This window comes from Callospermophilus lateralis, chromosome Y, assembly GCF_048772815.1.
Source record: "Callospermophilus lateralis isolate mCalLat2 chromosome Y, mCalLat2.hap1, whole genome shotgun sequence".
NCBI classification, from domain to species: domain Eukaryota; kingdom Metazoa; phylum Chordata; class Mammalia; order Rodentia; family Sciuridae; genus Callospermophilus; species Callospermophilus lateralis.
This window is the reverse complement of record NC_135326.1, coordinates 5746783-5818871: the sequence shown is the minus strand read 5'-3', so window position 1 is coordinate 5818871 and position 72089 is coordinate 5746783. Positions and strand designations below refer to the sequence as shown.

Below are 72089 nucleotides of genomic sequence, written 5' to 3'. Positions count from 1 at the left end.
CAGGGAATTATTCAGGAAGTCCCACCAAGATCCAATTCTTGACTAACAGTAGGAAGATATCAGAATTTTAAGATCCCACTGCACATGATAAATATCCAAGATAACTGAGAGTCACTTTGACCCATTATGAGCAGTTCTAATTGGAACCTGTTCTTACACATTTGTTAGGAGAACTTATAGGGAATCTGACCAGGGAGATATATATATATATAAAATTTATTTGGTGAGCAAATTCCCAGGGGTTAACTGGCACTCTCTTTCCCATGCTTAGAATGCTTGGTAGTTTCTCCTATAAACTAGTAAAATTACTAAATACACATGCAACATCTAGCTGCTATGGCAATGCCTTGCTTAAGGAGGCTCTGTGCTAGTCTTATCAGCCCCAATCTTCATCAAGCACTTAGCTCCTGGGAATAAAGGAACTTGCTTTCTAGATAACTACAATGTTTCACGGAGCTCCAGTGCTCCTGGATCTTCCCACCTATCAGTAACTTCAGACACTGGACTTTTTGAGATTGCCACAAATCTCCTGACATTACATATTGTAACAGTAGAATGTAACTGCAGAATAATCAACCTTATAACATAATGAATAATAATGTAGTTAAGACAGTTGTGAAATATATAATGTATTGATATAAATAAAGCTTGGCCATCTGGCCTTTCTGCCATTCTGACATTTTTCCTGTTTCTGCATAATGTTTCTGTGCCTTCTTTTATTTTCCTTACAACTGGAACCCAACATGGGGCATGAAAAAGGCTCTCTCCCCTATAGCCTCCAAGCACACAGGGAGTTTGGGACAACAAAATACATCCTAATAGAGACCTTATGAACATTGCTAGTATGGGTAGGGAGTAGCCTACACCCAGAATGGGCTTTTGATGCATGTTTTTAATTGCTGGTCCTGAACCTAAATCAGTAAGCTATGGGTAATTCTCTATCTGATGTTCAAAGATGTCATGAGGCCAAGCTCTCTCTCCCTCCTTCTTAAAAAAGCTGGACATACCAGAAGTAAAGCTGGTCTTGCTGCTGGGCTGACAGAGATAGGCTCTTTATTTCATTTTTACTCAGAAACTGGGTCACTAAATTCAAAGGATTGTGAAAAGAAAGGTAAATGCTTCAAGAATGTAAAATGAGCAGCTACAAACTTATACCTGTGCTAAAAGCTTGATTTTTTTCTTTTTTTTTTTTTGTCATGATGCTGTTGATAAAGCCTCTGTTTCTCAATCTGCATGCTCATCTCCTCCTATGCTTGGGCATGTGGTCCCTTTAAAACATTCACTGCCTCTCTGGCTATAGCAATGCAGTACCAGCAGCAACATGTGTCCCATTGCTGGAATCCCAGAGCCATAACTAGTGCAGTTATGACACTAGTGCTCCTTTAAATAATTCACAGCCATTGCCTGCCTGGCCAGATGAAGCAACAATCCTGTTCCCAGTAAGATGCACATTAATTGAGTGTTTGGAATAAGCTACAGAGAAAGGGGAGTCTCATAATAGCTCTCTGTCCTATTAAATTAAATCTTCTAAGCAACCAAAATATGAACAGTTACATTTTGCTGTATTTAAAAAATTATGACCTACCATCCCTGGACAAAGGGAGGGGGAATCCATTTTTCCAACCTCCCCCACAAAATCCTCTATTGCTCAATTGATTGTAATTGCCTAGGTTTCATCTCAAAATCTTGAAAAAAGAGAGGAAAATAAGTCTTGACCCTACTGTTATTGGAGCATGTTTATCTATTACTAAATGTGGACTTAAATTGACTCTTTGTTTAAATAAGCAATCAATTCCAACACAAATACTAATGTCATGGTAATAAATACTTTTAAGGTATGGCTTTTATGCATGGCCTCAAAAGGTCACCCCAGTCTGAGGCTGAGAAAACAAAAAATAAAAAAGCTACCAAAAGTTCCCCATAGCCATCATGCTCTACTTTTTCCAATCTACACTCAGTCATTACTCATATTCAACCATATGTGGAGATTATTACAAGATTCACAAGATTCAGAACAAAAAGAAAAAAGAAATAAATAAGTCTCCAGAAATAATATATATTGTAACACTGTGCATCAAGAAAATGATCTTATTTAAAAATGGTCACAACAATTCATTTTTATTATTTATTTATTTATTTTTACCTCTTAGCTTTTGCTGGATCTCTAACTCTCCTAGCCTTACATTAAAATGTGAATTACAGGCTTTACATGTTTTACTAGGTTTATTTTTTTTTAAAGCACAGTTTAGACATAAGAAAAAATGTCTCTTTTAAATCCAAGCCACTTGGTGGGCTATCTTTTCTGTTTTCAGCCAGCTTTCTTAACCAGTTTCTCCCTAATTTACAGCACAGAATGAGAAAAATAGAAAGATTTCTATCATACATTTTCTTTTTTAAAAAAGTTTTTTTTTTTTTTAAATTTCATAGGCTCTCAACTGACTCTTATTTGAGCTAAAGATACATTCTGCCCTGGTGAGGAATTTGGTATTTTTGACCATGTAAGTTTTTAAATATTATAGGTAATGTATTTTTCTGATCCCCAATCCTTTTTTACCTAACTATAAAGGTTTTATGTTTTGTCTATTTCTTTCTCCCAAGTTAACTCTCAAATACATTCAAAATTTCTTTTAATAAATTCTTAGAAGAATACAAACATGGTATGTTGGGAACCATAACCATCATTAATCTAATAATTATCAAGGACAAAAAGGCAGCTATTTGAATCCTTTACTTGGATTAATGAATTGTTCATAGGTGGATGTCAAAGGCAGCTATTTGAATCCTTTACTTGGATTAATCAATTGTTCATAGGTGGATGTCAATTGTTCATAGGATGGAATTGTCTTGTTGTACTTGTTGCTGTCAATGGCTATCCTCTTTTTGCCTCTGCCAATATATAAAGAAAAAACAAATGTTACGTATTCAAAATACTATGAAAACAAAGAAGAAAAAAGGAGAGCTGTGGAGATTCTGACTGTGAAAATTTCAGGAAAACATTCTCTGGGAAGCAAACTTTCCAGGTAACTGGTATGCTGTTTCCTATGCTTGAAATGTTTGATAGCTTTGCCTATAAACTAGTAAAATTACTAAATACATGTGCAATGTCTAGCTGCTATGGCAATGATTTGCTTGAGAAGTCTCTGAGCTAAAGTCTTAGCCTCAACCTTGATCTAAGGCACATAACTCCTAGGAATAAAGAACTTTCTTACTAGTTAACTACAATGTTTCACTAAGCTCCAGTGCTCCTGGATCTGCCCACCTAACAGTAACTTCAGATAATGAACTTTCTTGAGAGCAACACAAAACTCCTGACATTACACCTTGTAAATATAAAGGTAACTGCAGAATAAGCAACCTTACTGATACACCAAACAATAATGTGGTTATGGCACTAATACCTAAAATAATTTGATTGATATATAAAACTTGGCAGTCTGGCCTTTCTAACATTCTACCATCTTTCTTGCCTCTGCATCTTGACTATTCATCTTTTTATTTTCTTTACATAAACATTACATAGAACCTGGTCTATGTAAATGTAAAAAAAATAATCCCTGCCAGGATAATTTGTGTTCTTATTGGCTTTTAAATTCTGCATTTATTTTACATAAAAGAGGTTATTTTTAAAGATGAAACTACATTAAGTAGATAACTTCTTTTTTCCTGAAGTAGAATTATATAATAAGAAAAGATGAAATTGGTGGATTTAAAAAATAGCATGCATATATAGTCACATGATAAAAAACCAATTATATAATAAATTATATATATAACCTTCAAGATTGATTTAAATTTGAATGATTATCAAAATTACAATGGGTCATAAATTCCAAAATGAGAGACTTTTTGTTTTGTTTTGCACCATATTACTGAAGTCCTGAAGAGAGATAATACACTGTGTCAGAAACTGGATAACTAATAACTAATCAGAACAAATGAAAGAAAGAAAAAAAAGAGAAAATGGTTGAGTGGATGAAGATAAGGATAGATGGCATAGATGATGTGGTTAAGATGTGTGATTAGGTGAATGAATTGATTTATGGATCAATGGATCAAAAAATGGAAACAAATGGAACGTATAAGTAGAAAGATAAACAAATTTGGGGAATGGGGAACCCAGATGACTGGTTAAAATACTGAACACATAGTAAGACTATTGTAATTTTTTATTCATTTTAGTTTATCTTCTAGGTGAAAACTAATACAATTATTTATATACAGTGAAAAGATTATATACAATTAAAACTAAAGAGCATTCTTTGCTATTCTAGGGCATATAGTTAAAAATAACTATTTTCTACTTTCTATATTAATTTTTTTAATATTTATTTTTTTAGTTTTAGATGGACACAATATCTTCATTTTATTTCTGTGCTGAGAATGGAACTCAGTGCACCATTGCATGCTAGGTGAGCAGTCTACCACTGAGCCACAATCCCAGTTCCCACTATTCTTCTACTTTTATAATTCTCTAATTTTTTCTACCTGTTCATCCATGTTCTAAACTCACTGTCTAGATTATATGTTCAACAAATGGTGTTGAATGATACATGAATTAATAAATATCTCTATAATAAAACAAAACAATGGTGTTGTGACATTTAGCACACTAGAAATTTTTTAAAGTTGTTTTTTTCATTACTTAGGTAAAGTAAAATATACAAGTGTTTTACAAGCTTGACTGGGGAAGGAGAGAAGATAATCAGAAGAGGATGAGCACTTGCTGTGGTGCAGGTTCAAAAAACTTAGCTTTGCCATTCCTGCAGGAACTGGATGACTTTGGGAAAAAAATGTCTCATCCTCTCAGAGTCTTCCATTTCAATTATACTATATGTTTTCAGAAAACAGGTGTTAACTAAATTATATGTAACAAATGACAGAAATCCCACTAAAAAGAAATAAAGAAAAAAAAGCAGCTGTTTTCAATGACAAAACAAATATGTCAACTATTTAGAAAAGAAAATTCAGAATTAACATACAAATTAGAATGATAAGCTATTCTGACTTGTTTGCCTTGAATGCAAATTTTGAAAGTTCAAAATATTTGCAGTAAACCTCCTTGATTTATAATAAAAATACTAGTTTTTAATAACTTGGCATGGAAGAATCGTAGAATTTTCACTGTTTAGTAGATATCTCATGCTATACTCACAACATGCTCAACACTAAATCTTCTTATATACAGGAAATCAGGAGTTCTTTAACAGATGGTCTGAGGACTAATGGTGATCCTGGAGACAATTTGAGAGGTTCAGTAAGATTCCCTTTCTTAACTATCATAAAGCCACAATTTCTTCAGTTAATATGACATTATTATAAACAACTGTTCAATTAGCTATTTCCCAATAAGATAAGCATAAGGCCATTGCTTAGCATCTGAATGACCATCTTAAGTAACAGCCACCATTTTAGGAAAAAGTTTCTGTTTTCCCTTCCAAGAAGACAATTCTCAGAAAGGCTTACCTTCCTCATATCAACCAACCCCTAAACACCTGCATTAGGACACCACCCCCCACCACCCCCCAACCCCCTTGGATTTCTGAACCTGCCCCATAACATCCAGGGAGCCCAAGTCTGTTTTGTCTCTTTTCACTCTATGACCTTTATTTGCCAGCTGTGACAAATAAACTCATATGTATCTCTGCCTCATCTCCATCTTTTATTTCTCACTTAGTGTTCTCTCGTTCCTTGCTTTCCCTTCACCTGTCTCTTGTTCCTCACTTTCCTCTCACTAGATATTGGAACATAAAAAATGTAAAATAATATCACTCTTCTTTATACTTGTTTTTTTCTTGTTATTTTCATGACTAACAACTAAACCCTGATCCTTATACATGCTAGATAAGCACTCTGCCCAACCCTATACTTTAAGAAATCATTTTTCATAAAAGAAGTTGCTTATATTAACATACAGTGATGTTATAAAACAAATAATTTGAAAATAATCTGAGACTCCAAAAACATTTATATTAAGTTTTAAAGAACCATTTATTTTATTGTTTTTAAGTTGCTTTGGAGGTTAGAACAGAAGGATCACCTGTTCAAAGCCAACCTCAGCAATGGCAAGGCCCTGAGCAACTCAGGGAGACCCTTTCTCTAAATGAAATACAAAATAGGGATGGGGATGGGGCTCAGAGGTCCAGTTCTCCTGAGTTCAATCCTTGGTACCCAAAGAAAAAAAGAAGAAAGAAAAAAAGGAAGGAAGGAAGGAAGGAAGGAAGGAAGGAAGGAAGGAAGGAAGGAGAGAGAGAGAAGAAAAAGAAGTAGCAGCAGAAAGGAGAGCTTTCTTTGGTCAATAGGGACAAAATAAGAACCACAAAGGCATACCCATGGAGCCAGCTTCTTCAGCCACACTCTACTTGCCTATTTTCACTACCAATATCAGTGGTTAAATCAATATCAGTCAATATCAGTGGCTAAATCCACAGATTAGGTCAAGGCTGTCATAACCCAATCAGTTCACCTCTTAACCTTCTTGTGTAAACTTTTGATGGATTCCTTACAATCAAATCCTAATAGGACTAAAAGTACAATACCACTGGATACATATAGTTCCAGTCATTTTACATGTTAAATCTCATTTCTTACTCATTATTTAAATAATAAAGATAAAGAAACTGATGCTAAAAGAGCACAAGTACCTTGTGTGGGCTACGCAAGTACAGAGCTTGGTTAATTTACTTTGAACCTTTCTCCTACCATTCAATCCTGCTTTTGATATGATATATACAAAAAATAAAAAGAAATGGCTTCATTTATTCATGACACTACTAAGTTACAGAATATTCTTGAAAAAGAGATAACCCAGAAGAGTACATCTCACAAGAACAATTAGCCTCAAAAAGTAATTTATCATTCATAGTTTACCTAAAAAAAGTACATGTTTGTAATTTTCAACACTTTTATATAAATATGAACCCACTCTAATTACTAGTTCAAGTCCCAAATTTATATAATCAAAATTGAGTTTATCCTGAAGGAGTTTTCTTTCATGATTAATATATCCAGGTTTTCAATTCTTTTATATGTACATGAAAACACATACACACAAACACACAAATGTGTATCTATTTTTGCCTCTTTTGGTAGTTTATTCTAATGGGTGTGATCTGTTAATGCTTCATGATTTTCATTTGTGTATTTCTAAGAATATGTGATATTGAGTTATCTTTATATGCAGTATTTTGCCATTTAAATACCCAGACATTAGAAAAATATCTATTCAAGTCTTTTGCTCAGATTGTTGAAAGATATTCAAGTTTTCTATGAATTGTAAAGTTTAATCCCTTTAACCATATTTAAAATTTTGTTTTCTCCATTCTCAATTATCTTTTTATTCCTTGAAAGTGCTCTTTAATACAAGTTATTAATCTATCTAATGTGCCAATTTTTATGGTTGTCGGTTTCTTCCTTGGTACCATATGCTAGAAATCATATGCAAGAAATCATGCTCAAATCTAAGTTTTGTCCCTGAGAATTTTCTTCTAAGAGTTTTTTAGTTTTATATTTTATATATTTCATATTTTTGTTTTTATATTTTTAATACAAAAATATATTTTGAGTTGATTTTTTTTTTGGTATGGTGTAAAACAAAAGTACAGCTTCGGTCTTTTTCATCTAGATATCTGGTTACCTAACATAATTTGTAATGTAGACTATATTTGTCCTATTAAATGTTCTTGACACCCTTGTCAAAAATAATTTGGTATGACTAAAGTGAATCAATCAATAAAAAATAATTTGGTTTTATATGCAAGAAGTTAATTTTGGTATTTCTAATCTGTTCAACTGACTATATCTACCTTGATATTAAAGTGTACACATTTTTATTACTGTATTATTACACTACACTAATATTTGAAATAAAATAGTATAAGTCTGCCTACTTACTCTTTTTTAAGATTGTTTTAACTGTTCAAGGTCTGTGGAACTTACTGTATACAAACTTTAAAATGGATATTTGTATTTCTGCAAAGAAACTTGCCATTGAGTTTTATATGTACTGAATAGAATTTGTAGCTTAAGTAGTAGTATTCACTGACATCTTAATCATAGTAAGCCTCTCAAGGTAGGGAAATTGGATGTTATTGCATTATTTGTCTTCTTTCTTTTCATTTCTTTTTCTTTAATGCAGTGAGGATTAAATCTAGAGTACTCTCTATTGCTGGACCTATCTCTATCACAAGCCTTTTTTTTTTTTTTTTTTTTTTTTTTGTATTTAGACACAGGGTCTTATGAAATCGCCTTTTCTGGGCTTAAACCCTCAACCTCCTGAGTACTGGTATTATAGGCATCTGTCATCATGTCCATCTCTTAAAATTTCATTCAGCAATACATTTTATAATTTTTACTTTACAAGTCTTTTTCTTGGTTAATTCTCAAGTATTTTATTCTTTTTGTATTCTTGAGATTGGGATTATTAATTTCATTTTCAACTTGTTTACTACTATTTGTATTAAATGTAACTATCTGGACATGTTAGCTTTATATCTTACAACTGAATGGGCACTTGTAAACCTGGATGGGTCTTGATATACATCCACATTATCTACAAACAGAGATAATTTTATTTATTTTCTAATTCTTTAAATAAAACCGTAATATTTCTTTTCTTAGATTTGCAAAGCTTATATTCCTTTTTTTATTGGTTGTCCAAAACATTACAGAGCTCATGATATATCATCTTTCATACATTTGACTCGATTAGGAATTATAGCTTACAAAATGTTACCTGCATCAATCAAGATTTTTTCCCTTTTATTCAGAAAATGTGTTATTTTAAAATTTTTCTGAACCATCTTTGCTTTCCCAGAAACAAATTTTATGTCATGGTATTTAGCCATAGAATTTGGTTTGTTAATATATCTTGTTGTTGCATCAGTGCTGCAGTCTGGCTGGGAACAATTCAGGAGCCACTTGTCAAAAGAAACAAACTTTATTTTTAGAACCACACACTGCAGCACACAGCTCCTCAGGAAAAACCCTCAGAGCCCAGCTGCCACCACCGGCTTCCCATAAGCCTCTCAACCTCCCCCACTCCTCCTGCTCTTGAGGCCGATTTGCTGGTCTTTTTGCTTTAAAAAGTACATTTTAATAGTTTGATGAGCTCTTTCAACTAGCCTTGTCCCTGTGTATTGTATGGGATTCCTCTTATATGAGTAATGCCAAATGATGAGCAAAACTGTTTAAAAGAGGTAGAAGTATAACCAGGGGCATTATCTGTTTTTAACTGTTTTGGAACACCCACAGTGGCAAAATTTTATAAGCAATGAGCTATAATATCTTTAGTTTTTTTTATCCGGCATGAAGGGAGCCCATCAAAAATCCAGAAGAAGTATCAACTGTAACATGCAAATATTTTAATTTTCCAAATTCTGGCAAGTGCATGACGTCCATCTGCCAAATATGGTTAGGTATCAGTCCTCTAGGATTGATTCCAAGATTAACTTGTGGTAAAAAGGTCACACAATTTTGACATTGTTTTATTATTTGTCTAGCTTGTTCCTTAGTTATTTTAAAATGCTTTTGTAAAGTATTAGCATTGACATGGAACCTTTTATGAAAATTTGTAGCTTCTTCTAGTGTAGATAAAATATGTATGTCATGTGTAGTTTTATCTGCTAAATCATTGCCCAAACTAAGGGCTCCAGGCAATCCTATATGTGCCCTGATATGTCCTATAGAGAATGGATCTTTTTTGTCTCAGATTAGACTTTGTATAGTGGAAAGCAAAGAGAAAACAGTAGAGGAAGGGGAAATCCTACCAGCATCTTCAAGGGATACTATAGCACTAACTATATACTATCAGAAAATAAATTAAATACAGAATCTTTAAACATCACAAAAGCTTGTAATACTGCCTTAAGCTCTACCTTTTGAGCTGATTGTTTGGGTACTAAAAATGTAAAAGTTTGATCAGGTGTTACTATTGCTGCTGTACCATTATTTGACCCATCAGTGAATATATTTGGAGCATTCATGATAGGTGTTTTTCTTGTTATTTTTGGAAAAATTACAGGATGCGATGACCAAAAAGGACAATAAAGGATTAGATGGTAAGTGGTTATCAAATGAAACATTAGATTTGCACATGATTATTGCCCAAGTTTTTAACTCATTAGCTAACTCATCAATTTGATCCATAATATATTGAGTAATAATTTTATTGGGAGAAATTCCAAAAACTCCCTTTGCTGCTTTTATTCCTTTGAGTATTAATTGTCCTACAGCCTCAGGATACCTAGTAAGAATAGTGTTAGAAGAATAAGATAAATGTATCCATAATAATGGGCCTTCTTGCCAAAATACTCCTGTAGGAATATTTTTTGTTGGTTGTACAATAAATAATAAAGACAAACTTATATCAATTCTATCCAAATGCATATTTTCTATATATGTTTCAATGATTTTTAATGCCTTTCTTGCTTCAGGCGTTAACATTCGGGGTGAATTTGGATCTTATGGACCATTTAGGATATCAAATAAAGGTCCCAACTCTCCTGTTGGTATACCTAGATAAGGCCTTATCCAATTTATGTCTCCTAATAAATTTTGAAAGTCCTTAAGTGATTTGAGTTGATCTATTCGTATTTGAATTTTTGGTGGACGGACCATGGTTGAGGATAATAGAACTCCTAAATAATTAATTGGAAAATTTAATTGTACTTTATCTATTGCTATCTCTAGATTATATTTTTTTAGTAAATTTGTAAGTGTGGCATAACATTCTAGCAATGTGTTTTTATCTTTGTGTGCTAATAATACATCATCCATACAGTGAAATATTTGTAGTTCAGGATTTTGATTTCTAAGTGGCTGGATTACTTTGTTAACATAAATTTGACACATAGTTGGGCTGTTAGTCATCCCTTGAGGGAGCACTTTCCATTCATATCTCTGATCAAGACCTTCATGATTCTGTGCAGGGATAGTAAATGCAAAACGTGGACTATCCTCAGGATGAACTGTAATTGAAAAAAAAAATTTTTTAATATCTATAACTAAAACATACCAGGTTTTTGGCAAAGCAGACAATTGAGGAATCCCCAATTGAGCAGATCCCATAATAACCAACTCATTATTAATGGCTCTCAAATCTTGCAATAATCTCCATTTACCAGATTTCTTTTTGATGACAAAAATGGGAGTATTATGGGGAGATACAGAAGGTTGTATATGTCCCCAGGCTAATTGTTGTTTGACCAGGTCATGGGCTGCTTGTATCTTTTCTTTAGTCAGGGGCCACTTCGGAACCCATACTGGTCTTTCTGATTTCCAGGTAATTTTTATTGTCTCAGAGACCCCTCCTGAAAATCCAATCCATGTCTGTCTGTTCCTTGATCTATTGTATTGGTGCTGCTATACCTTATTCTTGTTGTCCTAATCTTTTTCCTTTCCTAAAACCTACTCTAGTCATAATAGTGGATGCATTGGATGTTATTTGTTAATGTCAAACCTAATTGATCTAGGACATCTCATCCCCATAAATTTATAGGAAAATGATATAGGGCTGTATAGTTCCTTCACATCCTTCAGGATCCTTCCAATCTAACACCATTGCACTTCTGTGGGGATTAGTCATCAGTCCTAGGCCTTGAAGCGTTTGAGTGTCTTGTTGTAATGGCCAATGTTTTGGCCATTCTTTACGAGAGATGATGCTAAGGTCTGCATCTGTATCCAGTAGCCCATTAAATTCACGTCCTTGAATATTTAGTTTTAGCATGGGGCGAGAATCTAAATTTAAAGAAAACGTAGCCCAATCTACACCTGTGAGCCTAATCCCTGGAACCTCTTTCTACAGTATGACTGGAAAATTTATCACATAGTCTGGGTATTTTTAATTACTTTGCTATTCTATCTCCTGGTGAAATTACTGATATACCCTTTCGCGAACTGGCTATAATTTTTATTTCAACTTCATAATCGGGATCAATTACCCCAGGACTTATCATAAGTGCTTTTAGAGTAGAAGAGCTGCGTCCCAATAATAAGCCTACTGTTCCTTGGGGAAGAAGTCCTTTTATCCCTGTGGGAATGATTTAAACTCCCATCTCTGGAGTTAGTACTGATCTGGCGGAGGCGCAGATGACCAACCCTGCATTCCCTCTGGTTTGTCTGATGAGGGATCTAATGGACAATGTGTCATGGGCACTATCCTGATGGGGTTGCTGAGTTCCTCTGGTGCCCAGAGCACTGGGCCCCCCTGTCCATGTTTTGACAATGGAGCCCGATGCCTTTGTCCACGATATCGTGGATAAACACCTGGTCCTTGTTCATTTTTTGATAATGGAGTACCTTCTATGGTGGTTTGAGAACGGCCTTCATTAGCCCAATATCTCCCTCTATGACATCGTGGGCAAATACCCAGTATTCTACTCCTTTGATACCTAGTTTTGTTAAACCCTCCTCCTATGGGGCAATACCTTTTAAAATGTCCTGTTTGTTCACAATTGCAGCATGTTTTTGGCCTGGCATCTAAAGCCTGTTGTACTGCAGCTGCCAAGACTTGCCCTTGTTCATTAATTTGTTGCTGCTGATCCTCATAAGGTCCCTTTCCTAATAACATATAGATTTCTCTGAGGATAACCAGCTGCTTCAGTTCGCCTAGCCATCTCCTTGCAAAATTCCTCATTGGCAACCTTCCATAACAGGTATTATCCTCCATTTAGCACAGCTTTACACATACTAACCCAATCTGCTGGCATCATGTTCAAGTTGTTAATGGATTTGACCATGCTTACAGTGAAGGGTGCTTGAGGACCATGGGTTGTTACAGCCACTTTTGGCTGCTTCACTGTTTTGAAATCTAAAGCATGGTGAATTCGCTGCCCTCCTCCCTGCTCAAATACAGGGCATGCTAATCTTTGAGGTCCTGTCTCAGGATCCCATCTATCAACTATGGGGGTTGGAGGCCTACCAGCATATGGAGGATGTGCTGTTGGTTGGACACTTACTCCCTCTGGTGATAGAAAGGTGTTAGTAGCAGTCTCCTGTAGTAACTTTTCCCCTGATGGCTTTTTCTGCTTTAAACTTTCTTGTTTCTTTGTTTCTACAAGCTCTGAAAATACTATAAGAACAATAAAAATAGTGTCAATACCTTTATAAGAATGTTTTTCAGAACATTCATAGACTTGGTTGTTCCACAGACACTTCAAACTACCACAATGTACCCAAATGAAATAGATAACTCAACTGATCTCTAGATGTTAAAGATATTGAATTCATTATTCATTATTTATTATTTCAAAACAGAAATCACTGGGTCCAGACAATTAAACTGGTTATTTTACCAGACAATTAAAAATAACACTCCAGATTCCAAGATGGCGGGCCAGAGGGAGGCAGCATCCTATATCACTCCATGAACAAGTTCTCACCTCATTGAAATATTTCATCTCAGAGAGTGTAAGAGGACTCCTATACAACTGATTTCCACAAAAATACTAGTGCTGTGACCCCTGCACAGGACTCAGAGTCTCAGCATTTCAGTAGGACTCTGGACCCCTGGCACCTGAAACCCAAAGTCTGCAGTTCCAATCCATGAACAGCTCTCAAGTGGCTTATCAGAATCACCTATCAGTACCTCTGCAGAGCTCCAGACTGTCCTCTACTCCCACACAGGTTACTCAGCTACTACATACCCACAGAACAGTGGAATTGCCTGGCTCCCCATACTCCCCATACCTCACCATACACCTGAGTGCTAGAAGCAGACTGACTCCATATTGGATAACTTTTCTCCCCATATTTGGTGGGAGCAGCTCTCAGATAGAATCTCCATTTGGCCAGATACGAGGTATGCAACTTCCCCCAACCCAGTGGCAATAACTTGGCAAAGTGACCACTGTACAAAAAGCATCTCTCAGATGGGGAGGTGTGCAGTGCAACCAGGGTGACACCCACCTGGTGTGAACCTGGGTGTGAGAATTCCCACAAGTGGGAAAAGTTAAGTGAGAGGGGTTAGGACTAAAGTTTGAAGCCTAACAGAGAGAACAGAAGCTGAGAAATCTCTAGGCAGGAGAGGAAGACAATACCAGGTGCTCAAGTCAGAGGAGTAGTCCCCAATAGAGACCTGTGAGGTACAGTCTCCCTGCAGGAACTAGTGGGTGGCCAGATGCCCTACTCGAGAACCAGTATTCCCACCATGGTTACCTCCACCATCCAGAAGGAAGAGACACCAGCTTAAAACAGACAACCCCATCTACTGGATGAGAAGAGAAGCAGAAAAGATACGGATCTCTAAAACTAGCAACAAACCTGGTGTCTTTCTTCAAGCTTTCATTCTTTCTTTTTCTCTAAATTTTACTATTTTAATATCCTGTATATTTCTAAATATATCTCTATTTGTTTTATGTACTCTACTATCTTCCCGTGTACTTGTCTACCCTAAAATCACTTCCTGTCTATTCTTTTGTTACTAACCCTCTTCATTAGATTTCTCTTTCACATTTCCTGAGATATATTAACTACATTCCCTCACAACTTTCTTCCTTAGCATATCATGCTAGGCTCACTCCCAGTTCATGGTCCACCATCAGAAACTGTAAATCTTTCTACAAAACTACTGATGATATTTTAGATAGCAATTGAATCCAACATCTTTGCCCATTGAGACTAAAGTGTGAATGTCTTAATAACAACAAATTGATCATAGGTAATATATTGTGGATACTGGGATTAGTTAACATTGTCCTGCCCCACAAAAGAGAGATCTTGGAACCTACAAAAGCACTACAAATATATAGGGTAAAAACAGTAACACCCCAGATGCACAGAGCTGAAAAGGAAGATACACAAGCAACATGAAGAGACAAGGCAACGAAGTATCGCAAACAAATCAAAACACCTCATTATTAGAATCATTGGGAGGCACAGCAGGAAAAAAATGTCAGAGAAAGAGTTCAGGATATGCCACAGTCTGGCTGGGCACAAAATCACGAGCCACTCAAGCAGGAACAAACTTTATTTCCAAAACTCCCATGAATGCCATGCACATGGCCTTCTCCTGGGACACACTACATCAACAGGAAATCCCTCCTCCAGAATTCCCTCCTACCACACTTCCCCAACCAATGGGAACTCTCTGGGAGTCCCGGGAGAGCTCCAAAGTAGCAGGTCAAGGTGGACAGCATGGGTCTAATCTCCAATTGAATGCACATCTTAACATAATCATTATCATCTCAATGGCTTGCTGGTGTCACCTTTCAACCAAAAATGCCATGCTTCATTCCTACTTGGCTATGGCTCTCAGCAAGGATATACATGGTTAAAATGTTCTATGAACTCAAGGAAGATATAAGAGAGCAAATACAGGCAGTGAAAGATTACTTTGACAAGGAGCTACATAAATGAATCCAAGAAACAAAAGATGACCTCAACAAAGAGAGATAGATGTTCTAAACAAACAAACAAACAAACAAACAACAAACAATTAAACAAATCAGAACAGATCCACACAAAGGCACATTATAATAAAAATGCCCAATATGCAGAATGAGGAGAGAATTTTAAAAGCTATGAGAGAAAGGAATCAGATTTCATATAGGAAAAACCAATTAGTATAATAGCAGATTTTTCAACACAATTCCTGAAAGTTGGAACATCCTGGAAGGACGAGTATCAAGCTGTGAAAGAAAAATGGTGCCAACATAGAATCATGTATCCAGCAAAATGAAGCCTTAGATTTGAAGATGAAATAAAAGCTTTCCACAATAAAACATAGTTAACAGAATTTATAGCTAGAAACCTCGCAATAGAATACATCCTTGACAAAATATTCCATGAAGAGGAAACAAAAAAACAACAATAAAAATCAGCAGAGGGAGGTAGTACCCTAAAGAAAAATCCAATCAAAGAAAAAAAAAATCAAGTCAAGTTAAAAAACAAAACTAAACAAATATGGCTGAGAATACACACCATGGCTCAATAATAACCCTGAGTGTTAATGGCTTAAACTCACCAATCAAAAGACAGAGGCTAGCAGACTGGATTTAAAAAAAAAAAAAAAAAAAAAAAAAAAAGACCCAACAATATGCTGCCTTCAGGAGACTCATCTGATAGGAAAAGACATAACACAGACTGAATATGAAAGCCTGGGAAAAATTCATACCACTCACATGGACTGTGGAAGCAATCAGGGGTTTCCATTTTCATATTAAATTAAGAATTCAAGCCAAAGTTTATCAAAAGGTATAAAGATGGACATTGCATACTTCTTAAAGGAACCATACACCAACAAGACATAAATATATATGTCCCAAACAATGGTGCAGCTATGTTCATGAAATTCTTCTCATGTTCAAGAGTCAAACTGACTACAACACAATAATCTTGGGCAACTTTAACAGGCCTCTTTCACCACTGGACAGATTTTCCACACAAAAGTTGAATAAGAAACCCCTACGACTCCTGCTCTTGAGGCCGATTGGTTGGGTCGCGTGGGTGGAGCCAAAAGAGTACCCGAATGAGCAGCTCCGAGGTCTGAAAGGGCAGGAAAACAGCCCAATGAGCATCACTGCAGAGGAACCAATCAGCTGGCAGCTGGAAGTTTGCTGGAGCCTCTTTGGCTGTGGCTCTCAACAACTACCCCATTTACAATAACCTTAAAAAATAAGATACCTGGGAATCAACTTAATAAAAGAGATAAAACATCTATACAATGAAAACCACAGAAGCCTAACAAAAGAAATCAAAGAAGACCTTAGAAAATGGAAGGATCTATCTTGCTCTTGTATAGGCAGAATTAGTATTAGCAAAATGACAATGCTACCAAAAGCACCATACAGATTTAATGCAGTTCTGATTAAAATCCCAATGGCATGACCATAAGCTATGCTACAGAACAGTTAGCAAAAACAGCATGCAATTGGCACCAAAGAGACTGGTAGACCTCTACAGAATAGAGGACATGGAGACAAAAATTACAAAATTACAATTATCTTAGATAAAGTTGACAAAAACATACATTGGAGAAAAGATAGCCTCTTCAACAAATGATGCTGGGAAAATTGGAAATCCATATTCAACAAAATTAAATTTAACCCATGTCTCACCATGCAGAAAACTCTACTCAAAGTAGATCAAGGACCTAAGAGTTAAACCAGAGACTCAATCTAGTATAAGAAAAAGTAGGCCCTAATCTACATCATGTGGGATTAGGCCCCAACTTCCTTAGTGCAAGAATTAAAACCAAGAATTAATAAATAGGATGGATTCAAACTAAAAGGTTTATTCTCAGCTCAAGTAACAATCTGTGAGATGAACAGAAAGCCTACATCCTCAGTGCAAATTTTTACCCCTGACATATCAGAGTACTACTCTCTAAGGTATATAAAGAACTCAAAAAGCCAAGCACCAAAAAACAAATAACCCAAACAACAAATGGGCCAAGGACCTGAACAGACACTTCTCAGAAGAGAATATACAATCAATCAACAAATATGTGAAAATATGTTCATCATCTCTAGCAATTAGAGAAATTGTACTCTAAGATATCCTCCTACTCCAGTCAGAATGGCAGCTCTTATGAAGAAAAATAACAATAAGTGTTGGTGAGGATGTGGGGAAAAAGGTACACTTGTACATTGCTGGTGGGACTGTGCATTGGTACAGCCAATATGGAAAGCAGTATACAGATTCCTTGGAAATCTGGGAATGGAACCATCATTTGACCCATCTATCCCTCTCCTCTGTCTATATTCAAAAGGCATAAAAACAACATACACCAGGGACACAGCCACATCAGCGTTTATAGCAGCAAAATTCACAATAGCTAAACTGTGAAGCCAATCCGTATGCCCTTCAATGAATGGATTAAAAAAATATGGCATATTTTCACAATGGGATTTTACTCAGCAATAAAAGAGAATAAAATCATGGCATTTGCAGGTAAATGGAGGGCATTGATTGGCAAAGATATGCAAAGTAAAGCTAGCAGATCTGAAAAAAACTAATGCTGAATATGAGGAGGCTGACCCATAGCGGGATAGGGAGGGCGAGCATGGGAGGAATAGATGAATCTAGATAGGGAAGATGGGTGGGAGGGAAAAGGAAGGTACAGGGGATTAGCAAGGATGGTAAAAATGTGATAAACGTCATTATCCAAAGTATATGAATGAAGACACAAACTGGTGTCAACTTACTTTATAGGCAAACAGAGAAATAAAAAACTGTGCTATGTAATAAGAATTGTAATTGTATTACTGTCATTTATTTTTTTTAAATATTTTATTTAAAAAATAAAGTCAATTTTATACAATGTCTTTGAAAATACTTTTCATTTATTTTTGAGGTTAGTATAAACTTCATCAAAATAATACAGATGGTATAATTAACTCTCATTAGGAATATATATAAAATATTTAATAATTATTAGCTAATTAAATCCAGAATCACAACAAAATAATAATGTACTATAACCAAAAGCAGTTGATGCTAAAAATGCCAATTGGCTTTTTTTTTTTTTTATTAATGAAACTCGCTATCTAAACAGTCTAAAGAGAAAATATAAACTTTAATCATACTCTGTAGGAAAAACCCTTCCTGCTTCTTAAATATACTTTTTCTGCAATCTTAGCACTTGAATATAACTCTGCAAGAGAGTGTATCTCAAATAGGAAGCTACAAAACTTTACTGAGTCAGGCTTGTTGTTTTAATAACAACTTTCTTATGAGAAATCATCTTGATCATATGAAAAATACCTCAACTCTTCTAGGACAAACTTTATTAGACTTAGAACCTCCTATTACTTAAATCTTCTTTTACCTCAACACCAACAGTTAAGAAAAAAAAATCACCATCCTTGAAGGGACATCTCATGTTCAAAGTATAGCATCAGTGAATATAAAATTGAAAACTTGACGCTGAGTTTGTGTCAGTTGGTCATAAGATGTTAGAAATAGAGAAAAAAATATTGGCAGGAACTTCTTTCTTATCTGTGTTGGAAAATATGTGGGTGATATTATTATTCTAATGAAATAACCTATTTGCTTTAGAATAATGTACTAATGTACTAAGCACTAACCAAGTTTTGATTATCCTGTGTTGCTTCTGAGGCTATGAATTGGATCACTGGATAATTTGCTAAAATGATAAGTACCAATGTATTTTTTCTTATATATGTGGCTTGGCTATTATCCATTTGTACTTTCAGTCTTTCAGTGTCAGGTATGACTTAAACATTACAATATGAAACTGTTAACTAAATTTCTACCCTGGGTAAAACATTAAAAGTATTCATGTTTAGGCAGATAATACCATAATTCTACAGGTTTAAAGAGAATCAGGAGGCATGAATAAGTTGGATGATTTTGGCTAGATTTTGAGTTTCCATGAAATATAGTTGTGTCATTCTAGAGGTGGAATGAAACAATTAGAAATCACAAGGGCAGCTTATAGTAGTCTACATAGAATAGTGGTTAGTAGCATTTGCCTTCCAATGAGCAGTCTGAAGTCAGTGATTCTGAATTTATCTTGTGTCTGAATCATCAAAAAGTTGTTTAAATATTTTATTATATTGTTCTTAAGCCAACAAATTATTCAAAGGAAATAATGATATGACTCCCACAATACCTAACACAGGTGGAAAAGAGGTCCCTAAACGTATCCCAGATATCTCTGTTTCTTTTAGTTTATGGTTTAATAGAACTAAACCTTCAGCTTCTGTGCTGCCTGCAGAGCAAATGGTACCAAGAGTGGTTTCTTTTTCTTTTTTGACCCAAGTATCACAATAATTCTTGTATTAAGTATCCCATTATAGGTTATAATACAAATTATGTTATTCTGAATTGAATAATAAGATCTATAAATATCTCCTCCAGAATGCATTGTTCCATTCCTTTTTTTTTTTTTTTTTTTTTAGGGCTTAACTCTTCATACTTAAATAGAGAGAAAAAAGCAATAACTCCTTAATTACTACATTGCAATTTAACTTCCAAAGAATTTTCACATTATATGTCATGTGAGGGAGCTAAGACTGACAAATCCATTCTATAGATTAGGTGTCCTAGACTTGTAAAATCAACTGATGTTAAAAACATAAACATTAACCCAAACTCTAACATTCAGAATCAGAAACTCCGAGAATCGACGCGTGTAATCTGGCTTCCAACCAACTCCTTAAATCAATGATAAAAGACTTGTTAAAACACAAGTTGGAAATTTAAGAGGATAGATTAGAGGAAGGCTACATTTTCAGCTGCTCCCTGAAATGAACAATCAGGCAGAGTACTGCTTTGCTATAAAGTGAGTGAAAAAGGGATTCCCCTGAAATTCAATATCAGACAGTTTCTTAGAGATTCAGACTTTGGGATTTATTAAACAAAGAACAAGAAAGAATACACTCCAGCCAAATTGGTTGTAATAGCAATGCTACTTTATCACAGAGAGCAGGGAAAACATGCAAGGAGTATCACAATAAATTTGGTACAGAATAATCTGTATGTCAGAAAAGCAGCCTGAACTTAGTTTGTCCCAAGACTGAACAGAAAATTAAGTGTTTAGAGAGTGCTCTGTATTTCTCAACTGACAGAGAAATCTTGAGAAGGCCACGTTGCAAATTGCTGCTGAGAGCCAGGAAGTCACAGCAAACATTGCCATGCTTTCTCAGGAATTACCTACTCTGTGGCCCAACGAATATCTGGCAGGATATGAGTGAAACAGTTACAAAGAAGATTGTACACAGGGGAACTCAGACAACACAAAAAGGGGAATTCAAATAATTTTCCTTTGAGTTTGGTGTCTCATGTAGCGAGCTAAAGAGGGTTGACAATCTGAACATGCAGACATGAATACACTGAGTCTAAACCTGGAAAGACTGAGTTCCCAGGCAGCACAGTATGCAGAGGATTCATTTTTCCCACCTTGCAAATAAAATTCTTGGGAGATTCCTAAGATCCAAATTACTGTACAGGTTGAAATCTGTGAAGACCTCATACCTTTGAAAATGAGACCTAGCAGTGTGTTTATCTCCAGAGTCAACAAAGTCACAAATACCTGATTAGACCAGTTAATAAAGTAGAAAAATGTTCTTTCCCTCTTTCCTAACCCTAACTCCTTCCCACTAACCCTAGCTATTTTCTGCTCTGGTAACCAAACCCCAAGTCCAACCAAATCTTGAACTGGGCAATATTGAGTTTTACAGTGCTAACTCTTCTATTGATGTTTCCTACTAACTTTTCTTTCTCTGCTTCTTGCTGGTCATGAAAGAATTAAAGGATGCTATCTAAATGTGTTTCATCATCTTTAGCGCTCTCATCTGCATACATCATACCAGAAATAGACATATATATTTAGCAGAAAATCAGGACACAGACAAATTCAACATCATTAGTTACCTTCATCTAATTTACACGTACAGATTGCTTCTAACAACAGCAAAATCCACATTTTTCTTAAGAACATATAGAAAATTCATCAAGACAGACATATTTTGTGACATAAAATAAATATTTTTAAAGTTACAAAGAACAGAAATCAGAATGTAACTCCTCTCTTAGGCCAAACAGAGGTCACAGAAAATCTTAAAACATATAAAGACTGAAGATCTACAAGTCGAAAAATGGTAAATGGGCCAAAAGAAACATCAGGAGATATTTTTAGATATTCAAATTAAATGAAAATAAAAACACACATTATCAAAATGTATAGCATTCATTTTCTTCAGGAAGAAAAGATCACAGGGATTTCCATCATTAAATGAATACAGTAGAACAAAATATCTAAAAATAATAGTTGGAATTTTTTATCTTAAGAAAATAAGAATAAATTAAATTCAAATTAAGCAGATTACAAATAAAAATCAGAATACAAATCAATGAAATTAAAAACCGGCAACCAGTGGAGAAAACCAATGATAATAAGTTGTTTCTCTGAAAGATCAATAAAATTATCAAATCCCTAGGTAAGTTAACTGACAAGAGAATGAGAGATTACTAATAAAAAATGAAAAGGAACATCATTATAGATCTTGTTAACTTTAAAATAATAATAAAGCAATACTCTAAAAAACTTTTATCTAGAAACTTGACAACTTTAATGAAATTGACAAAGTCCTCAAAAGACAAAATCTGCCAAACTGCGTTATTAAAGGAAAAAGAGTCTAATAAACTCATCTATTCAAGCAATTCATTCAATACTTAATAATCTTCTAAACCTTTAATAAAGCACACACTGGTGAATTATACCAAATATTTAATGAAACTGTATTGATTGTCCAGTCTTTTATGAAAGTTAGAAGCAGAGAGAATAATTTCTAACTCAATATATAAGACCAGCATTAGTCTAATTACTAAAGCCAAATATAACTATAACACAATCTGTCTCATAACATATACAAAATCCTCAGGAAAATATTAGCAAGTTGAATTCAAAGAACTAAAAAAATTACACAATGACCAAGTGAGATTAACCACAGGTATGCAGATTAAACAAGAAATAGAGAAAATCTTCTTTAAATTGATAGGGAATACCCACAATACTTAATGGTGCAAAATCTGAAGCATTCCTACTAATATTAGAAACAAGGCAAGTCTGCCTCTCATAAAGTATGTCCTTTATGAACATCACCCTGGAAGTCCTAGCTAATGCAATCTCTCACACACATGCACCGTGTGTCAAAAAAAAAAAAAAAAAAAAAAAAAAAAAAATTACCTAGAAAAATTCATCTTTAATAAAAAATGTGAAATACTTTTCCAGCTTAACAAAAGTTGAGCGAGTGTATTACCATAATATCTGCTTCACAATAAATGATAGAAGTTGAAATCAAAGAACAACAGATAGCAACAAGAAATCCTATGAAGATATAAAGATATCCAGTAAAGGGCTATGAATATATTTCACAGGAAGAGCACTTGCCTCCTATGTACTTTGACCCAGGTGAGATTTTTCTTTTTTATTTCCCCTAAGTTAGATCCTGATCACCACAAAAACAAAACAAAATAGAGCTCCTGTAAAAGTAAAAATATAGGAAAACAATGATTGGACATAATATAATTTTGTGCTTAAAACTGGTAATTTTAATATAAGATTTAGGCAAGAAGAAGTAAAAGTTTCAGCTAATTGGTAAAAAAATATATGAAGGTAATGCAATAGATAATGAAGTGGGAAGGTTGATGAAGATTACAGATTTTATATTTAACTGAAGTTAAGTTGTATTAGTTTAAAGAAGAATGTTGTAAAACTTGAAATGCTTCATTCATGCCTGGCATGGTGGCACATGTCTATAATGAAAGCAACTTGGGAGGCTGAGGAAGGAGGATCTTGAGCTCAAACCCAGACTCAGCAACTTAGCCAGGCACTACGCAACTCAGGAGACTCTGTCACTAAATAAAATACCAAAAAAATGGCTGGAAATGTGGTTCAGTAGTTAAGTACACCCGGGTTAAATCTCCAGTGCCAAAATAAAAACAAAACAAATTTCATTCACAAAGAAAATACTCAATATACACAATAATAATAAAGCATGTCACTACACACACAAACACACAAATAAAGAGACTGCATGAATGACAACAAACAGAGTTTAACTAAATGGTGACACAAGATAATCATCACATTTAAGGAAATATACAAACTAAAAATAAAAAAGTGAAAGAGACAATCCTTGCAAAACATAACCAAAAGAGCAGGAATGATAACAATAGACAAAATAGAGTGCACACACACACACAAAAACCATTATAAGAATGAATATTATATAATAAAAATAAATATTTTCCAATCAGATAAAAAATTAAAAATATTTTGCATCAAATGTAAGAGCTCCTAAAGACATGAAAAAATATTAAGAGAATTATAAGAGAGGTAGGCATGGTGGCATACATATATAATAACCAGCAATCTGGGAGACTGAGGCAGGAGGATAAGTACAAGGTCAGTCTTAGCAACTCAGCAGGGGCCTTAGCAACTCCTTTAGACCCTGTCTCAAATACAAAACAAAAATGGATGAAGATGTGGCTCAGAGGTTAAATACCTCTGGACTCAATACCAAGTACAGGAAAAGAAAAAAAGGGGAAAAAAGAAAGTTGAAGATGTCAATGAATGGTAGTATGTCCCTGGTTCCATCTGCAGTACTTGCTAAAACAAAACAAAGTACTCCTACAACCATCATCTGAAGAATTGAAGAAATAGCAACACAATCAAAGAGCATATTTGGAGGCTGGGTTACATAGTTCAGTTAGTAAGTGCTTGTATGCACAAGGTCCTGGGTTTAGTCCCTAACAACACACACACACACACACACACACACACACACGCACGCACGCACAGAGTAGTGAAGTTCATTACTCCATTTCAAGAATATATACAAAAGCCAGAAAAAAGATCTGAAGAAATAAAAGACATCAAAAATACCAGAAACCAGTTGGATATAAGACATATGTAAAGAAAACATTTCACACAGAGTTATCCACAAAATGTTTTTCTAAAGTACACATGGAACGCTTTTTGGACAACATATTTGGTCCCAAATGAGTCGTAATTAAGTGTCTTACCGAATTAAATAAATAAATAAAAAACGCAACTAGAAACTGTAACAGAAAGTCCACAGTATGTTAAATAAATGTACTGAAGAGTTTAACTTACATAATCAATGCGCTTCAGAAGCCAGAGTAAGGCTTGGAGGATAGCTCTGGGCTAGTTATAAATGTCTAACATATATCAGAAGGCCGTGAGTTTGATACATACCACTGTAAAAACAACACCAACCAAAGAATCACAGCAAAATTAGTAACACCTTGGGACAAATAAAAACAAAACACAGGTCACATAACACTTGAAAAGTGGCATACAGATCAAAGTTTATATGCAAATATGTAAATCCACAAGAAAGTGCAGAAACCAACAATCTAATTTAATTTACACCTCAAAGAACTAGAACAAGAAATAAACTCAAACTAGCAGAAAGGAAGATAAAATAAAGATCAAAGATAAACAGATAAAAGCAGAAAAAGCAAGAAAATGTAGTCATTTACTTAAAATATTTTTCAAAAATGAAAAATTCTTATTTAAATCAACTTTTAAATGTGTAGATTAGTTTTTTTTAAATTCCAGAAAAGACAAAGACAAAATTAAAATCGAAAATTAAACATTTTACCAGTATCACATAAGTAGAACAACAAAGAGTAACAAATAAATTAGAATGAATAAATTCCTAGAAACAATCTACCAAAAGCTAATAATGAAGAAATAGAGAATTAAGATTAGCTAAAACTTAGAGGTTCAATCAGTAATCACAGATCTCTTACAAAAAAAAAAAAAATCCAGGATTAGCAGGCTTTGCTAGAGATTTCTACCAAATATTTTTTAAAAATAATATAAACATAAATCCTTCTGAAAATATTCCAAAATATTAGAGGGCACACTTGAGTTTTTATTCTGAAGCCTGTACTAAAACCTGGAAGAGACACACACATACAAAAGACCAGTCATGTATCCTTATACTGAACAAACAAAAACCCACCCCACAAAAATGACCAACCAAATAAGTAAATAATATTTCAACAAAACATTAGCAAACTTCAAGAGAAGATCAACCTTAGTGTCTTATAAGACATTAACAGAAAATAAACAAAAAAAGAAAGGCATGATCATCTAAACTAACATGGGAAAAGTTTTTGGTTAAGATTTAACACTCTATAAAAACACTAAGTCAAAAGCAATTTCAAAATAACAAAAGTCCCATTTTTACAAAACATTGCCTAGTATCAAATTTTTGATGAAAGTCTGAAATCTTATTCACTAGTATCAGGAATAAGGATATTAAATGATATAAGCTAGATAAAGAAAACAAAACAAAACAATACAAAACAAAAAAACAACCACTACATGATTCTACTTGGATGAAAGTTACCAGGCCCTGAGGGAACTCCAGTAATAAGTTATTATTATGGGTGTAGTTCCAGTTTTGCTGGAAATCTTGTTTCACAATGATGTGAGTATGCTTTAATTACTAAGTTGTATGCACTGAAGAAGGATTAAAATGGTAAATTTTAGCTAGGCATAATGGTGCACACCTACCATCCCAGCCTAGCTTGTGTGAGACTAAGTTGAATTCCCAGAACTACAAGAGGAAATGACTGTTTAAACTTCCCTCTGCAACCACCCTTTTCTCGATATAGTAAAACCAACCAATTAACCAAACACCAACCAGATTTCTGGGCCTACAGTGATTTCTTATTCAGAAGGGACAGAGTAGATAGGTTCAAGATTTTATACTCCGAACTAGTTTCTAGGTTATAAAAATTTTAATACCACGGTAACATTGGCAATCTCTGGCTCCCACTTCAAAAAGTTACTGCTTTCAAGAATTATACTTTAGAAAACTGACCAATAATATGTCCTTTTTATACAAGTCTTAAAATTTGTAGAAGATAAAAAAGAAACAGACAAAATAAGTTGAAAATCATAAATCATACTGAGAGTGTTAGGTATATTAATATGTATTATTACCATGGTCTTTTCTAACTTCTTGGTCTTGCCAACATAGACATTTATGTTCTCTTACCTTTCAATTTAAAGTTAGTATTTCAATTATTATGCAAATTTATTCCTACAAAGTGGAGGAATTGTAATATAATCTTTACTTTTAGAGTAAAAAAAAATTAATTACATTGTGTCATCCAAACTAAAGAGACAGTAGCAAAGCATTGTGAATATTTTTAATGTATCACTGACTATATTTTAAGATATTAACTTTATTTTACCTCAAAAATAAGTCCAAGTATCTCAATCTTTTTTGCTTGTTTTTGACTCCTGGTCTAGATATTGATATTTACTATGACAAGCATTTAAAACTATACTTTTATATAGCATATTAAAATCTTACTAAAAGCCTGCAAATTGAGCACAAAGGAACAAGGCACAAATGAGATATTCTACAACAGGGTCTTTTCACTACAGAGATGTTAGTAATAATCACTGATTTGACAGATTCATAAAATTATACCAAGTGTCTTACCAAATTACATTCATACTGAAATAAACTACAAATGTTCTCAAAAACCTCTTAATAAGAGGAAAATTTATCTCAGAAAAGGGAGATGCTAAAACATGAGTTTTAAGAACAAGTTCCTCATATGGCTTAGTAGTTATTAACCACTCTAAATATCACTTGTAAATTAATAGGATCATCAGTTTTGTATCTAAGTAACAAAAAATCGAAAACAATCAAGAAACATCCTGCATTCCACTGGTAAATAGAAAAAGATTAAACTTACCAAAATTGCACACATATTTTCCTCAATAAAAAGTTTTAGTTTAGTACTGATATCAAATACACTAAACATTTATTAACAAGAAAATATTCTCCTTTTTATTTGCTTGTTATTCTCAAGTACACATTTACAATATTGTCACATTTTCCTTTTATGAATTTCTTAAGTATTTTACAATGTGTACTGAGGAAGACATATAATAATTTTTAATAGGCAATTTCATGAAACAATAACTTACGTTGTTGTAAAACTTTGTACCATTTTAGAACATTTAACTGAAATATCAACTTTTTTAGCTTTTTTAGCTTTAAGAATTAAAACCAGCCTGTAACTAATAACAATATATAACAGTAAGTACAATTTCATGTTTTCTTCATACAAATATATTTTATCATATTCACGTGAACAAAGTATTATTACCTTTTAAAGGTTTCAACATTGTGTTTTAAAAAACAAAACTATGTACGACTCCAGACTATATGAGAAATATGATGTAAAATGTTGTGTTCTTTATCTTTCAGTTTATTTAAAAAATATAAATAACCTAGTTATCTGTATTTATTTTTTATGAAAGTTTTTAAATTCCTAAGTTTAAATTTTCATCTAAATATTTCCTTTTATATTATTTCAGGAAAGTCAAATTCAAAGGAGATTTAAAAGGTAAAGATTCTCACATACCCAAAAAAATAGGGTTTTCAAAAACAGTATAATGGCTAACACTAAAATTGAGTGAAACTATATGTAGAGAAGAAAGAAGGCATAAGAGATTCCAAAATCCATTTCATGGCTTCAGCTGGCATTAAGCTTAAATTCTTAGGGGACTAAAGAATTTGAAACAACATTTATAAGCCTATAGATGCAATTTCTGAATGGGAGAATGACAAAGAAAGCTGAAAGTTACATCCAGATAGTAACAATGGAATGAAACACCATAATGAAGCCAGGAGGCAGCTTATCAAATGGGAAAAATTTCTTCTCATCTTCCCCACAAGTGCCACTAATGTGTCAACAGCTGATTTAAGGAACCTACATACTACTTTTGTTCTTCAAAATTCATATTAACCAAATTCTAATTAGCAGAATTAATTATTACACATGTGCATAAATGTCACTGACTGCCAAAAAAATATATCAACTAAAAACCAAACCTGAAAGAACTGGTGATATCGTAAGGCAACAGATTTTCAATATATACTTAAAATACTTTTTATCTTCTAGTCATTGAAGTCAACATATATTTTAAATCTTCAAGATGGCCAACCAAGAAATAAAAAAGCAGGAAATTGCAAATACTTAAGTTGTAATCAGCATTCTCTTACACTACTTCCTCTTGGTCCTACTTTCCTTGCAAAGATAGTTCCCTCAAGGGATTGTGAGAAAAAACCTAAAATATACACATCTGGATTAACCTTTGAGAAAAAATTTAAACTCTGAAAATACTCTATTTAAAAACACCTTAACTTCCATTTTTTGATTACTGAAGTTAAATAAATACCTTCACTTTTACTAATGTTCTTATTTTTCCCTTCTAATTCTTTAGAAAAATTTAGTTTCTCTGAATAGCAAGATTTAAAAATGATCTCAATACATCCCTAAATCTTTCATGTTATTATAAATTTAGCAGTTTTCATCACAGATGTAAATTTGGGAATTTTTGCATAAAAGCAATACGTATCTAAAATTTAGGGTACATTATACACCAAGTTGCAAAAAATTGTAAGGGCCACAATTTACCTCTAAAATACTGCACAATTCAGGCTGCACCAAGTCTCATTTGTAGAACATGACCATTTCAAAACAAAATAGCAAGAAGAAAAGAAACAAGTTAACAAGGCTATGTAAAATTCTTTTGTAATATTTTTTCCAAAACTTCTTTATGCTGCAAAAAAGATATAAACACCACGGAAAAAAAAGGTCAAAGGTTTCTTGGGAAGCACTTTCTGCCTACTAAGCAAAATAAAAATTAAACAAACCTAAATCAGTATTCCACAATCAGCAATGCTAGCAGCTCAAATAAAATGTTTCATTGTCAAGTAATCTGAAATGATTTCCATATCACACTAAGAAAGGATAATAGAATAGAATCTCCCACTTTCATCAGCAGATGTCTCTAATGTGAAAAATATGTGTGAAAACCAATGAGTCAAAATGATTATTACATTTAGAGTTACCATCTTAAATTATTTTGTCTTAGCAGAGTACCTTCACGGTGAATAAGGTAAACAAATGAACAGTAAATATCTGAATACTGAAAATCAGTATAGAATTAAGGATCACTTTTTAAAAAGCAACTTGATTGTTGCCACCTTTCCTCATTTATTAAATAAACTGAATAGAATTCAGAACACTCTAATGAATAAAATGTAAGGAAAAATAGAAGCAAAAATCATGTTTGTATGTAGCATAAATCAATGTATACGGTATTGTATGAGAACAAGAATGATAGACTTTAAAATGGTTTTCCTGTTACAAGACCAACATCTGTACAAAGTCTGTGAACTTATTAGGACAAGCTAACTTCTTTGTGATGTCGCATTATGTGCTGGTTCTTTTCCGAAGGTCTTCGAAAACCTTTCTTGCAGTACTCACAACGATGAGGATAGTCTTTTGTATGAATGGAAATAACATGCCGTTTAAAGCCTGAGGCATCTGTAGTGCTATACTCACAGTACTCACACTGATAGACTTTCCGGCCACTGTGTGTCTTCATATGCTTTTTAAGCTCATTCTGTTGCCTAAATCCCTTTCTACATCTCTTACACCTAAATGGAAGGTCCTTTGTATGAACTGACAGAATATGGCGACTTAGTACAAATGGATCTGCTATTTTAAAGTCACAATGTCTACACTGGTGCATTTTTTTACCCTTGTGGGCAGCCACATGTTTCTTGAGTTCTGAAGGCCTGTGAAAGCCTTTATCACACATGTCACACTTATGGGGATAGTCCTTTGTGTGAACTGATATTATGTGTCGCTTCAAATCACTTGAATTTGAACTCTTGTGGTCACAATGCAAACATTGGTGTGTTTTGCTTTCTTGATGGATAAGAGCATGTTGCTGCACCTCTTTGGTATCTGAGAAAGTCAGAAGACAAATATCACACTTGAACGGCATCTCTTTACTATGTTTAGTTTTTACGTGCGTTTTTAAGTTAGAAGAGTCTGCAGACCTATATTCACAATATTGGCATTGGTATGGTTTCTCCCCAGTATGAATCCGCATATGTTTTTTAAGCTCTGATGGGTGACGAAAACCTTTACCGCATTCCACACAAATATGAGGAAAACTCTTGCTGTGGACTGCCAAAAGATGACGGTTCAATAACCCTTGTTCAGCTGTCTCATATTCACAGAATTTACACTTATGCATTTTGTTGTTTCCTTTTTCCTTATGCACCATTTTGTGAGTAAACAAAGCCCCAGTGTGAGAGAAATGCTTTCCACACTCATCACACTCAATGACTTTCTCTACCTTGCTGGTCAATTTGTGGCTTTCCAAGTGATTATGTAAACTTATCTTTTTGTTGGTAGTATAATCACAGTCAGTACAGCAATACTTCTTCTTGGCAATGTGTTCAGGATGGTTTTTCATATGTCTTTTCAAAAAGCCTCTTGATTTAAACTTCTTCCCACAAATCATGCAAGGGTAGACAGTCAAGGGATGTCCATCAGGACCAATAATTATTGCTAAGGAAAAAAAAAAAGAAAAGAAAAGAACATAAGAGATCAAAATCTATCTGTAGTATTTTCTTCAAAACATTAAGTGTTTTCTGAATATTACTGGGCATGGACTCCTACACTTATGGACATTTCTTTCATTGCTTTTCTACATTAGAAACATTGCAACCTTACAATAATGAGAATGTGGTTTGCTTCTTTATGACCATACTAATCCCAATCCTTCCAGTTTAAAAAGTGAACAAATAAATTAAGTAGTGATAAAACTACATCAACTTATAAAGAAATATGTTAAAAAAGTCATTCATGAATAAAGTTTAGCATTTTTAAATTTATTACAATAGGTGATTAAAACCAGAAATAGTTAATCACAGAGACATATCCCCAGCTCTTTTTGAGATAATGTTTTTGTTAAATAGCAAAGTTAAACAGCAAAGACCTTGAACTTGTGATCCTCCTACCTCAACCTCATGAGTGGCTGCCAGTAACCAATCTTTAAAACTTTTCTTTAGGCTGATTCCTCTGGAGCTGCCAGTGGGGTGCTGCTGCTGCTCTTTATTATAACTGCTAAAGCAGCTGCAGCCCCTGTTCCCAGGCATCCCTCCTGGGCCCTCAACCTCCCGCTCCGCACGAGCAGCAGTGGAGAGGGGTGTCAGGATGAATGTAGGCACAGCACACATCGAAGTGAACCCCAATATGCAGGTGATGAACAGCCGTGGCATCTGGCTCTCCTACGCGCTCGCCATTGGGCTTCTTCATGTCGTGCTGCTGAGCATCCTCTTCGTGAGAGTACCTGTTGTCTGGACCCTCACCAACCTCATCTACAACATGGGCATGTACATCTTCCGGCACACAATGAAAGGGACACCCTTCGAGACCCCAGACCAGGGCAAAGTGAGGCTGTTGACCCACTTGGAGCAGATGGACTAAGGGGTCCAGTTCACAGCTTCTCGGAAGTTCTTCACCATCACACCCATTGTGCTGTACTTCCTAACCACCTTCTACACCAAGTACGACCAGATCCATTTCATCCTCAACACTGTCTCTGATGAGCGTTGTCATCCCTAAGTTGCCCCAGCTCAATGGAGTCCACATTTTTGGTATCAACAAGTACGGAGGGTGCAGCCCCTTCCTCAGCCTGGGGTGGCAGGTGTTTGCTGTGATGCTAAAGACAAGGAGCCTCTCTGACGGCTAGCCTCTAGACTAGCCTCTGGGCCTAGTTCCCCCTTGATTCCCCAGTAGCTGACTTGGCGTAGCTTGTAGTGGGTTGGGGTGGGCCCCTGGGCTCTACTCATTTTGATTTTTTTTGATTCTTTCCTTTCGCCTTTTGAATAGACTCCATGGGGTGGTCATGGAAGGGGCTGGGCTCCCGGGCTGAACATGGACCTAGATCTCCCGGGTTGGGACAGGAGGCAAGGGAGAAATCCCTGCTTGCTTGTTTACCCTCAGGTAGCCAAAGCACTTTAACGCCTGTGAAGGAACAGAGGAAGGTACAGCTTCTGGATTGTTTCATTTTGGTTCTTCAGGCTATAGGACGACAATGTATTTTTGTACTTATGGAAACAAGTGTGTGACAGTACCTCACCCCTCTGGGTAGAAAGCTCTCTGATCCTAGTCCCAGGCTTTGGTGGCTCCCCTGCACCCCACTCTGGGTACTGGGTGGGAATGGAGAGTGTGAGAGGGGAGGTGGTGGTGGGGACATACATGGCCTGGTTCTGGAGGCAAAAGGCCAGGGCCTGCCATCTGATCCCAGTGGAGTTGGAGAGAGGGCAGTGGTGGGTAAGGGTGGGGTAGTAAGCCGAGTCTTAAAAGAATGGGCCTCAGCAGTAGTGGACATGTGTTGTAAAAGGGGAGTGGGCAGAAGCTAGACCCAGAGAATGGTCTTGGGGAGAGGTAAGGGAAGTGGCTGTGGGTTTGAAACTCCTGGACTGGTGTGAGGAGCGGGCTTGGGTGGAAGAGGCTATGTCACTGTTAGCTCAGATACAGTTTGACACTGGCCTCTATGTCGTGCGAAGGTGTGAGGAAGCTGCAACAAAAACAGGGGACAGTGGGGCCTTCCGTAGTCCCTCACCTATGACCTCCCTGTTCAGACTGGTGCCAGGCAGGGCCTTTTGAGGGAAGGTATACATGGGGTTCTGAAACCACCTCCACTTGGTGGTGGGCTAAAGGGTCAGGCAGGGTGGTGTCTGTAGCCACTGTCTCAGTCCAAGGAGGGAGACAGGAGGGGCTGGCTAGAGAGGAGGCACCTTCTCCTCTCCCCAGTCCTACTGGGAGCATGTTATATTGAAAAGGTGTGAGTGCCCAAGCCCTCTGCTGGGGGGCCTGAGGGAGGAGGAGAGTTCACTCATTCTGTTTTCTGCCTCCTATCCCATCCTTACCCCACACATCACAGGGAACTTTCACCTTAAATCTTTCTAAGCAAAGTGTGAATAGGATTTTTACTCCCTTTGTATAGTATTCTGAGAAACGCAAATAAAGGGCAATATGTTCCTGTTAAAAAAAACAAAAACTTTTCTTTAAACATTAAAATTGGTATTCAAAATAATATAGCAAAGAATAGCAAAGAGGTTGACATCTTCCCTACTCCTTTAAGCTGACTGTAATTCATATTTGTTCACTTAAAGTTAACTAACATAGTTATGATTTATTTTCATTTATGGTAAATCGCCTGAAACTCTAATTAATTTTCCTTGATATCTGGTCCACAGACTGTTCTTTTATCTAAGGAAAAATTCATGAAAATAATTTGAGTTTTGAAATTATATTTTCAAATTCAATACACAATAGCTACATGTAGCTGAGCAGCTAATATGGCATTATGACACTCCTGTGGATAAATACTATTTTCCTCTGAGAGCTACTCAGCAGAGTTTGCTATATATACTGTGGAATTCATGTGCTCCCACCTGTTTGGTACTGCTTGGAATCAGGTCTTCTCCTTTTCTTTGGTTTTTGTTTAGCTAGTCTGCTAAGGCCAGCAGACTCATCTATGTGCAAGAGGGCACTTGCTGTGCCATTCCGGTTTTCAATTCCATCAGAATTATTACCTAACAATGAGCATTAAAAACAACATTATAAAGTACCGTGAACTACAAAGAATTTGGAAAAAAAAAAAAAGATTTAACAACAATGAAAATTAAGTCATGATGCTTAAGAATTAAAGAGATTCGCCATTTCAGGAAATAAGTTTTACAGCCGAGTTTTAAGTAAGACCACAGCATTTTTCCAACAGACTCCCTCTGTTGTCTTTCAAATTATGAAATAATAAACCATATAAAATAAAGCAATCTGAAAGTTATAGACTTATTTTCATATGCATGAAATCATAATACCATTAATTCATATTTCTGAAATCTTAACCATAGAATCCATTTTTCATTGTACAAATATTAAAGAATCATTCAATCCTTACCATAAGCTGCTGCCCATGCAATTGGCATGAAGGCTTTCATTTCACTGTCATCTATCTGCTGTTCATGCACTGTAGCAGCTGCTGCTGTAACAGCAGCATCTTCTTCTCCTACAATCACTTCCATATAAACCTCATCAGTGATCTCAGCAACATCTAAATACAAATTAATAAAAATGTTTTATGAGTTTCAACTCATACACAAACAATATATTAGCAGTTTAAATATAGCAGTGAATATTCAACAAATATTGATTGAACATTCTTTGGACTTCACAGTATTTTATTTAAAGCAACAATCTAAGCATACATTAAGAAACACTAATATGATGTTTGGGATAATGTTAGCATAATAAATTTCTTTAAGTATTGCTGACCAAATACTGGTTGCATTAAAAACAAACAAAAAACAAAAAAAACTTTAGAAACATAAAATTACTTCCCACAAAAAGGCCACCTGCTTACTTAAATCTTCATCTTCTTGTTGGGAGTCATTGACAGTCATATAAACCATCTTTTCTCTAGGAACACGAATAGTGCTGTTCTGATCAAGCAGTTCAACTCCATGATCGTTTTCAGGCTCACTCTCCACAATGTCTACTGTTCCACCTATTAAGATAAAGACAGCTTCAAGAATTTATTTGAATCCTCATTTGAACAGGCTCTTTTTATACTTTTATGTAACATTAAAATATATATCTTAACATTTTTCATAGAACTAATTAAAAAAAAAGAAAACCCACTCTTAAAATAAAGAATAGTTAGAGCAATTTTAAACCAAAAAAGCAATGCTGGAAGCATCATAATACCGGATTTCTAATTATGCTACAGAGTTAATTACACTGCTAAAAGCTGTTTGGTACTGGCATTAAAAAAAAGACAAAGAGCACTGGCACAGAACAGAAAACACAGAAACAAACACACCCATCAAAAGTCATCTGATCCTTGATAAAGGTATCAAATATATACACAGGAGAAAAGACATCCTGTTTTATGTCTGGTGATGGGACAACTGATTTATCCCTACGTAGAAGAATCAAAGTAGATCCTGATCTCTCAACTTGCAGAGAAAACTAATCAAAATGGATGAAAGAGCTCAGAATTAGACAAAAACTATTTAACTGCTACAAGAAAATGTAAGTCAAAACTTCAGTTTTTAAGCACAATGACTTTCTCAATAGGAATCTTAAAGCTCAAAAAATAATAAATGGTATGATATCAAATTAAAATGCTTCTTCATAGCAAAGGAAACAATTAGGAATGTGAAGAGAGAACTTAAAGAATGGGAAAAAAAAATCTTTGCAAACTATTCTTTTGACAGAGGATTACCATAGTATACTGACTCAGAAAGCTTTACACCAAAAAACTAGATCAAATAATCTAGTTAGTATATAGGCAAATAAATTAAACAGACACCTCTCAAGAAAAGAAATACAAATTAACCAACAAATATACTTTAAAAATTAGCAAATAGGAAAATGCAAATCAAATCACATGAAGGGACTGGGATTGTGGCTTAGTTGGTAAAGTGCTCATCCAATAAGAGATGAGTGAATAAAGAAAAAGTGATATGCATACACAATGGCTTTTTACTTAGCCACAAAGAAAAATGAACTATGACATTTGTAGGAAAATGGATGGAACCTGAGACCAATACATTACGTGAAATAAGTCCAACTCAGAAGGTTAAGGGTCATATATGCGGAAGCTACAGATGACTAAGGGAAAAAAAAGTGAGGACACATCTCATAAAAATCAAACGAAATCAGTAGAGAGTGATCACTGAGTAGCACATGGAGTGAGAGGGGGAAAATGCTGGTGAGTAATACTGGCCAAATTACATTTTTAAATTGTGTGCATGTATGCATATTTAACAAAATATTCTATCAATATATACAATATAAAACACCAATTAAAAAATGTGGGGGAAAGTGTCTTAAAAGTATCTTCAAAAAAGATTTCAAATTGTCTTAGTTTTAAATAAAACCACTACTCTGAAGAATCTGAAGCCTTCCTCTTACCTAAGTCATCCTCACCAGGGTCAGCTTTAAAAATGTATACCTTGATGACTTCAGGGCAAGTGCCTTCTACTTTACAAGAATCAATATCTGACTCTTCATTCGTATTCACAGCAGTGGAACCATTATGTTCTATTTTGCCAGCATCATCCACTACAGAGGGAAAAATATATCACAAAAAATTAACAATATGCTTACATAAAATATTGCCATTTTTGTACAAATAAAATATAATCTGATTCACGTAAACTTAAATGATTTTAGCTAGACAAGTATTAGATGCAATGAATACATTTTAAATGACTTCTAGGAGTGGAATAAAATATTAAAAGTATTTCTTATAAATCAAACTTCTAGAATTCACAAACCTTAGTAAACACAGTACCATCTTATACACTCACTACTTCTGAATACAACAAAACATTAAAAATCAAAATATGATTATCAGAAAGATACACTGCCAGGTACGAACTGAAGAATGTATCTATAATGACTGAACTAAAGTTGTGGTGATAGCAAAGATTTAAATTCAGTCTTATTTTTAACAGTGGCTTATGAACACAGAAGACAAATTTCAGAAGCTTTGAAATATTCTTTCAAATTCCCCATCATGGTCTTTTTTGGGAGAGGGGTTCGTTCTTTCTTTTTTTTTTGAATTCCTAAATGAACCTAGGGCTCTGCGAGTGCGTGGCACAACTCTGCTGCTGAGAGGTATATGGCAGCTCCCCCTATGTCACAATTCCCCCATCACTATCTTAAGAAGTCAACTAAATTCTATTATCAAAATTTTTATTTAGCTTACATTACAGATAAACTTATTCTGAAAATTAACTCTGAAAAGCATAACTACAGTGACAATTTTAAATTTCTTACTCATTAGGAATAAAAGACCACATGCAAACAATATATTGAATTTTTTTCCTTACTAATTTTTTCCCCTACTAATATGATAAAATCTAACTACTTCAGTTTAAATGCAAAAAAAAGACCTAAAAATACTGAGCCACTAAAAAATTAAGATTTGGTGGTGGTGGATTTTCTGACACACTAACAATACTTATATTTGCAAACCCCATTTTAGCACACATTTCAAAACAATACTGAAATATCACTTAGGAATACACTAGTTAAATTTTTTTGTACAATTTAAAATTTAATGTGTATATGTTTATGCTGAAATTGTACTTTCTAGTGCAAACTCTGTTAAACTGAAGTTGAACATTATTCTTCAAACTGACTTACTCATGTCATTGAAAAAATAAAGAACTTTAAAAACCTGTAATTTAGAAAATTCTCTAAAAATACGATTACCATAGTAGAGTTTGGAATAATTTGGCAAAACCATGTTTTGTGCTATCAAAGAAACAAAAGAAAAAATACCTCACTCATGTTTCAAGAGAATGACATTTACAAAGAATATAGCAGGGATTTAAAAATATTACTGAAATAGCATAATGATTTTTAAAAATATGTTCTTCAATACTGTTGCAATGCAATATGTGAGTGAGAATTGTAGCCAACTATAATATGAAAGTGAAGTCACAGAGGGCTTTGTGGAACAGGCAGAAATACTGAATCCTGGAAGGATGGAGATTTCTCAAGCTACTTAAAGTCATAATCTGCAGGTATGCAACTAGGTTAACATATCAATTTAAACACATTCTGTTACTAGGGATTCTTAAAGAGGCTCGAAAACTTCCAATTTCATCATGATGTTTGCTATACCATCCTGCTGACTTAGAAAAGGTCATATGAAGTGACATGACCTGTGAATCTACTGCAATGATGTAATAACAGATTATGAGATCTGAATCAGAATAGAGATAATACATCTGAGATAAATGACCTCACCTGGAATCATAGGAATAAAATGAACATAATAGATGAATGACTGAGATATGAAGCCACCTCCTAGCCACGTGAGACCAGAAGTAGACACAGATGTGGAGTTATGGACAAAATGTTTTGTAAAATACTACAGTATAAAAAAGAACTGGGCCAACGTCAGAGTCCTAGAAATCTTATAATTTAAAAGAAGGAAAAGAAAATTCACAAAGGAACCCACGAAGAGAGAGCTGGAGAGGTTGACAGAAGGGCCAGAAAGAAGTTAGAAAGCTTGAAGTCCTATTTAAACCTACGTAATAACAGAGCACAAATACAAATCAAAGAAGAATATACAAGTTAAGGAAACTGTAAATGACCAGGCATCACAATGTTCTTGAAGACAAGTGGCATACAGAAGCCATATGGAGGTTATTAAAAAAGGTAAGGTGTAAATTTTTTAAGTCTAATTTTATAATTTTCCCCCCAGGAGATTATATATATATTTCCCTCCAAGACTAGGAAAGGAACCCAGAGCTTCTTCCAAACTGGTCAAATATTCTACCTCTGATCCATACCTCCATTCCCACAATTCTAGTTCTAAAAAGAAGAAAAAAGAAGTATGACTAGAATAGGTTATAGGTTCAAGACAATTTAGTAAACTAATCATTGCTCTTTAGGGAAAATATAAAGGCTGATTTAGTAGATGTGGTAAAATTGCGAGGTAAAAATTTTAAAGGAAATTGGAGAAGGCCAAACTAGAGCAAACATGAAGGAAAAAAAGACTTTATTCTTTTGAGACTCAAGGTCAGAAAGTACATATAAATGAAAATATAACCAAGTTATTTTTGAGGAAATAGCAGTATAAGAATTTGAAATGCAGAAAGCAGGAAAACAGCATACAGTTTTAACAACATGTATACAACAAGAAGCAAAGACTTACAGAGTAGGTTAAGTGAGGGAGAATAAGTTTTCTTGAAGTTAAAAAAAAAATCAGCCTTTCTGATTATAAATAAAACATATTACAAACAAAACCTTTAGGTAGCCCTCAACCCTAAACTTGTAAATTATCAAAATGCAAACAGTCTTATTACTATGTTTTATAAAAATAATTCGAGGGCAGAAAACAGGAATCATGTTTATGATTGATATGTACCAGGTTTTTTACTTTTCCTAAGTTAAATATATTTATGCAATCAATTAAAGTTATTTTTCTCAAAGATCTGAAATTCCAAAGTGAGATAGCCAAAATAAATCTAATTTCTCCAGATATCTCATTTCTGAATAATATTAATGTATATGAAGCTGGTCTTTCTTTCAAACTTTATAAACAATGACTGTAACAGGTACTACAAAATCAAATTTCTTATATTTACAAGGTCAGGATGGATGGATGTGCTTATAAATGTTAAAAAGTTTCTAAGTAACTGGAAAATATCTTTTGCAAACCAAAAGTATCTAATAATTTTGGGACCTGAAAAAATGCCAAATAAGTAACCAATAGCCTGAAGTACAGAACTTTCTGGTAAGTTCTTTTTTAGTATGTAAACATATTTCAAATATAAAACTTACCTGAGGATGACCAAAGCTATTCTATTATAAGAGAAAAAATAAAATTCACAATAAAAATTTCACTTTGAAAAGGTATAGACCACTAAATATAAAATTATTCTACATATATTTGACTAAAAAGAAAATTGTGAGGTGGCCGATTACTACTCAAAAATTATAATTTTAATAATTCTTATAAAGCTGAATTAACATGTTTTAATTTCTTAAAAAAACCTGTCTTTTAAAAAAATATATATAAAAAGCAAAAACTAGAAATTTAGAGGTAGGCCATTACAAAAGAGATGTTAGTTCTAGAAATTAAAGTGGCTTATAACAACTACCTGTACGTGACATTTAATAAGTACTTTAGTTTTCTAATTATTCCATCTCACTGTTGAGATATGTGAGATAAAACTTGGGGTGGTGTGTGATCTCTGTAGAGTTAATAAGCTGCTAAGTAAGTGGGGAGTAGACGGAGGACTGTCTTTAGAAGTAAGCTTTACTGGGTTAAGTTTAACTTTACTGGGTGATTACATCACTTCTCTGCTTCCGTAGAAAATAAATCACAATTTTACTGAAAAAAAAAAAAAGTTGGATTTGCATTCAAACTGCATATTTTCTTTTTTTTCCTTTATTTTTTTCTCTCCTTTTTTTTTTAAATTGTTGGTTGTTCAAAACATTACATAGTTCTTGATATATCATATTTCACACTTTGAGTCACAAACTGCATATTTTCTAAGTTAATATCCCAATCATTAAATATTTTCCATTTCAGTCTTCTAATGAAAGACAGGGATTGTCTCATTTTATTTAAATTATCTCTGAAAATCATATTTTTGCTAAGGATTAAGAAGTTACTAAGGTTTATTTACTACCATCCACCCCAGGAAAATAGTTAATTATCTAATTTCTCTCTACTGAAGCTCTGAAGCTTAGTCTGTCCTACTGTTTAGAACATATACATTAGGCTTCTTTTCTCATAAAGTAAAGAAACAAGCAAAATTCCTACAGGAGCACAACTAAAAATGTATTTCAGTGAAAACTTGTCTTGCCTTGAGTATTCTTTCCTTGATATGACATTCTTATGTAAGGAACTATTTTTAAAAAGAAATTAAAGTGAACTCAAATTTAGTCAGCTTGAACACTGAAAGAAATAACACTATTTAGACATTACACTATGCAAAATACAACAGTAGGAAAAAAATGAGTTGTTTTAAAAAAAACCAATATACATTATGAACTGATTTAAAACAATATTTTAAAAAGTATGGCTCATGCTGGGCATGGTGGCCCACGCCTGTAATTCCAGCAGCTTAGGAGGCTAATGCAGGAAGATTGCAAGATGAAAATGAAAGCCAGTTTCAGCAAGTTAGCAAGGCCCCAAGAAATTCAGTGAGACCCTGTCTCTAAATAAAAATAAAAAACAAGGGCTGGCCAGGATGTGGTTCAGAGGTGAGTGTCCCTGGGTTTAATCCCTAGTACCAAAAAAAAAAAGAAAAAGAAAAAGAAAAAAGGGTAGCATAGAAAATCCCTTTCAAATTTCAAAACAAAACAAAAACCTTTAACCTACATACATGTAAACTAAGAAGTTCAGTAAATTAAAGATGTCACAGCCAGTAGTGATTACACTCTGGTAAACAAAAGAGAAATTTTTAAAAGCAGCTAAACCAGATAAAAGTTATTACATAAAGATTTTTCTTTTTTCAATAATAGCTGACTTCTCTCAGGATTGAACTTTAAAAATGAAGGAATAAAAAAAATAGCATAAGTAAAATTAAGACACTTTACTAATGATCAAACCATAGTAATTGAAACTATAAATATTTGCTTAGAGACAGACTCAACTGTTTACATCAAGGCTACTTGAGACTAATTCTCAGTTCTCATTTGACTTGCCCTGGAAACTTCTGGCATAAAATACTTTATTCTCTTTCCTGAACACAAATTAATATATGCAATTCCTTTTTGAAGTAATGCAGGTAGGTTTATCAAGATTTATCTTAATTTTACAGAAGTTTAAGTGAAAAACCTTCAACTATTATGTAATGAGGAAAAGCAGCCTTTGCAGCCTTTTAAAAACAGCTTTGAATCTGGGCATGGTGGTACACACCCAGTACCTCAGGTGCTCACAAATTTGAGGCAGGATGATCAAAAGGAAACTTAGCGAGATTCTATGTCAAAAAGGGATGGGGATACAGTTCAGTTCTTGCCTAGCATGTAAGGCCCAGGATTCAATCCTTAGTACCAGAAACGAAAACACCTCTGATAGTCAGCATACACCAAGACTTACAGGAAATCATAAGGTAATCCTCACAGTTGCTTTTGTCATCATCCTGGTGGTCCACAGGAATTCCATTGGCATCTATGACTGCTTCAGAGGCACAATCTGCTACTAATACTTCTGAAACTAAGTTAGTCGTCAGAGGATCAGTGACAATTTCTGCTTCCACTTCACTATCATGAACCACATGTTCAACGTGTTCAACATTGGACATGTGTATAGATTCACTTGTCAAGACGTGTTCTGGCATGGACATTGAGGTTGAAGTAATGTCAGATGGTAAAATATCATCTGGAACTGTGCAATGTGCTAAAGAAACTTCTCCGGTTACATCTGAATCAAGTACTTGCTCAGGAATGATGACACTGTCAGATACATCAGCTTCCTCTAAAATATCTGAACACTGAACATCCTCTATAACAACATCTTCAATGACATCTTGGATTACAACAGAGTCTTGTACATCAGGAACAAAGTTATGCACAGTTATGTCTGAATTAGAAACAAAAACAGTTTCTTGTACTTCCACAACAATTTGATCACCATCCATGTGTGTAGAATCAGTTCCTTAAGAATAAAAATTAAGACAATAAATTTCAGGTGAGTAAGTAGGATTAAAAGTCAAATAATTTTTACTAGAAAACAGTCTACCTTCTCTGTGTTCCTCAAACACTAAAATAAACTAAAGAAATTAAGAAGGGATCTATTTCTAATTCATATAATGAGTAAAAATTAATCCAACATGTTTTTTAGAATATAAACATGAGAAATTCCCCATGCCACTGAACCAAAATCTTTTAAGAGATGACTATAATATATACAAGTAGTACAAATCAAAAAATAAATATACCACTTTTCTTCATTATGTTTCACTTTCACTGTTTCTTTTCTCAACATATAAATTTTCTTCTTTTTACACACACACACATTTTTTTGTTTACTGTTCTCTTATTTCTTCTATTCTACAATTTCTCCACTTTGTTTTTCCACAACATACTATCAGTATCTACTTGGCAACGACAAAATAACACTTTGAATCTAAGCTTTACAAAACAATCACAGGAGTGAAAAGTGAGATAGATCACTAAGCAAGAGAGACAACAGAATAAAACTGGTTGGACAAATAAATGAAAACAAGTGCAGCTGCCTAGAGATAGTAGAGGTGAGGATAGCTGGGATGGGGCCTACCCTAATTTCATCAGTTAACTATTTCCATCTTGCCTATTCTCCTATATCCCAGACCAAAAATCCCAGAGTAGTTCCTCAGAAGATAAAATCCTTATGTCCATTCTGTAGTTAAGAAGGTAGAAGAGCAAGCCATTGAAAGCCCACAAAGATCAAATGACTTAACCATGATCACAAAATTTGCATAGCATATGCAGCTCAATAAATATTATTCTTTATAAATTCCACAAGTAGAAATCATATCTTTACCAAATAATGTAACAATAATTATAAAAAATACAATACAAAATACTTGGGTATTATGGCTCCTAGTCCAGAGAAAGGCAAACATAGGAGACTTGCATGTGAAATACTCAGATGATTGGCACTTTGGGTTTTAACTCAGATTAGGACTGAGTCCAAGCAAGGGCCTAAATGAGAAATTCTGTCAAAAGCAATGGCATCCAAGAAACACAAAGCTTCTACCATCAGATTGCTGCCCTGACACATAGATCAAAGATCAATATGTCCAAAACCCAATAGGTTATATGAAGTTTCAAAGTTAGTTAATGTACACTTAAATTTTATATATATATATATATATATATATATATATATAAAATGAAAAAAGTTTGCTTTTATTTCTATAAAATTTTTACAAAATGTTTTATAATGGTATGAAGCAACCGATCAATGTTATCTCCATTCTGTAGATACAAATGTGAAAGCATTAAGTGGCAAGTAAGTATACTAGCAACAGTCTAAATCAGAGGATAGGGTTATAAAACTAAGTTTTGTGATGAGAGCAAGTCTAAGTTTTAGTCTCCTCATTAAAAAAATGAGGACAATAGTACCTGCCATGCATATCTCATAGTACTGTGGTCATAATTAAATTAAATGGGAATGTATAGAGGTGTCCTGAAAACTGTAATGAGTTTTTTAATCATTATTATGAAATTAAAAATATAAGTTTTGATATATTAAGCGCCATACTCAAAAATAAACAAATAGTCTAAGTGTTTACCACCTGGACTAAAAATGGCATAGTCCTTTAAACCCTACCTCTTAGTCCAAGTCGCAGGTCTGCATGGGGAAAAACTAAGCTATCAAATTAACCGTGGTTTTTCTCTAAAGAACACAGTCTCTTTTTTAGGAAATTTAAAAGTCAATGTATTTAACATGTGGGAAGAACACACAAATGTTTGATGAGTAAAAAGAAAACAACAAATAGAATAGTCCTCAAAATATGTCCATATTCCAGTCCTAGATACTGTATATAGTATGTGATACGGTAAAAGAAATTCTCATGTATATTTTAAAGAAATAATCATAACCTTTACCAAACTGAATTATCAAATGTAAATTAAAAGACTATGCCAAATTTTTTAAGAAGCACACATACAGAGAATATAGAAAGTATATTAAAAATCCCTAGGTTTCTTGGTAAAATAGTACTGTTTTAATATACAAACATGGACCACTTATGATTCAATTAATAAAAATCATGAAAACCACAAAGTATAAACAATAAAATCTAGTATGCAACAATTTAATCTAGTATGCAACAATTTAAATGTTACATATTCAGAATGCTTGCTAATCTGAAACTATGAACACATTTGGGGAAAGTCAGAAAAAGTCCATCTACATAGTGTGTAGTCTCCTTTTGGAATATATAAAACTCAAAAATTGTAGAAGTAAGAACAATTAAAAACAAAGGATCAAAAATTATCTACTGGCAACAAAGAAGAAAAAAATGATATGATCCAAGACCAAAACCAAGAGTGAAGAAAATAGTTCCAACACTACAGATGAAGAGTGAAAAAGTAAAGCCTGGGCTATGTTGTAGCAACTGGTTAACTGGCATAAAGAAAAGGTGGTGTGAAAAGTAGATTTTTCTCATTACCCCACCAAATCAACCTGACTTCCTCCTACAAAAATTGTTCACAATATAGCACTAAAACCTACTTTGAACATCACAGTTGTGACTCAGATCTCATAGACTATCAGTGTAGTTCAGTTCATAAACTAAAATTGACTATTCTGGATAATTTGAGCCCAATCTGATAAAATAAATTGCTTTTAAAAGCAGAGAACTTTACACAAGTGTAATCAGAACACTTAAGGAGAAGAGTAAGTCAGAGGGATTTCTAAGTATGGGAAGAAACAAATTTGCTATTGCTGAAGTTGCAATACGGAAATCATTAAGAAACACAGGCAGACACAAGAATCAAAGAGCTGCTTTTCAACTGACAGCTATCATAAGAAAATGCATTCAGTCAACAACCATGCTCAGAGAACTTGAAAGGAACCTGACTATGCTGACACTTGATTTCAGTCCCATAAAAAAAGAAGTAGATGATCCAGCGGGCCTTCACGGAATTCTGACCTACAGAAACAATGAGAAAGTTAATACTGTGTATCAAATGACTATGTTTGTTGGGGCTGGGATTGTTTGTGGCTCAGTGGCAGAGCGCTCACCTAGCATGTGTGAGGCCCACGATGCCATCCTCAGCACTACAAATAAATAAATAAATAAATAAATAATAAATAAAATGAAGGTACTGTGTCCAACTACAATTGAAAAATAAATATTTAACATCACACACACACAACACACATAAGCTTCATTCTTTTGAACATGAATGCTAACAACCAATAGAATCTAGAAGAATGGATCAAAGTACAGAAATCCTACAGGAACTCAGAATCTGTGTATACTATATTTCCCTGTATACACTCAGAGCAGAAATCTAATCTTTGAAAAACTGTTTGTAAGGTCTCAAAAGGAAGGGAGAACTAGCTTACTAAAGAGCACAGAAAGAAGTACAAAGATCTTTATTCTGTAATGGCAGACCTTAGAGCAAAATTTTGTCCTATAATTTTATGTCAAGTATAATTTTAAACAATAAACTCAGATATTTAACTCAGGAAATTTCAGCAAAATGTTGAAGATGTGACCTTGTTTCTTTTTGCTGTTTATAATAAAATTCAAAAAGAAATATTAATTGTAGAGAGCGCCATTAAATAAAGTCAACAGAACTCAACAATTTGGGCAATTCTCTCAGCTTATACAGATGAGAGAGGTAAATAGAGAAATTTCATATTAAGATGTGTTTTTAGAAAAAAGATGTTTCATACAGAAATGAAACTAATTTAAAAAGCATTGTAAATAAGCCTCTTTCTTAATGCAAAAAATATCCAACACACAAGAACATTTTATTCCAACAGCAATACTGCTACCTACTATTGAAAGGAACAGAGAAAGTACAGTATAAAGACTACAGGATTCCCAAAATTTCAGGGACAGAAAACAGTGTACAAAAATTATTTGACTACAAGTGCCTGCTATATTTGATGAAAAAAATAAGTCAGATTCAGAAGGAGCCACAGTCTATAAAAAACTATTATCAGGCCTAGAAATACAAAAGGTGATAAGGCAGATTTCAAAATTTCTTTATGCTGATTTTACCTTCCATTTCACCCAGTTTGCCTCAAACATCCTAATCTGTCTTATCACTGTATGTCAGAAATAGTTCTTTATAAAACTTTAGTTCTATAGGTCAACAAATGAAGAGGAACTGCATCCTATATGTTTTACTTAACAACTGATGTTGATTTTGATGTTATTTGATACTTATGCACTTATCTTATTTTGGATTCTATTTTCAAAATGGGAACTCTGGAAAAAGGTCAATGTATTTAACATCTGGGAAGAACACAAAAGTTTGATGAGTAGAAAGAAAACAACAAATAGAACAGTCCCCAAAATATGTCCATATCCCAGTCCTAGATACTGCATATGGTATGTGATATGGTAAAAGAAATTCTGCAGATATGACTAAGGACATGAACCTAAGATTGGAGATTATTTTAATGGCTCCAATGTAATCATATGCACTCTTAATGGCTCCAATCATAATCATATGCACAGTTTTCTGGCTGGAATTAAGGTGATGTGATATATGGACAGACCAGAAAGATTCAAAGTGTAAAAGAAAATATAATCACTATTGTTTAAGTGAGCCACACACAGAGTACAAGAAGGAATAAGGACAGCCTTTAAAAGCAAAAACTTATCCTGGCTGATACACCGTATGGAGGAAGAAATAGGTATCTCTACCTTATGACAAAAATTAATTTGGTCCAAAGTATACTTCTACTATGCAAAATTCTGACATATATATATATATATTTATGTATGTATGCTTTGTTTTAGTTTAGCAAAATTGTAAAAAATTTACTACTTACTAAGGAAATAAAATTAACACACTTAGAACACTTTTTAACAGTACCTAGAACAACTGGGAAAATTAGAAAAAGCTGAAGTTAACAATAATATTTTAATACAGACAGCATAACAAAACTGAGTTGGCTAAGAGACTTTGGAAGGATTACAGGGTATAAGAGTATGAATCAGTATCAGATTATTTGGGAATTCACCCTCGTGACAAATAACTCTAAACCTGGGAGATGAGAAATAGAACAACCCAATTATACCTATTCCATCAAAAAATGAGTTTGATTCTTGGGGTTGCAATTCAAATTCATCTTCATCCATGGCCTTTAATGCTCATTAGTCCCAGCTCCTAAACCAGGGAACAAAGTATACCCAGCATTAATTTTTTGTATCACATAGCATTTACATTTAGAAATGTCCAAATTATTTGATTTACCAAGAATCTATCAAGACAAAAGAAAAAGGCAGAAAACATTCCAGTGATATATACACCAACTATAGAACAAGGGCAGCTCAAACAGGTGAGAGTGTTTTGGGTCTTCAAAATTTATTTTAATTGTGATCTTACATAAAATATACAAAACTTGAGTTTAATAAGTTCTTACATAAATTACTGAGAATACACAGAACATTTCTTACATACACACACACATATACACACACACACATGTACACACAGAGGCCCTGTTGCCTGCAGCAACCCAAGGATTAAGAATCATCACATTTTATGACTATTGAAGTAATTGCTATAAAACTTCATTACATGTTTAAATGTAATAGAATCTCCAATCTTGTGATCATTAAATTATAAAATGGAAATTTAAGCTTCCCATTAATTATAAATATTTGAGATCTTTGTAGCCAATGATGTCTCTTAAATGTCCTGCTGATTACAGATATATATACACGTGTGAACATGTATTATTGTATTTTTGTAATTTATTCTTAAAGTTAAATAAGCTCAAGAGGCTTATCTACAAAAAAAAAAAAAAGTGCTCAAAACAAAGTTCTGCTTTTGTAAAATATATGAACTTAACAAATGAAATTAAAGAACTTTATAATGTCATTTTCCAAACTTGGTTTAGGCTCAGGAAAAAAAAAAAAAAGTAAATAAAAATAATGACAAAGAACCAAAGAACCTGCATACTTCCTTTGAAGTGATCTATAATTTCTTTTATCTTTGTTTTAAGTACAGCACACACACAACCCTCCTAATTGATTTTCTTAGCTCTTATTTCCTAATTCACTTTTAACTGTGCTACTATATGTAGCTTTATTAACCTTTATTATTTTTGCTGACAATAGTGCACAGAACATCATCTCAAAATCACTTCCCTCCTCAAATTATAAAATTCATGACTACAGAGAACAGAAATTAAAATCATTAGCTTCCTGCAAAGAAGTCATAGTTGAAGAATTTGCAGTTCTAAGAAAAATAAAGCATAGAGAAAATCTAAGATATACATTAAATTATTCTTCCATCATTACTGGGCATGGTGATAGAATCCTATAATTCTACTACTTGGGACTCAGGGTGACCGTGTCTCAAAACAAAAAAAAAAGGGGCTAGAAATGGAGCCCTGAGTTCAATCCCTAGTTCTTGGGTGAAAGGTAGGCGTCCTCTGCCTTTCAAAACAGCAAAAACATAATTCTAAGTTAAAAGTATAATTATATTTACAATTTTATAGCTCTTGATCTGTTCCATACTATCTCCTTGGCACACTACAATAAACTACTTCTTTGCCACATTAATTTTTGAAAACTATACCCTTTTTAAAATTTTACGTAAAATCACTTGTTTGGATTCTGGCTTCCTCAATTAACGTTATTACTTTCCAATTCTTCAAACACAAATTTATCCTATATGGTAGGAAAAAATATACACTTAAGCTACTTAAAACTACTGCTAACAAGAATTTCTCTTTTTTTATGAGAGAAATATTATTATGTTGCCCAGGATGGTCTTGAACTAATCAACCTCCTGAACGGCTGGAACTATGAGCATATACCACCTTCCTAACTTATAACAGAATTTGGCACATGAGGAAATTATGGTGCAAAGCTAAGATGAATAACTGTAAGCATTTATTTTGCAGTCACTAATACATACAGGGAGCAAAGCTAAGGATTCAAGTAACCTGTTAAATTAAGAAGCCAAAAAACAAACCTGGCCCTTTAGTGGGATAAGGTATTAAGAAGAGAGGAAAAAAACCTAAAACCTAGTCAACTAGCCAAAGGAGAAAAACTGAACAATACAAATATGAATTTTGAAACAAACAATCATAATTATTTAAAAAAATGAAACTACTTGTAATAGAATGTATAATCTATGCCAGTATAGGGTAAAAAAATTAATTTAACAGATCTATTTGGAAACATTGTTACTAGTATTAAATCAAAGAGATAAGACTTCACCAATCCTAGTAAAAACTATTTTGAGAAAATTACACTATTTTTTACCCTTTCAAACAACTTCAAGCCTAAATGGTTTCCTGGGAATTTTTTGTTGCTGCTGTTCAGTTCCCAGGAACAGGTCATTTTAAATCTATTAAGAAATCCTAGAGCATCAAAATAAATAAATAAATTTTTTAAAAATTCAGAATTATTTTAGACTATTCCAATAAGCTAATATTAACAGTGCTCACAATTTCTTCTATAAAACCAATTATCATTAAAAAGAAAACATCAAATTTATTCATATCAATCCCAAACTTACTATTTATCAAACCCAAGCCAAGTGCTTGCAAATGTCAACCATTATTTAAAGCAAGAACACAGATTTTGATAAAGTAACATTTTTCAGTAAGAGAAGGAAGAAGCCAATAGACCATATTCAGAGAGGAAACCTCATGACATTCTCAATACATGATGAAAAGCTGGAATCAACACTTATTTTTGACAAACACAAACAAAACAATCACTCTATGGCTAAATAATGTGTTCTTAATAGAGTAAATATATGAGTATGTGTGTATACATATATAAATAGAATCTCACATTTAGCCCACATTTGCTACAGCAGAGTCTATGAATAGCTCACACAAAGAAATAATCCTATCATTTTAAAAAAGAATGCCATGTGTTAATCTTAAGGGGTAAACACTACATATTATTTCCAAAAAAGTCAGAATTAAGACCAGGATGCCCTTTAACACTACTATTCGTTAACAATGTAAACTAATAACCAGTATTATTTAATAAGATGAAGAAATTGAGGACAAATTATTTGAAGCAAGTCGAGCTTCTCAGTTTCATTTGATGTAAACAGAAACTCAAAACAGAAAAACTTCTGAGTTCAAGAATAGAAAAGCAAAAAATGGTATTCAAAAAATTCCTATGTAGCAATGGAGTACTACATTAAAAAGGCTGCCAACTCTTTGTTTTTAAAATATCAGCAAATGCAGAAATATCTTGATTCTCAAAAAAAAGTGTACTATGTCATGTCTATTTTTAAAACTTTAACCTCAGTACTCTATTAAAACTCATTTCTTATGTGTGCATCTAACTAGAATATATGCATGAATGTAAAAATGTCTGTTGACCATATTCCTTGAAAATGCTCATGAGCATAAATAGTACACATGTTAAACATCTTCACAGTGGTTAAATCCATTATAGAATTTTTACATAACAGTATTATAAACTAAAGAGAATCATATCTACATATAAATTATAGATAAATCTCACAGAATGTTGCTCTGAAAAGGCACAAAGATATTTTTATGCATCATCCATTCTTACAAAGTACAAATACTAGTAAACCAAACTGAAGGTATCAAAAAGTCAGAATACTGGGGTTCCTTACTGATTTGGAGGACTAAATATCTAGGAGGGGACTTTTGTACTCTGGGTAATGTGGACAGTGACATTACATTAAGACTTATGTTCCCAAGAATGTTTTCTTACTCCCAATAGATAGGGATTATTGAGAAATGTTCTATCAAAGAATTCAATAGTCACTTCTATCATTTGCACTTCTGGTCACTGCAGAGTCTAGTATACATTACTACTTTAAAATGATAAGAAGATTGTTTAACTTTTTGTGAAATGAGCCCAGCAAATGTTTATTTTTTTCGTGGGTACATGTCTACAAGAATATGTGTAAAAAAAAAAATCAAATTACTCAGAATATTACACACATAAAAATTTCATAGATACCATTAAGATGCTCTTTAGAAGATGACTTTGGGAATTGTAATGCATTCCACTGTCATGAAGTGAGCTCATATAAGATTTGGTGAAAAGATAACTCCTTCCTTCTCCTGCCCCTCAAAACACAAGAAATTTTTATTTTATATAACAAGATGGAATTGTGTGTATTTTCTTAAATAAATTTAATTTTACAGTAAAAAGAAAACTAAACATTTTGCAGTTTATCATTTGATAACTATAGAAATCAGATTCTTCTCACTCTCAGGGTTTATTGTTTCTATGTGTTGTGAATTAAAGTTGTTTACTCATTTTTCTAAACTTGTGGTAAAATATAAATAATAAAAAATATTACTATCTTAACCATTTTAATTGTCTACAATATGTTATACAACAATTACCACCACCTACATGTAACATTTTCATCTTAAAAACTGAAACTCTGTATTCATTAAACCCTATTCTCTCCAATTGAAAACTGCCATTTGCTTTCTATCAGTAATAATAATAAAAAAAAAAGAAAATGACTTTGAGCAATTGACATTCCTTTACTAGTAATGTGTGGTGTGTCTATTTTTCTCAAACCTAGTAAGCACTGAGAATTAGCACTACTGACAATTTTTACCAATCTTAATAAAAAAATGTACAATTAATGTCCTATTTTTTTTCCTTTGAAGTTTGTATACACATTCTGTGCCTTGCAACATAGGTATTTACATTTCTTTTAAAAGAACACTGTTTTTTTTTTGGAACTAAATTAGCAATTGCAAAACTAATTTGGAAAAACCTGACGCCTTAATATTTTAACTTTTCTATACCACAGCTATCCTTTCCTTTAGGTCTTAGTTTAGTGCACATAAAAGTAAATACTTCAATTTTTAATAACAATTTTATAAGAATGATTATTTCATTATATTTATTTCACAATAATATATCTTTACTATTAGTAAAGAAGTGTTAGGTTTTTTAAAATTCATATTCCTATTTATCTTAAGCTCTTTTATTTGCTTTTATGAGGGGGAAGTGGGTACTGGACATTGAAATGGGGCACATTACAATGACCTACATCCCCAGTTATTTATTTTTTTTAAATTTTTGAGATAAATTCTTAGTAAGTTGCTTAAGGCCATATTAATTTGATGAGGTTGGCTTGGCCTCAGCCTCCCAAACTTGGTCTAGTTTGGAAGTGGAGATTGAACTCAAGGGCACGTTACCCCTATTCTGTTGCACGTTTTTAAGAAGGCTGTCATTTAGTTAGGTATACACCTATAATTCCCAATAATTAGGCAAGCTGAACAAGGAGGACGGTAAGCTCAATGTCAACCTCAAGCTATTTAGCAAGGCAGCGGAAGACATTACAATTCTTATTACACATATAGAGCACAATTTCTCATATCTCTGGTATATTCACAAAAATTTGTGTCTTCATACCTGTACTTTGGATAATAATGATCGTCATACTCCACCATCATTCAGTTTTATTTCTTACATACATTTCAACTAATTTAATTTAAAATCTGCATTACCTTAGCCTCAATCTCAATGGGGATTAAATTAAAAACTTTTACCTGATAAACTGTAACTGCTTCTCAACAATAGATTACTTTTATTAAGTAGAATGATACATACTATACTATTTATGACAAAAGTCACTTTTTGAGGATGTAGATTTTCAATTTATAAACTGAAAATGAACATCCTCCTCAAAAGTGACTTTTACTGTAATTTTTAAGCTATTTTTATAATATTTTTGACCTAATAAAGTTTAAACACTGTTTTCCTTAGTTACCACTCTTTTCAACCTATCTTTTGCTCACCTTGCACAGAAATTTTAATATTTTCTTTTTTCCCGGTACAAAACAAGTCTTCAGATACAAGTTTAAAACTAAAAGAAATACTCTAATTTCCCTCCCCTTTTTGAAACCAAATGTTAACAAATATGTAAGCAAAGTGACTAAAAAAAGACAAAAATTAGAGATGAAATATAAATAAAATAAAGGTATACAAAACCCAGAAATTATGGTAATAAAATTTTTTCTAATAGAAGATTAATAACTCCTGTTACATAATAATTGCTCAAGGAACATTTTTATTTTATTTTTTTTAATTCTGAGAGAGTATATTACTAATTTAACATGCAAATCCTTCAATTTCCATTCTTGTACTTTGCCTCTTCATCCTGTACTTTACTGAAAATATAAGCATGCACCATCAAGCCTATCTCAAAAGGCATTTTAAAAAATCACATGCTCTTCACACACACACACACACACACACACACACATGTATATACACACATAAGTATTTGTACATATTTTTATATACACGTGTATATAAAAATATATACACAAATACTTATAACGTGAAACAATATATAATAAACATCTTATACTTGCTATTTCATAATTTATTTTTATCCATATAAGTGTGTGTGTAAAAACATACATACATAATATTTAGAAAAATTTAATAAAGAATCTTGAAAATTTCAATGATTTTTTTTTCAAAAAAAAAAAAAAAACAACCCTTGTTGCAATTTAGAAAAATTTAATGAAGAATCTTGAAAATTTCAATGATTTTTTTTTCAAAAAAAAAAAAACAACAAAAAAAAAACACATACATAAATATTTGCACTTTTTAAAAATGTTTCTATAATTTTATAGGAAACATAAATACAAAATAAAGGAAAGAAAAAGCAGTATTAACCAAATCAAATAACTATTAAAATAAAAGATTTCAAGATAAGAATCATTCATTTTATAATGAATTAATGCTTAATGTTAAATGGAATAGCCCTGAAGCTAGGTACCTAATAGTACAGTTCAAGAAGTAAAATCATAACCTTGAGCAGCCTGGAAGGCTGAGGCAGGTGGATGGTGCCAGCCTCAGTAACTCAGTGAGGCCCTAAATAATTCATTGAGACTCTTTCTCTAATTAAAATATTAAAAGGGGCTGAGATGTGGCACAGTAGTTAAAGGCCTCTGGGTTAAAAAAAAGCAAAAGCAAAAGCAAAAGATGAACTATAGTGTGCTAAGAAGAAAACTGTTTTTTTAAAAATACATCTGCAGTTAAGAAAAAAAATAGATACATTAAATATCAATGAGCTAAAACAGCAACTCCATCTTCTTCCCTGCCCCCCAAACTAAAAAATAATGACATAATAAATTCAAAGGACAGGTGAAAACACATGAACAAAAAGGATCAAAAAAAACTTTCAAATCTAATTAAATAGTGACACATTAGTAATAATTTTAAATAGGAATAAAATAATTAATATTAAATGTCAATAAAAACAGTTCTTAAAAAAACAAACCAAAAAAAAAAAAAAAAAACGCTGTGAGTACAGTGATGCTTGGCTGTAATGCTAGGGGACTGGGAAGCTAAGAAAGCAAGATCACAATTTTGAGACCATTCTCTTGCAAATTAGTAAGATCAGGTTTCAAAATAAAAAGCAAAGCCAGGGTGTAGCTCAGTAGTAAAGCATCTTGAGTTCAATTCCCAACACTAGGAAGAAAGACGGAAAAAACAGCAAAACCATACAAATACACATATATCCCTCTTGAGAGTTGTTGATACTTAAAAAGGAGAAAGATAAGGAGATCAAACAAAAACATTCCCCCCAATTTTACTTTCTACTTATGAAAACTTTCAAACTGGAAAGAAAATTTTAAAAACCTCCAAAATAATTCAAAACTAATATGTAAAACCAAAATATTGGAAGTATTTAAATCTTTAAAGTACCTGGACTGCTGGAAAGTAAATCTAACATTGTTCACAGAAAATATAGCTAATTAGAAAACTAAAACCGAACAAACCATTAAATAGTATTACTGCTGTTTATTCACCACATTAAGGAAGTTATCACTCATTAAAATCACTGCCTAATGAACACTATGTCATCATTTAGAATTTTTATCTTACATACGCTACAGTTCTTAAATTTATAGAGTTTAAAATAATCATTCTAACAGAAAGAAAAATGTAACGGAAGAAAGTGATGTAGGAAATTGATAAACTTCATTTAACTAATGTGATTATTCTGGGCTCACATTTCTACTCAAAAGCTGTATAACCTTCCGTTTCTTTCTAACAACAGTCCTCTGAACAATGAGATCGCCAGTGATGAAGCATGCTTAATAAACATATGTAGGACCTGCTTTGAAGTAAAAGATTATCCCGATGCTGATAATCCTGTTTGATGAAAAATATTGTTTTGCTTATCCCAATTCTCTCCTACCATTCAACTAGGACTACACAAATGTATGCTAAGGAGCTTCTTTTCAAAGTTAGGAATAGGCAATAAATGGACACTCAATATGGACACTCAATTATCCAATTCTTTTTTAAGCAATAAATTCAATCAAACCAGACTCTGGTTACTCTGAAATTTATTACAACCTTCTGAGGTCAAATTATTCTACCTGATCTTCAGATTGGATAGTTGGCATTACCAACATGTAGCGATAGTAATGGCTGCAATTCTGTAGATAACAATTTTGTTGATAACAAAATAACAAAATTTTGTTGTTAACAAAATGATCAATTCACATGACACATTAGCAAACTGTTGGATAAGATCTAATTCATTTGAACTGATGTCAAAATGAACAATTCATTAGTACTATGAACAGTGATAACGCATCAAGACCACTACCTAGGTGTCATTGTTCTTTCAGTTGTGAAATATATTCTGATTTTAAGATGTATGTATTATTGTCTTGTTATTTTTCAGTAAGATTGCATAATTAGTAGAATTTCTATCACAAACTATAAGAAATGGTGGTTATAACATTTTGAAATTGCTATGCACAATGGCAAAAATACAAAATACAGTCAACAAGGGCTACACAGTGAAATTCAAATTCTGCTCCACCACTTAGTTGTTTCACCTGTTTATAAGTTCCTAGCTTACAGATTCACATATTAAAAAAACAAAACATAAAAACTTATCATGGGGAATTGATATACAAATGTTAATATATTAATAAAATCTTAGAATTGTACACATATTGTTATGATAACAATCTTGAAGGTGATGAAAACTGATGTTATGAAAATACAAATTGATTGGGAGGACAGCTGAGCAAAAAATACTTGCCTTACCTTGAATAGGCATGGGTTTAACTTACAGCATAAGGGGAATGGGGACAACAGGACAATGTTTATCAAAACCTTTGTTCTACATGGCTAAATACTGAGACCAAAACCAACGTAAAATACACATAAGAGAATCTGATACACCCCATGAGCTGAATTTTATTACTAGTATGGAAAAAGACTTAACTAAAAAGGTTAGAATACTACACAAATTTTTAGGTTAATGTTCTTAAAAAAAAAAAGTTGTTAAAAAATTAAATTCTTGTCAATGATATAGAGCCTCATATACAATTTAGTAGGAACTAAGTACAAGGACCGTGAACCATAGCTTGGCCAGCATGAATACAGCCCTGGATTTCAGCCAATCAAAAGAAAACACACATTTATAGGGGGGGGAAAATTAAAAACCCAAAAGAAAAAACAGACTGTTTATAACTTTGTGATAGAAAAGGAATTTCTTAAAACTATAAGCTATAAAAAAAATTAAAGACATTTCTCTGAATTGTCTTATTCAATAAAACACCCTAAAAATAAGGATAAAGAAAGCCACAGACTAAAAAGATTCCTACAATGTATATAATCAGTAAATCATTTTTATTCGGAACATAAGAACAATATAATAAATTAACAAACCAAAGGCATATTGGGTCAAGAATAGTTTTTGTATAAATATTTATTGAAAAAGAAAAAGACTGAATATACAGGGACAAGAAGGGCAGGTGGCAAAGTTCAATCTCAACAGTAATCTAACACATGTAACATTCTATCCCTCCAAATTTGGAAAAAACTAAAATTTGTGGCAATTTAGCAGGAACTAAATACAAGCATTATGAAAATGATTTAACAATTCACAGCAAAGTTGACACTAGAAATATACTACAAGAGATGAATTCCACTTGAATCAAGTGAGAAAAATTATGTATAAAGATGTTCACCGAAACACTGCTTCAGAGTTGCATACAACCAACCCAACTGAACCTAATAGATAAACAAACTACATAATATTTATAAACCTGAATAAAATATTAATAGATTAGTGATCTCTCAGTTTTTTTCACCTCGGGGCTCTATAAATTTGAAAAACTTAAAAACTCCAGAGTCTCTTGCTTTTTAAATTTTTTTTAATTTGTTATACACTACAGCAGAATGTATTTTGACATATCATACATACATGGAGTATAACTTCCGAGTTCTGTGGTTGTACAAGATATGGAGTTAACACTGGTTGTATTTTCTTATATGACCACAGGAAAGATATGCTGGATTCATTCTTCTGTCTTTCCTATTCCTGTTTCCCCTCACCTTCATTCCTCTTTATCTCCCCTCATCTTCATTCCCCTTTGTCTAATCCTGTGAACTTCTCCTCCCCAATTCCCTTTCCTGTTTATTTTGACATAGCATCCACATACCACAGAGAACATTTAGTCACTGGTTTTGGGGGGACTGGCTTATTTCACTTAACATGATTGTCTCCAGCTCCATCCATCTACTTGCAGATGCTGTAACTCCATTTTTGATTATGGCCGAATAATATTCCATTGTATATATTTATTACATTTTCTTTATCCATTCATCTGTTGGAGAGCACTTAGGTTGGTTCCACAGTATAGCTATAGGGAACTAAACTATAAAATTGATATGACCACCTCACTCTATCCATCTATGCTATCTCTAAGTTATACTATCATTATTTATTTACCATTAAAAAAATTTAAGCTAAATAATTTTTAAAAGATTTATTACATTTTTTCACTTAAAACTAATGAATCACAAAATGAAAGCATAAAACAATATTTATAATGAAAATTTTTTGAAATTAAAAAAATTAACTTTATTGCAAATCTCTCTAACTTTTATTTTGGAGAGGAGCATGGGGTGGCGGGGGGTACTATAGACTGAACTCAGGGATGGATGTTCTCCTGCCTCAGCCTCCAGAGCTGTTAGAATTATAGGTGTACACCACCAATCCCAGGTCTGTTTAACATCTTCCTAAGTCAGATGGATTCCTTATTTCCTTCTGTCACTGAGTTTTTGAAGTCATTTATCATGTAGTCTCAGCAAAATTGCACTGTACACTATATTCACGGAAGTATCAAAATAAGAAAGGTAAATAACTTTTTAGTATTTTTATGAAAAGTGTGCTGCTCAGATACCCTCAGTGACAGCTTCCCAGGGATCCAAATCACATTTCAAGAACAAACTAGATCCATGTCATATATGGAAAATATATGTGTCTATGTCTGAAAAACTCAGTGAAGTAAAAATAATATATAAAATAACATGTACAATATCAACTTTATAGAACATTAAAATACAAATTGTCTTGGGCATACATAGGAGTATACTGGTCCGAGGAAAAAGAGAAACGGGCAGTAATAAGGCAGCTCTTTAATTGGATCTGCAGGACATCATTTCTTTTAAAAGAAGAGGTAAGAAGTAAATATCAAACAAAATGTTATACTTTGTTACATCAGAGTAGCGGCTTTTCAACATCTTTAAGGTAATTTATAATTTAAATATTTAGTATATTATTAGTTACTTTAACTTTTAGAATATTTTTTAAATTTTTTTTAACTTCTTGTTTCAAATATTCCTTTTAATAACCAGGTTTTAGGGCTGGGATGTAGGCAGTTGCGGAGTACTTTACCTTGCATGTCAAAGGACCTAGGCTCTTTCTTCACATTAACACACACACACACACACACACACACACACACACACACACGATAAGCTTCCAATGTATTATTTACACATCATATCTTATAGCTCTAAAGCACCTATATTGTTAAAATGTTGCTTTGAAAAATAATTTTGTTCCTCTAAGAATGGGCTGCTCACATTCCTTGTCTACTGAGGTGAAGACATGGTAGAAAAAATAATGTTCCTGAGTTCTGTGATTTGATCATGTGTGGACATAAAATGGATTCAATACGTCTTAATATATATACTATTTAGAACATAGTATCTGACTAGTCAAGGAAGACCCACTCAAACTCCATATATATTTCTCAATTCAAATTATTCAAGTATATTTTCATAAATAATGTTCATGGGCTGAATCATTCTGCTAGAGATACAAAGAGGAATAAAAATTAGGATTTTCAAAGTTTAGGGAAGACCTCAAAAAATACTGGTTTATAATAGACTTCATGCTAAAACAATATCTAAGTTATTCTATAAGAACAAGCCTGAAAAATTCAGAGTTTAGAGTAGAAACAGATGAAGCACACAGCTATTTTAGGAACTCTGATGTAAAAGTATTTTTAATGAATATTACTAGGCACATGCCATTTGTAAAATAAATTTGGTACCAGTCAATGATGCTGTCAATGAGGTAGGGAAGGCAATGTTCAGTAAGTAACTCCAAATGCTAAATAAAAGGGTAAAAATGATAATGCACAAAGTGAAGAATGGGAGAACTAGTAACATGAATTAGGATATAAATTTCCTACTTTCATTTAGAAGTACACTACTAGTCAAACTCCATATCAAGCATAATCACAAGAGTGGGATCCTAATTAGAATAAATTATATTCCATCTTTGTATTTCAAAATATACTCTTCTGTCAGGTATGCCTAAAATTAACAAATAATAATAAAAATGTGTGTGTGTGGGGAGGGGGGAGAATAGAAAGACTGAAAATAACAGGATAAAGGATTCATTCTCAAGGGATATCCTTTGTTTAAATTGTAAGACCACAGCAGGCAGACAAAACACACAAGGTTTGTGAAGTACGCATTTTTTTTTGATACTCAAATTAACACACTGTTGAACTGTTTCCCAATTTTGGAATTATATAATTTGGAAAAAAGTGGGACAAAAAAAAAGTATTGGTAGAAGTAAATAGAAACATAAGATTTTTGTTAGGTGAATATATCTAACAAATGGCAGTAGGACATCACAAATAACAAATGACAAAAGGCATAGAAGAACATAACAGAAAAAAGTGAACTTCAACAGAGGGCAATCTCCCTTCAGCTAAAGGAGCAGGGGGAAAAAAAGGAATCTAGGTAGAATAAAGGAAAAGCAAAAAGTAGAAGAGATCAAGTATTTACATTAGATGTCAGTCATTTCAGTTTGATTAAAGAAAAAAATGTTAGGAATAAGATACTTCAAAGATCTTGAATCAAAAATTTTAGTTTCTAGCATGCACAAGTACAAACAATATTAGTGAAAAATAATCTGCATTTTATTTTCTTTTTGAGGTGCTGGGGATTGAACCCAGGGCCTTGTGTATGCCAGGAAAGCACTCTACCAACTGAGCTATATCAGCTCTACACTGCATTTATTAAAATAAGAAAGGAGCACTTGAAAAATACTTGAATTTTAAAAACTAACACCTCGCTAGTCCTAAACAACGTCAATAAGGTCAATAAGGTATTCCACCACTTATTCCAATTATTAAGCTCACCACTTAGGAAAAAAAAAAAAAAACAACCACAAAACCCAAACCTATGTATGTAAACAATTAAATAAAAGTCCAACTATTTCTGATAAAACTCGATTAAAGTTTTACACTTACCTGTCATCTTACGATTGAGTTTAATTTAACCTTAATCTCGGAAATCCACTGTTGCTGCACTGGAACATCTTTTTGCTGCTGTACTGTGCAAAATATAATTCTATCTTCTTTACAGTTCTTTGGCTGTTAAGATATAAAAGCAACTACTTCTACAGTCAACAAACAGAATGCATTAGCAAATTGCTTTAAGACTTCTGCAATGCAGTGCTTCTTCTCAACTGTGATTGTTATACACCTGAGTATCTCCAGATTCCATCAGAATGCTCATGAAGCATCACTTCTTTGATCTCTTAGTCTAGAAAAATTGAAAACTTTGTTTTCATATCATAAAATTACAGGAAAAAAACCAAAAGTGTTTTATGTGTTTCCTTGCCCATCTGCATCTAGTACTTTCCTAAGTTAAAGCATCAGATTTGAGGCTTCAGGAATAATAAAAAAGTTATTCTCCTCACATAACCACTTCCGTTAGGACAAGGTTTGCCTGAGAATACTGAAAGCTTACAAAATTGAGATATTACTTTTCCAACCTGTTCTTAACCTTAAATATTGTTGTAGTTTTTGAACCAGGGTAAATAAAGTTTTGCTTACTATTTTGAGTGCAATACTTATGAGCAAATGGACATTTGGTGTGAGACTTGAGGATGGACAAGCAGCAGCAACCCAGGAGATTGTCTAAAAAGACACATTCTTAACAATTTTTTAAGTAGAGAAAAAACAAGTCAATTTAGTACTAACTCTCATAATTCCTCAACTTTGAAACTGTTCTAGCCACTTGAGCCAGAACTGCTAATAATTACTGTTCAGGTGTGCTACCATTCTGCTACTTTCACAATCACAAGCTTTTCTGGAGGGAAATGTCACCACTTTCCAATCTATATCATGAGGTTTAGCCAATCTAAGAAGATTGCTTAAGACTTTCACTGTTGTAATATTTCTTTTCCTTCTCCAAACTCTATCTAACAAATCTTACTTATTCTTCAATAAACTTATCAAATCGCCATTGTCCATTTAAAACCTTTCCCTGGTGATCCATATGGAAACCTCCTCCTCCTCTAAACACCCAACAAGAACTTTCTGCACTCAAGTCTGCAGTGTAAGAACCTTTCTTTTTATCAGCTAACACTGGGCTTTGAGTGTCCAGCGAAACAAAATATTATGCAGTCAAAAGTATTTGAGGAGTTAAGACTTTTTAACTAAATATAATACCATTTCAGGAACAACAAATCACATTTATACATTTAGTTGTCCAATAAGTAAATGTGCCTCTTCTCCAATCTTCTCTAAGCAAAAAAGTAAACTGTACATAAGATTACAAATTATTTAAATACAGTTGTTGGAAAAAGGCTTTACTCCTTTGCTTTCGTGCTGTACAACTTGCCCTTTTCTTCTACAGATCATGACCAAACTTTATTTTTTAATATATTCAAAATGCCACTAAAGAGGAAATCCACCTTCTCTATGTCACTCTAATGCTCATTTATGGTTTTACTTTGTGGTGTTTATTGCTGACACCGACCCAAGAACTAAGGTGGCTACATGTGAGACGGGAAAGCCTCTGGGACTTGGGGCAAAGAGCTAACTTGGGCAGAGTAATAGCAGACTTCAGCTGCTCAGCAGAAATGCACTGGAGGCGGGAGGAAGGGCTACTGAGCGCCAGAAATCCCACCTCTCAAGAATGCAGCAAGTGTTGAGGGCACAGAGAAGAACGAGCACGCCCCTGCGCGCGCACACGTCTCGACGCAGGGAATCCGGGGCTAGGAGCCAGCAGCCGCAGCCTGCTCTCCCACCCCCTAAAGACTATAGCGGAATTTTCTTCCCAGACACCTCCTTCAAGATGGCGCGCCTCCAACCCCTCAACTTGCCCAGTCGTTCCGCGCTGAAGGCCCGAGCCGCCGCCATCTTGCCCCCTCCCACGCGATATTTACATTGCGAAATCCGCCCAGCCAGCCCGCGGCCTTTACTCCAGGCCTACACCCCTCGCCTCCCAGCCAGGCCTAGTCCCCGCGCGGTGCCCGTGGTCCGCAGTAGTGCCCACCAGAGATCCTTTGAACACCGTGCAGCCCCTCCCCAACCTACAACCACTTGAGAGTGCGTCTCCGCTGCCGCTAGGGACAATCAGGCATTGCGGCCTCCGCGTGGCCTGCTCGGGGCCGCGCGCCATTCCGCCCGGCCTAGCGCCTAAGGGCGATTTGCGGGCCGCCGACCAGGCCAAGACCGGGCCGCCGCGCGTGCACTAGGCCCCACGGCCAAGGCAGCACCCTAGACTCACCGGACCGGCGTACAAGCAATCAGGGACGGTGGCGGGTGCTGCACCACGGCCTTTCTCAGGAGCGCTGGGCCGGGCTCCGGCTGCTGGGAAGGGCGGAGGGAGGGAGGAGGGGCCGAGCTCGGAGCTGACAAAAAAGCGGCCCAGCTACCCGGCTCGGGCCCGCCGTCAGCACGTCACGTCACCGCCCGGGAGAGAGACCCAGGAAAATGCGGAAGGGTATATGGACCCCTCCTCCGCCCGGTGGGTCCCACAGGCGCTTCGCGACCCGGGAGCCCAGCAGCCTCGCCGCGGCGAGGTCTCTGGAGGCCTAACTCACAACGTTCTTTCCCTCTTCCGCGTTCCCTCCCGCTTGCAGCGCGGCACGCGCCCTGGCCTCGACAGTCCGTAAAGTCCACGCGGGGGGTCCGCTGAACCCGCGGTATTGCAGGCGATCTAGGCAATCAATCCCCCACCATATCCGTGGTCCGGGGCCTCTCGCCAAAGACTTACCGCTCTGAGCTCCAGTCCAGGCCGCTGTTGCCAGCCTGAATTGTTTGTAGGCCCTCAGACCCATGTTTCCTTCATCAGTGCAGGGGGAATAATGTAAGATTTAACATCGTCGACCCCTGCCTTCCCTTAAAACTGTTATTAAATTTTTTTTTTTTTTTTTTGTAAACTACTTACAAGGTTTTCTTTTAAAAAGTCTGGGGAAAGTTGAACAGACAACAGTAATCAATTCCAAAATTTTGTGTCGTAACTTTCAATTTTTCAGGCGCTCACTGGAATCCAAACTATTAAAGTTACTAGTAGAAAGTTACAACACTGACTTGTTAGACAACATCTTGATTTTTGCATGTTACACTTCACTATAAATCTAAATGTTAGAAAAAGACATTCAAACAACATAAAAATAGAGCCAATAGCATACAGGCGCAAAATATGAATGTAAAGGCATGCATTTTTGTTTTCTACCATACCTTTTTTCAAAATTGGAATTCGTATCCTTAGCTTCAGTCATCTTAAAATCATGAAACGTTTTAGAAAAGGAAGCCAACATACTTGAAAAAAAAATTGACAACATAATTTTCAAAACACTACTTTGATTTTCCCCCCAAAATTGTAAATATCTTTATAGAAAATTATTTCAAACTGAGAATATGTATCACTGAAAGATAATACTTTTCAAATAACTAGTATTCAAGTATTTTCAAAGATCTACTTTTTGGGGGGTGTGGGGGGTGGGGGGGTGTGAGGGAGGGTGGGGATTACTGGGGATTGAACTCAGGGGCACTTGACCATTGAGCTATGTGCCCAGCCCTATTTTGTATTTTATTTAGAAACAGGGTCTTGCAGAGTTGCTTAGTACTGAGACTGGCTTTGAACTCAGGATCCTCCTGCCTCAGCCACTGGAGCCACTGCTCCTGGCCTGAAGATATACATTTGATGATACGGTGCAATCTCACATAATTCATTAAATTTTAGGCATCCATTCAACAAACAAACACAAACCCCAAACACTGTTAAGTTTCTTGTCAGCCCCCTCATGATTATTAGACCATTAAATGATCATTTCTGTAAAGCACCTAGAAACAAAGAAAAGGGTATGGCTTCCTAATTTAAAAGAACAGGAATAGTTCAGACAAGTGATACTTTTTTACAAAGCTTGTGACACACTTTATTTTTATTTTTATTTTTATTTTTTACCTAAGTCTTGAAAAAGAAGAGATCTTCATTTCAACACAATATATACATGGGTTATATACAAGTCTTCCCATTCCTATGTAGCTTTTTCTTTTGGCATCAGAGATTGAAATCAGGGGTGCTTAACCACTGTGCCACATCCCCAGCCCTTTTTATTTATTTAGGAAGAGGGTCTCCCTGAAGTACCTTAGGGCCTTGTTAAATTGCCTGAAGCTAGCGTCTGCTTTAGCCTCATGAGCTGCTGGGATTACAGCTGGTGCCACCATTATGTTGCTCTGTGTGTATGTGTGTTAACTGGGATTCTTCAACCCAGGGCTTCACACATGGTAGGCAAGTGCTCTACCACTTATACCACCACATAAGACAGTCTAGCTACCTGTGTTTTAAAGAACATTACTGACCTTTAATTTTTTTTCCAGTGCTAATGCATCTGTATTGAGTTCACTAGTAATTGCCTTAGAATTATGAAAGGTCTATAGAATTTATGGAATACATAGGGTACCAAATGTATACTTGGTGCTTGCCTTGAATCCCATAGAAAGCTAGTTGTGGTAGTGCACGCTTATAATCCCAGCTACTCAGGATGCTGAAGCAGGAGGATTACTAATTGAGGCCAGCCAGGATAATTAGTGGGACCATGTCTCAAAACATTTTTTTTTTTACATTACTTCTCAAAAATGTGAATATGGTTAAAAGGGACTCAGAATATGGCTAAGTGGTATGGTTAGCATTTATCTAGAATGCCTGAGGTCCTGGGTTCAATCCTTTATGTAAGGATGAAAAAAAAAAATGAATGAAAGAGTGGAAACTTTCTGAAGTGTTTGGTTGTTAAACACAATGAAGAAAAATTTAAACGGGAAGCAGAAGCAGAACATTATAAAATATATATTCAAAGTATATATTTTGAATGCAAAATACCTAGCTGCAAAACAAGATGAATTTTTATGTACTTCATGCACATATCTAATGTGTCAGTAGATCTTTGAAAAAGATTATAAACGTAGTCTGTATTAAGTAGAAATGAAGATTTTGATACTGTTTTAAAGCAACAAAAATTACTTGAGTCTTTTTCCAGAACATGATGGGGAAAAAGGGTTTTTTTTTCTTCACATTACTGAAGGAAAAGAAATTAGTTCTGAAGAAACACACTTCAGTATATGAAATTCATTCTGTTATACACCAAAATTTGAAAACATATTAGTTTGTGAGGCTGCCAAAACAATACTACTGGGTGGCTCAAATGAGAAATTTATTTTCTTTCTCACAATACTAAATGTCAGAAGTCCTTTCTTCCTTGATCTCTCTCTCTCTACTTTGTTGTAGGAACAAGCCTTCCCACCCTTATTACTTTAATTACCTCGTTATAAACTTCCAAAGAGGACACACTCTAAGTTTACTGGGTTCTAGATGCCACTTGGCTTTGCAGGTTGCCACTCAGTGCATGGGAGGACAGGCATTTCAATGTGTAACATTTTACTCTGCTCCCTCAAATTCAAATCCTTTCTCACATGAAAAAAATACATTCAGTCTATTAGTTCTGAAAAGTCTTTACTCATTATAACTCTTAATTTCAAATTCTTATCTAAACCAAGTATGTGTGAATTACTATCCATCCTGAAGTAAATTTAATCTGCAGCAGGCAAAATGGAAAAGTTATTTTTCCAGGATGCAGTAGCAATACAGATATACAATAGATACTCTCATTCCTAAGGGGCAAATCAGAAAGAAAGAATTCTTGGGTACCAGCTAGATCCAAAATCTACCACAACAGTATTAAGGCTAAAATTTTGTCTCTGATTTAAGATTACTTCTTACTTTCTTTTGGATCATCTTAAAGAATCTCAAGGATCTGATTTATTTTTTTTTTCTTTTTGTGTATGAGTCAATTCAAAATATCAATGTTTCAAATAGTGTGCTAACTGGACCTATAAATTAGAATCTTGTATATTTTGCAAATTAGTAGCCAGCTACACTCTTGATGTTACTTCAAGTACACAGTTTCCCTTACTATTTAAAGTTTAGAATTTGCTTAAATGAGCTAAAATTTTCTAATTCTTAAAGTTCCAGGTCTTTAACAATTTTAACCTCATTTTATCTGCTTTCTGATCTTTTACTTTATACAGCAAAAGAACCTAAGCTTCAACTTCAAAGTATTGTTTAGAAATTTTTTTCAGCTTATATCCAAGTACATCACACATCATTTCTATCAGAAAACACTAGAACACAAGTCAGTAAAGATCTTCACCAAAATTTAACAATTACTTTTTTTTGCAGTGCTTAATAACAGGTTCCTCATGACATCTAAGAAATTCACCAGAAGTTCCTTTAACATCCACTTGTCTACAAGCATTCTCTTTAAAATAATTTAGGGTTTTCCTATTGTATGTGGAAGGATGAGTATATAAAATATCTCTCACTATGAATAGAAGTCAAGCTTTTGAAAGTAACTGGTGTATGCTGGGTTATGCTGTTTCTTTCATGTAACCATTTGCTTTCCACTTCTTAATATTGGAGCAAATTTTTAATTTGTTCTTTCATAGAGGACTTCAGTGTTTACATCACAAGCTCTTTAGTTAAAGGTTCTGCATTGACAGATTCAACCCATCAGACTTGAAAAAACTTGAAACAAAAATTCTATCTATACTAAACAGTATAGATAGAGTACAGGCTTTTTTCTTTTTACTATTCCCTAAATAACAAAGCTGAACAATTGTTTACAGATTAACAGTATTAGGTTTGGTAAGTAAACTAGAGATAACAGGATAGGATATGTATGGATTTATGCAAATATTGTATTATTTTATACAAGGGACTTAAACATCTGCAGATTTGGGTATCCCCAGGGAACCCTGGAACAAATCTGCTGAAAACCACTTTTCTTATTTTTTGAACACTGCTTTCTGTATATCTATTGCAAACTGTATTTATATTTAGGCAAGGATTATTTCTATGTCTGTATTCTAGCATACAATCAGTATTTCCCTAATTTATGTTCTATTATAGCTTAAAGTAAATTTCACAGGATATCCTAATGAACTGGAACACCTCAGTGGCTTTATAGATATTTTTGAGATAATTATAACTTAATCCTTCCTATTGGGTATGTTTCTCTGGAGACCAATAATACAGATTTTGGTTAACAAGAAGTGAGGTCCAGGCAGGTACAGTGGCACATGCCTGAAATCTTAGTGGCTCAGGAGGTAAGGCAGGGGGATCCAGAGTTCAAAGGCAACTTCAATAAAAGCGAGGCACTAAGCATCAGGTCTCGGTTGAGACCCTGTCTCTAAATAAAATACAAAATAGGGCTGGGGTGAGGCTTACTGTTGAGTGCTCTTGAGTTCAATCCCTGGCACCCACATTCCCCAAAAATGAGGTTCAGCTTAACAAATACTTAAAAAAAAAAAAAATGTAAAGGCCCGCTTCAGAAGGCTGCTTGGGTGAAGATCAGGAGTTTTAAAATACTGATGGAAAAAAGCCTACATTGCCTATAGAGGGGCACTGGCAGAAATACGGATGTTTAAAGATGCTTCTGGTGAATTCTTGGACGTATCCGAAGAATGAATCATTGGATACTAAAGTAAAAGTGTAATAAACCTGGTTAAAAACTGGCAAAGAACTAGTGAATTTGGTTTTCAGCTGAAGAGATTTGAGAACTGCAGCCTAGCTACTTTTCTTACAGTAAGTGAAAAGAAAAGACAAAACTTAAAACAAAAAGAAATTTTAGAAATAAATTCTAATTTTATTATTTTTTGATAATGTTAATATCTTCATGAATATTACCAATGTATTTAATTAGTTACATTACCCAATATCTTATGATTTCATGAATGAGCTAATTTTCCTTACATATTTTCTTGTAATTCTAGTTATTGAACATTCTTAAATGTTAGAGCCCTTGCCTGGTATATATGAGGTCTTGGGTACTACTCCAACCATCTCAAAGAAAATAATATTTTATTATTTCTGCATCTTTATTCACATTTTTCTATTTGAGATACTTGTTTTCTTTTAGTTCTTGGTCCATGGATTTTTTTACAAATCTTGGAGCCGCTCCGTTTCACCAAAACACTCGACATAAAGTACTTGGGTAACAAACCCGATTTCCTTTTCTTAAAGAAAACATTTCTCTCTCTCTCTCTCTTTTTTTTTTTTTTTTGGTGAACGAGGCATATTTGTTTCTTGTTATGCATCAAATTTTTATAGATGGGACAAGTACCTAACAAAAATAATTTACAAGAGGAAAGACTTATTCTGGCTTCATTTTGGAAGTTTATTAAAGTCTATTCTTCACTGGCTCATTTGCTCTGGCCATGAGATGAGGCAGATAATGGTAGGGAAAAAACTGCTCAATTCATGGCAGCAGGGAAACAGAAGAAGAGTCAAAGGGACAAGACTTAGTACCCTAAAGCATGCTCCTAGTGAAATATATTCTCCATCCATGTTCAACCTGCCTATAGTTTGAATCTCATTCCAGGAGCACATTCATTTATCATTACAAGAAAAAATAAATAAATATTAAGGATTAGGCCAGGTGCAGTGACACATGTCTCAGTCATTTAGAAAGCTGAAGCATAAGGATCACCTTAGTCCTCAAGTTCTTGGTCAGCCTAAGCAACAGTCAAGTCTTCTCTCATGAGTAAATAAATAAAACAGTAGGGAGGCATAAAATAATGAAAACTAAATACAATTAAAGAAATTAAAAGGTACTATTTTAAAAGAATATACAAAGTAGATTAACTGCTTTCACTTCAAATATTAGTAGGACTCATATAAGAAATACAGGAAAACAAAACAAAGATGACACAGATTCAAAAACCCAGAGTGAATATTTTAAATTTCTTTGTTTTTATATTCAAAATTGGCCATTATAAAAATTGAAACAAAGTAAACTTATTAAGTAGAATCAAGCAGAAATATGAGAAATTAAAAAATCAAAAGGCTAGGCTGAGGTTGTGACATGGTGGTAGAGTGCTTGCCTTGCATGTGTGGATTTGATCCTCACTACCACATAAAAATAAATAAATACAAAAAGGGTATTGTGTCCATCTATAACTAAAAAGGAAAAAAAAAATCAAGAAAATAGCAACTTTAATTTAAAATTGAGTATGCTAACCAATTCATTAAGAGCGCTGTTGTCCTTAATGTGAGAACTAGCCCTACCATTTGATATGGTAAAAATAAAAAAATTTAAAAAATAGAAACTGTCATTTATAACTATGACAAAATCATAAATATAAACAAAGTAACAGAACAACAATTAGAATTATGAACATAAAATTAACTTCAAAAAAATTAAGATACATAAGTAGATTAAAGAAAAAAGTTTATGATTTTCTCAATTTAACATTCATTCCTAATAAAAACTTGTAGTGAAATAGGAACAAAGAGAAAACTTTTCCTTATAGTTATTTAAAAAAAAAAATCTTAAAAGCTCAGTGGCATAGCTTATAAATTCAATCCAGTACTAAAAGAAAAATTAAAATTTTTTTGTTCAAAAAAAATTTAAAACCTATATAAATGGGAAGCCATCCTGTGCTTATGGGCTGAAAAATTAATATTAACACTGCAATGCAGTCTACGCATCCTTAATGTAAAAATCAGAAACTTAAAATCTAAAATTTTTCAAGACAGACATGAAACTTTAAGTGTAAAATTCTACAATGCACCGCCCATGAAGGGTCAAAATCACAATGATGGACTAAAAATAATGTATAAAATTAGTTTTAGGCTGTGTGTGTGTGTGTGTGTGTGTGTGTGTGTGTATAAAATAAATTTCATATCTAGACTTGAGTCCCATATCTAAAATACATTATGAATATTCAACCAATTTCAACACTTCAAACTTTCATATAAAGTTTCATATGAAAAAAATGACTCCTAAAAATAGAATTATCAAATGATAAAATTTAATAATCCTATTTTTGGATACTACTATGGTTCAAACATTTGTCTCTCAGAATACATGTGTTGAAATCTCAATTTCCAAGGTCCTAAGTTAATGGCATTTGGAGGCAGAACTTTTGGAAGATGATGTCTTAAGGGCTCCGCTCTCCTTAATATATTAATTGATTTTTATGTGAATTTTTTGTAAGAGAAGTTTTCTCTCGTTTGATCTGGTTTGCTATGATACCCTCCGCCATACCAATTATGGCAAGAAGGCCTTTACCACATGCTGAACAGATTCTGGCACCATGTCTTTCGATTTCCTACTGTTTTCATAAACAAGAGCTAAATAAACCTCCGTTCTCTACAGATTACTTAGCCTCAGAATTTTATTACAGCAATAAAAAATAAACTAAGAGAGGCTGGGGTTGTGGCTCAGCAGTAGATGCTCGTCCAGCACGTGTGAGGCCCTGGGTTTGTTTGGATTCATTTATATCAATAATCTGTAGATGTCAAATTTATAGAAACAAAAACAGAAGAATGGTTACCAGGAGCTTAGAAAAGAAGAAATGAGGACTTGTTTAATGGTCATAATTAAAAATATAGAGACTGCAAAATGTGAAAAGAGGCAGATGAACTTGGAAACTTGGAATTGAATGATAGTAATGCAATGAACACTAGTAAATAACTAAAGGTGCCCATTTATTTAATAAGACTAACTGGAAACCCAGATTTCATCCCTCCAACTGTGCCAAGACATTTCTCTTATCTTCTACTTTTCTATTCCACATTATGTAATACTTCTCCTCCTTGCTATCATGGTGTCATGCTGGCTCCTGCCAGCAATAACAAATTGTCTTATCGCCTTTACAGCCACAGTGTCTCTAGAAGCAACCAAAGAAGCCAAACTTCCATGCTGACTCAAGGGTAATGAAAGGTCCTGCCCTCCTTCTCTGTGGTGTCAATGAAGGCTAAATAAAAGTAAGTAAATAATAAAACTCAAATTCAAATAATATAAATCTAAAGAAGTCCACACTAAGACACATGGTTAAGATTCTCAAAGTTAAAGAAAAATTATTTAAAGCAGTTTACATAACCTGCTTTACAAATTGAAAA

The 72089-nt window shown here is 33.9% G+C and overlaps 1 protein-coding gene and 1 pseudogene across 2 annotated transcripts; one reads left to right on the top strand and one right to left on the bottom strand.

The window, feature by feature from the left end:
* Positions 1-27298: 27298 nt before the first annotated feature.
* On the bottom strand, positions 27299-63467 carry LOC143639748 (zinc finger X-chromosomal protein-like). 2 transcript variants are annotated; one of them, XM_077107793.1, is made up of 8 exons: positions 63411-63467; positions 47633-47721; positions 41978-42535; positions 36319-36468; positions 34763-34906; positions 34301-34453; positions 33795-33935; positions 27299-30897 (listed from the first exon to the last, which is right to left on the bottom strand). In XM_077107793.1, the coding sequence occupies exons 2-8, from the start codon at positions 47691-47693 to the stop codon at positions 29714-29716; spliced, it is 2391 nt and encodes a 796-aa protein (XP_076963908.1). In that variant the 5' UTR covers positions 47694-47721; positions 63411-63467; the 3' UTR covers positions 27299-29713. The 2 variants fall into 2 exon arrangements, with proteins under 2 accessions (XP_076963908.1, XP_076963907.1); XM_077107792.1 differs by lacking the exon at positions 63411-63467 and adding an exon at positions 61142-61216.
* On the top strand, positions 31522-32083 carry LOC143639810 (ORM1-like protein 3 pseudogene; annotated as a pseudogene).
* Positions 63468-72089: the final 8622 nt, after the last annotated feature.

Excerpts from the sequence above, each read along its gene's own strand:
- LOC143639748 (XM_077107793.1), bottom strand. The coding sequence starts at position 47,693 with ATGGATGAAGATGAATTTGAATTGCAACCCCAAGAATCAAACTCATTT. Across the intron at positions 42,536-47,632 it reads CTCATTTTTTGATGGAATAG|GAACTGATTCTACACACATG; the intron begins GTATAATTGGGT and ends TTTATTCTTAAG. Across the intron at positions 34,907-36,318 it reads CCCTGGTGAGGATGACTTAG|GTGGAACAGTAGACATTGTG; the intron begins GTAAGAGGAAGG and ends TTATCTTAATAG.